General features: G+C 47.3%; 1 protein-coding gene across 1 annotated transcript; it reads left to right on the forward strand.

Annotated features, from left to right (window-relative positions):
• The first annotated feature begins 16,280 nt into the window (after window positions 1-16,280).
• Window positions 16,281-59,329, forward strand: CDH3 (cadherin 3, type 1, P-cadherin (placental)). Its single transcript, XM_014547877.1, has 16 exons — window positions 16,281-16,432; window positions 16,638-16,752; window positions 40,577-40,659; window positions 41,586-41,711; window positions 41,914-42,069; window positions 42,165-42,309; window positions 43,799-43,971; window positions 45,151-45,279; window positions 46,306-46,491; window positions 47,579-47,820; window positions 48,782-48,927; window positions 49,690-49,914; window positions 55,036-55,245; window positions 55,884-56,014; window positions 56,602-56,748; window positions 58,476-59,329. Exons 1-16 carry the CDS (start codon window positions 16,373-16,375, stop codon window positions 58,683-58,685), a joined length of 2,484 nt encoding a protein of 827 aa, XP_014403363.1. The 5' UTR covers window positions 16,281-16,372; the 3' UTR covers window positions 58,686-59,329.
• The last annotated feature ends 11,448 nt before the right edge of the window (window positions 59,330-70,777 follow it).

Genomic DNA, 70,777 nt, shown 5'->3' on the forward strand with positions numbered 1-70,777 from the left:
GCTGCCAGCTTAGGCCCGATCTCCTGGGGAGCAGGCTAAGCTGGCAGGTGGACATCCCCCGAGCGGTCCCAAACTGCAAGAGGGCGCAGGCCAGGCTGAGCGACCCCTCCCCCCGAGTGCACGAATTTTCGTGCACTGGGCCTCTAATAATAAACATAATAAAAAGTAAGTTCTGTATTATGTTAGAAGGTGAGAAGTGCTAAGGTGAAAAATAAAGTAGGGTGAGGGAGTTGAAAAGTAGTGTGTGCAAGGGTACACCTTTCAATAGGAAGGTCAGGGAGACCTCAGTAGAGGAAGAGCCAAGATGTGAATCCTGGGAGGGAGTGAGCCCTGTGGCTATCTGAGTGAGGAATGCTGCAGGTGAAAGGAGTCATATGGGCAGGGGTATACTTGGTGCTTGAGGAACAGTTCAGAGGCCTGAGTGCTGAAAAGGAGTGAGTGGGGAGGAAGTAGAATAAGAAATCTGAGAAGTAAGGGGGTCAGAACCCCTAGGATAGCTTTGGTTTTTGCACTGAGAAGGACAGAAGAGAGTTTTGAGCAAAGCAGTGACATGATCTGGCTGCTGTGGGGTGAACAGATCAAGGACAAAAGCAGAAGGTGGGGATCAGAGGAGACCAGGACCATAATCCAGTCTTAAAAGGGGTCCAATTCTGGATATATTTGGAAGATAGAACCAACAGGAGTTACTGGATTGGAATGTGAGAGAAAGAAAAGAGGGCAATGGAGATCAACCACTGAGCCACACCAGCCAGACTAAAGCTATTGTTTTTTTAAAAGCTTTTTAAAAAAGTACACACTGCTCTAGCTGGTGTGGTTCAGTTGGCTGAGGGTAGTCCCATGCACCTCGAGGTCATAGGTTCAATTCCAGTCAGGGCATGTGCGGGCCGATCAATGTTTCTCTCTCATCAATTCTCTCTCTCTCTCTCTCTCTCTCTCTCTCTCTTACTCTCTTTCTCTCTCTCTCTCTCTCTCCTCCCTTCCTCCCTCCCTCCCTGTACCCCTGCTTCCTTCCTGCCTCTCTCTCTCTCCAGCTCCCTTCCTCTCTCTCTCTCAAATTAAAAAAACCCACATTTTTTTAAAAAACTACACACCGTGAATTCCCTAAGGTAGCTGTTATTGCAGAAAACCTCATGTGAGCATGTGTCATGGCCTCACATTAAGACCAGTCAGACCATAAATGACTCTAGCCAGTCACACTTGGCAGTGGTCAGTCACACAGAGCTGTCCGTACTTAAAACTGATCATGGGAGTTTGGGCTGACAAAACTAATTAGCCATAGCAAGGATAGCAGTGGTTAAGGTCACAAACTCTGCAACAAGACAAACTTGATTTTGAATCCTAGCTCTGTCTTATGACCATTGGCAAATTAGCTTCTCTCAGCCTCAGTTTCTTCATCTGTAAAATAAAGATAATAATACACTTTCCATAGGGTGATTATGGGGATTACATGAAATACTATTTGTATGACAAATAGTACAGTGCCTGAACTGAGTAAAGAATCAATAAATGGTAGCTGGTATCATTATTTTTTAAAAATGTATTTTTACTGATTTCAGAGCGGAAGGGAGAGGAAGAGAGAGATAGAAACATCAATGATGAGAGAGAATCCTTGATTGGCTGCCTCCTGCACACCCCCCACTGGGGATCGAGCCCACAACTCTGGGCATGTGCCCTGACTGGGAATAGAACTATGACCTTCTAGTTCATAGGTCGACACTCAACCACTGAGCTATAGCAGCCGAACTGGCATCATTATTTTTTAAAAACTTTTTTATTGAATTTATTGGGGTGACATTGGTTAATAAAATTATGTTTCAGGTGGCATCATTATTAATAATGTATATATAGCACTGAGCACAGTGCCTGGTGTATTAGAAAGTGCTCAAAACATGAGATAATAAGCTTATACTTTTCATTGGCTTTCACCTGGATCCTCTATAGCAAATACTTACACAGCCTAAAGCACTAGGCTCTGCCCTAGAGCCTCTTGGCCACCTCCCCCCTTCCTGCCCCCCATCACTAATGAGCAAATTCAAACTTCCGGAAGCATCTAGGAGAACATTCCAACTGGAGTTTTTGATGAGGAGCCAAGACAGGAAATGACATTGCCACTCCAATGCATGATCTGAGACAAGGAGCTAGAAAAGGAACTCATAGTAGAAAATAATTGCTATTGGTTACCCCAGGAATGCAGGGGCATTTCAACAGCAGAAAATTCATTAATGTAATATACCATAGTATCTAGTTAGAGAAGATTGTAATCAGTTTAATACCTTCAGGAAAATGTAGCTGATAAAATGTAATACTCATTTATTATTAAACATTAGTAAACCAGAATTAAAAGGGAAATTTCTGTTCCTGATATATATATACCATATCAAACAGCATACTTAATGATGAAAAAATAGGATGATTCCCAAACTAGGAACAAGGCAAGCATGCTGGCTATCATTCTTGCTACTTGATATTGTGATAATAGACAAATGATTTTCAACAAGAGTTTTAAGATCATTCAATGGGGGAATGAAGAGTCCTTTCAACAGATAGTGCTGGGACAACTGGACATCCACACACAAAGGAATGAAGCTGGACCCTTACCTCACACCATATACAAAAATGAACTAGAAATGAATCAAAGACCTAAATGTATGAGTTAAAACTATAAAATACTTAGCAGAAAACTTTGGTGTAAATCTTTAGGACTTTGTATTAGTCAATGATTTCTTAAATATAACACCAAAGGCATGAGCAACCAAAGAAAAAAATAGATGAATTGCATTTCATCAACATAAACTTTTGTGTCTTAAAGGATGGCATTAAAAAAGTGAAGAGACAATTCACAGAATGGGAGAAAATATTTGTATATCATGTATGTGATAATGGTCTAGCATCCAGAATATATAAAGAATTCTTACAACTCAACAATAAAAAGACAACCCATTTTTAATGACCTGGCCGGTGTGGCTCAGTTGGTTGAACATCGTCCCATGCACTGAAAGGTCATTGGTTTGCTTCTCAGTCAGGGTTCATACCCAGGTTGTGGGTTCAATCCCCAATCAGGGGAGGCAATCAATTGATATTTCTCTCTCGCTTTCCTTCTCCCTTCCTCTCTCTCTAAAATCAATACAAATATATTAAAATAAAAAGACAACCCATTTCTAAAATGGACAAAGGATTTGAATAGGTATTTCTCCAAAGACATGCAGATGGCCAACAAGCACATGAAAAGATGCACAACATCATTAATCATTAGGGAAATACAAATCAAAATCACAGTGAAATGCCACTTCACACCCACTAGAATGGCTGTGATTTTTTAAAACTAGAAAATAACAAGTGTTGACCAGGGTGTGGAGAAATTGGAAACTTCATGCATTACTGGTGGAAATGTAAAATGGTTCAGCTGCTATAGAAAACAGTGTGGTGATTCCTCAAAAAGTTAAACATAAAATCATCATATGACCCAGCAATTCCACTCTTAGGTATATATTCTAGAGAATTGAAAATATGTATACAAACTTGTACATGAATATCCATAGCAGCATTATTCATAATAGCCAACTGGTGAATGGATAAACAAAATGTAGTTATTAATACAATGAGACATTATTCAGCCATAGAAAGAAATGAAATACTGATGCATGCTACAGCCTGGATGAACCTTGAAAACATTATATTAAGTGAAAGAAGCCGAGCACAGAAAACCATGGACTATATGATTCCATTCATATGAAATGTTCAGAGTAGGCAAATCTGCAGGTGGTTGCCAGGAGCTGAGGAGTTGGGGATGGGGCTCACGGCTAATGGGTAAGGGATTCCTTTTTGGGTTAATAAAAGTGTTCTGTAATTAGATAATAGTGATGGTTGTACAACTTAAAAGCTCTTGAATTCACCACTTTAAAATGGTAAATTTTATGGTATGCAAATTATATCTAAATAAATAATCTTAATATAATTAAAAAACTAAGGTTGAAAAGTTCAGTTCCAGCAATTCTACTCCTTGGTACACATTCTAGAGACAATACTGCCTCACCACTCCCACCAAGCACCAGGAGCATATAGGAAGCTATAGTTTAAAAATGGCCACAAATTCTTTGCAGTCCCTCCTATTAAGGGGTGAGGTCGATTTTCCCACCCTTTGGATCTGAGCTAGTCTTATGTCTGCATTTTAACCAATAGAATTCAGCAGAAGTGACTATTGCAGATTCTTCAGGAGACCTTGCAGATTCTGCTCTGACTCTTGGTACCTTTTCAACATCATGTGAAGAAGTCCAGCTGGAGAAAGAGGCCAGACATCCCAGCTGAGACTCCAGACATGTGAGTGAGGCCATTCGGCCAAGCTGTCGGCTGACCACAGCCAGTGAGTCCAGGTAAGATTAGGAGAAACATCTTGTCAACCCACAGAATCATGAGGAATAATAAATTTTTATTGTTTTCAGCTATTAAGCGTTGGGGATGGTTTTTTACCCAGCAATAGCTGACTGATACAATACTGAGGCCTTGCTTGCACTCTCAAAAACTGAGAAGCAACCCAAATGCAGGTTGTATGCTGTAGTTTGTAGGAGCCTGGACTTTGAGGCTTGAGCCCCAAATCCCTGCCACTTACCAGCTCTTTGACGATAAGAAATTTATTCAACTTCCCCCTATGTTCTCCTAGATCCTTGAGAGAATTCGAGGGGTTAATATACAGAAAGGACTTGAAATAATTTTGGGTAGAGGTCAATGCTTTTAAGTGGTGGCTATTGGTATGATATGATCACCAATAAATGTGGTTTATATATGTGCTAGAGATGATACAGGAGTAAATTTAACATACATATAAACTTGGCCAATTCTCAAAAATATATGATTGTGTGGAAGAAGCAAATTGTAGGATCATAACATTTATGGAAAAGTATTTTAAGCCTGGCCAGCATGTCTCAGTGGTTGAGTGTCAACCTATGAACCAGGAGGTCATGGGTTTGATTCCCAGACAGGACACATGCCCAGGTTACGGGCTCAATCCCCAGTGTGGTATGTGCGGGAGGCAGCCAATCAAAGATTCTCTCTCATTGATGTTTCTATCTTTTTCTCCCACTTCCTTCCTCTCTGAAACCAATAATAAATATTTTTTAAAGTATTTTAAAAGGGAGGAGGACAAAAAACTGTCTTAGAGTGTTTGTCTCTTCGAAGACAAAAGTGGGAATGGATTTCTAAGTAGAAATAAAAAAGGATTTTGCTTTAATTGGAATGTTCTATTTTTCTTATTATACAAAAAGTACACTAATTGCATCATTTAAAAAAAGTCATGCATAGGAAAAAAACTGGGGGCAAAACAGCTAAAATCTAACATTGGTTAATTAGGTTTGATGAGGATATGATTGTTGTTTTCTTCTGTGTTGTTTATTTCTGCACCCCCTCCTCCCAAATTCCCATATTAATTGAATGACAGTGGTTCTGAATCCTTCGTTTTCTTTAGCATCAGCTTGGGGATCTGGTCTTCTCCAGCCAGCCCTGACACCTGTCTTGTCGCAGGCAGGCTCAGCCCAGTGTGCATAGCACCTGGCACTGGGATCCAGGGCCTCCCAGCTTGTCTGTGTTGTTTATTTCTACACCCCCTCCTCCCAAATTCCCATATTAATTGAATGACAGTGGTTCTGAATCCTTCGTTTTCTTTAGCATCAGCTTGGGGATCTGGTCTTCTCCAGCCAGCCCTGACACCTGTCTTGTCGCAGGCAGGCTCAGCCCAGTGTGCATAGCACCTGGCACTGGGATCCAGGGCCTCCCAGCTTGGTCCCACCCATGCCCTCAGGTGGCTGTGTTCTTGCCAAAGCTTCAGATCTCAGGCTTTGATCCTCAACGTGTTTGAAGAACATCAACTCATTAGTTTCAATCCTGTGAATTATAAGGGGGTTTCCCATCCTCCTACTCCTCTGGCAAGGAGCCTAGACACCCTCCTGCAAGCAGCTGAGGGTAAACAGCTGTGGGGGGCAGGGGGGTTCTTGTACCAAGGTGTCTGGGAAAGGGGGAGCACAACAGACGTGCGTGCCAGGGGCGATTTCCTTCCATGGCAGATGCTGAATGGAGGACTTTATCAGGCTCTTTAAATTTTTAAAGACTGGTTGGTGACGTTTTGTCTTGCTGTTGCTTTTTTGAGGAGGGCAGATAAATCAGCTTTGGTGTCCTTAACTATTGTGTATGAGGGTGTGAAAGCAAAGGCTGCTGCAAGGACCTACAATATACAAGGACCTACAATTAGTGGGGGATGGGGAAGTTGGGGATCAGGAGAATTGTTTGCTCTCAAACAAAATTGTTCCTGGATTCTTCTATTTTTCTTGTCATTTATTTTTTTATTTTTTATTTTGGTGGTGGTGGGGGGGGAGGCGTCTTTTTAATTTAATTTAATTTATTCTTTTTCCTGGATTCTTCTGTTTGGACACTTATCTCATTTTGGGGTTTTATATCCAAAGGGAAATCTTGACGTTCTTCCTGGTTTTGATCTATAGATTCTGGATTACACAGTCTGAAAAATTAGAATTCGGGCAAGACTGGTTTTTAACTCACAAATAACACATATTCTTGGTTATTCTAATAGAAAAAAATATAGCTCTGGTCAGTGTGGCTCAGTTGGTTGGAGCGTCGCCCTGTGCACCGAAAGATCAGTCTGTCCGTAGAGGGGAAGACGGGCTGGAGGGGACTAAAGAAGGCCACTGTAGTAGTCCAGGAGAGAGATGACAGAATTAAGTAGAATAAAATGTGCAAAGCACTGAATGATATGGGATGAGGGGGAGTTACTATTAGCAAATATGGCAATAAGTAAAGAGTCCAGAGAGAGGCACTTGTGTGTCCCCTGGGTCTTTGAAACTCCTTTCCCCTCCTCCAGTGATAAATACCAAAGTCTTTTATCCTTATCAAGTTATTTGACTTGTATTTTGGTAGTTTAATCTCCACTTATGTTTGTATTTTTCCACCTGTGTTCCTTCTTGTCACCATCAGCTGGGAGGGAAGAATTGCATGGAGAGAGCTTCTAATGTTATCAGTGGAAGTGAAGTTCTTGGGGTACCACGAGGAAAAGAATTTCCTGAATCCCCCCATGGGAGGATGGGGTTTCGTGGAAACCTTTATTAATGATGTAAAATTAAGGAGGCTCCCCTCCAAGGTCCCATCTCTGTCCATCCCACCATGGAAAAAGTCCAATGTTCTTCAGCAGGGCTAGATATGAGGCCACTGCCCAGAATCTCTGTTCCATATTAAAGTCCAGTCCAGTCCAGTATCCTGTGTGTGGAGCCCACATGGCCACGGGCCATTCGACTGCGGCCACAGAGCTATGGAAGTGAGCGCAAGGGTGAGTGTAGGTCACAGAGCAAGGAAACACAAGAAGGGGAGGAGGGGAGGAGGGAACTCTTTGTCTAGGGATTTTACCCTTTCCAAGATTCTGCATGTTTCCAGTGGTGTCTACCTGCCAACCAATTCGTTGTTTCCTAAGCTAGACTGACAGGCAAGTACCTTCCCTACGTCACCCTGAGTTCACTGCGTATGTACCCACCTCCTCCTTTGTTTGATCCTTTCCTCTGTGATCCTCAAGGAATGGACAGGTGGTTCCCTGGGGAGGGTAAAGCTGTAGCTTCCTCATGAAGCCGCCCAGATGTCCATGCTTATAATGTCTGACTTCCCTTTGTTTTCTTTATTAATAATAACAAGCTAATTACGATAACACTAACACTTCTTGTTAGTCATGGGACCTTATAAGTCACCCAGTCTCTCTGAACTCAGTTTCATCTTCTACAAAATGAGGATTCTGTGAGGATCCATGGATAACTGTACAGAAAATATTTTCAAAATGCAAGAAAAAATATTATTATTTTATTCAATATTAATTTTTTTTAAAGAAAAGAAAAAAGAAATATTTATTAAGCATCTACTGTGGGCCAGGCACCATTGTTGGTGCTGAGACTATAGCAGTGGGGGGTGGGGGGAAGAAAGACAAAAAATGCAACCTTCCAAGGTTGATGTTATTGTGGAAGTCCATTCACATTCTGGGCTTTTTGGATTTTGATATTTTCCAAATTGTCAGATCACCTTGAGCCCATGAAAAAGACAAACAGATTCTTGGCCCGACTACAGTCTTGGTTGGAATAGGGAAGATAGAGTGGGAGAAGGGTTAGCTAACGCCCTGAAGTTATTCAGAAAGGACTAAAATTAAAAGGTTAAGTAGATTAAACTTGCCTTCCTTTTCCCAAACACTGATCAATCACTTAGCAATCCTGCATACACATCTGTTTATATACTGAATTTTTCAAAAATATTTCTAACCGCCTTTCTTTTCCCAAACACTTAGCAATCCTGCATACATGTCTGTTTATATACTGAATTTTTAAAAAATATTTCACCTCAAAGCAAGTCCAAACATGAGAACCAGCTTTGTGATCTTGAGGGAGAAAGCAGTGGAAGTTAGCTTGCTGTGCAGCCATGAGCAGGTCACCTTCCTGATCTGGATCTTGCTGAATACCAGTTCATGGATGAGTGCTGAGATAATTTAGTTGCATTAGAATTGAGGCAGGACAGTCAGAAGCTAGGTAAATATAGTTGATTGAATTAAATAGCATTGATCAAATTAAATTAAATTTCATTAATTGAATTACATGATATTACTAGAGGCCCAATGCACGAAATTCATGCAAGAGTAGCCCTTTCTTCCCTCAGCTTCCCTCTGGCACCTGGACCCGGGCTTCCCTTACAGCCCCCGCTTTATCTGGAAGGTCATCCAGAAGGACATCAGGTCTAATTAGCATATTACGCTTTTATTATTATAGAAGATTATTATTTTCTTTCAGGTCCCTTTTTGGCCTTACAGTTGTTAAAGTTTCTAGACCTTAGCCAACCACAGGGATTCAGGGCTTCATGAGTGCTTATTGATTGATCGGTTCTATGCCCTCAATATACACACATACATAAATACTTGGCCTCTGATCTCCGGAAACTGACAGCTCAGGCCTTGGCAAAAATTCACCAGTGCTGAAGGCATCACCGCCCTGCCTGAGACTCAGGGGAAAGGGATGTACAGTATGTGTGTTAGGTTTCTCAATGGGGATCAGCTGCCTCAGTACTTTAAGGATTCAAAAGTGAGAGTCCCAGCCCGGCCAGTGTGCTCAGTGGTTGAGCATCGACCTATGAACCAGGAGGTCATGGTTCGATTCCCATTCAGGGCACATATGGGCTCATGTGTGGGGCATGCAAGAGACAGCTGATCAATGATTCTTTTTCATCATTGATGTTTCTATCTCTCTCTCCCTCTCCCTTCCTCTCTGAAATCAATAAAAAATATATTTAAAAAACAGTGAGAGTCCCAGAAAGCTCAGGAACAGACATAAGGAAGTAAAACTGGAATCATTTGTGCAGAGCACTGGACAGGAGAAGGAGAGGCAGGAAATAGGACCTCACCCAGTTTTAAGGCTGTTTCCTAGAAAAGACTGAAAAATACCCACTTGTCTTTGGGATACATCCCCATAGTGTACAGTGTGGGAGTGAAGTTCTGGGAAACTTGCTACCAAAAATGGGTAGAAAAGCTCTTTCTAAATGTTTCTTGAGGACTCAGAATTTAACCTTGGCCTGGAGGCAAATATGTTTAAGAGGTTCTTAAGAGAAAAGGATCTGATATGGAATTCTTCCTAATATCTGCTCCCCAAATTAATTCTTCTAGCACATATTGGTGGGTAGTAGGTTGGCAACTGATTCAGGCAATGAATTGTGGAGTGAGACAGAATTGGGTTATACTGTCATTTTGCCTCTGTTATAGCTGTGTGGCCTCAGTTTTCTTGTCTGTGGAAAGGGAATATGAACTGCTGTGTAAGTTGTGGGGATTAGAATGAGATCATGCATGAGAGTACCTAACACAGAGTCTGAATCCAGTGCGTGCTCCGAAAATGATAGTAGCCGCAAGACCTGAAGGAGTGAGGGAGAGACGGGGGACTTGTATTACTTGTATGAAACTTTGCAAAATCCTTTCTCATCTCAGTTCTGTGAGATGGGGCAAGAAACCCACATCGATTTTGCTTCTATGCATCTAGCACCCTGCCAAATGCTAGACAGTTATTATCTTGTTGATTTCATTCATTCTATAAATATTTTAGTATCTATTTAATGCCAGGCTGGTCTGTACATCAGGTACAGCAGTGAACAAAGCAGACAAAAATCCCTGCCTCTCACATAAGATTCCCTCCATAGGGGAGAGAAATAGGAAATGCAATTTAATGAACACTTATGTTTACTATGTCCTAAAGGGCTTTATACATATTAACGCATAACCATGAGGAAGGGATTGTTATGCTTATCCCACTTTTCCCCATGAGGATCCTGAGGCACTAGGGAGTTGAAAGCCACTTGCCCAAGGTCTCACAGCTCAGAAGAGCTGGATTCAGGATCCAATGTCGGACATTGTGACTCCAGAGCCCTTGCTCTTAATCATTACTGTATATTGCCTCTCAAAAAAAAAGTACATGGCCCTAGCTCAGTGGTCGGCAAACTGCGGTTCGCGAGCCACATGCAGCTCTTTGGCCCCTTGAGTGTGGCCACGAAGTTTCAATTGCACTGTATGTGCGTGCCCGCACGTGGTATTTTGTGGAAGAGCCACACTCAAGGGGCCGAAGTTTGCCGACCACTGCCCTAGCTGGTTTGGCTCAGTGGATAGAGCGTCAGCCTGCGGACTGAAGGGTCCCAGGTTTGATTCCAGTCAAGGGCACATGCCTGGATTGTGGGCTTTATCCCCAGTAGGGGATGGGCAGGAGCCAGCCAATCAATGATTCTCTCTCATCATTGATGTTTCCAACTCTTTTTCCCTCCCTCTTCCTCTCTGAAATCAATAAAAATACATATTTTTTTTAAAAAAGTACATATGTACTAATAAATCAGAGTATGATAAATGCTATGAAAAAAAATAAAGCAGAGGTGGAGGCGGGCTAGAAGGGGTCAGTGGGGTAAAAAAAAAAAAAAGGACATATGTAATCATTTCAATAATAAAGATTTAATTAAAAAACAAAAAATAGGGTAACTTGGAGATAGGGGGTGATAGGAGAGTGCCATCTATGCAGGAGGTTGGGAAAGGCCTCTCTGAGGAGCCGCAAGACCTGAAGGAGTGAGGGAGAGGCAGGGGGACTCCTGGGGAAGGGTGATCCAGGCAAGGAAACTGCAAGTGCAAAGGGCTGGAGGCAGACCCGTGCCTGGTGTGTGGGAGAACCACAGGTAGGCCGGTGTAGGAGAAGCAGAGGGAGCAAGCGGCAGAAGACGAGCCAGAGAGTGAAAGAGGAAGCCTGCAATTGCGTTTCTCTGAGATGAAAAGATGGCAGGAGGAGCAGGTTTGTGGGGGAAGGTCAGGAGTTCAGTTTGGGATAATTCTCATTATCACCCATCAAACAGGAATGACTGGCTCCAGAGGGCTTGAGAAATGAAATAACTCACCCCAGGCAATCAGGCAGTTGTCTCCAGAGGAAAAGGTTCAGTCTCCGGGTTGCTGACCCTAATTTCCATGCCACAGCCCTTCCCTGGTTGGGTGCTCTGGGGAAATCTGGAGAAGTTATATATATATATTTTTAAATATGTTTTTATTGATTTCAGAGAGAGGAAGGGAGAAGGAGAGAAACATCAATGATGAGAGAATCATGGATCAATCGGCTGCCTCCTCCTGCGTGCCCTCACTGGGGATGGAGCCCACAACCCCAGCATGTTAAACCTGCCCCAAATTCAAGTCTGGACCTTCCCCAATCCCAAACTTGCTCTGCCTGCAATAGGCCTCCAAGAAGCAGACCCTGAGACAAGGACTCATGTGTCTGAATGACTTATTAAGGAAGAGCTCCCAACAGATAAAGGAATGGGAGAAACGGGATAAGAAGGGTAAGAGGCTGGGCAAAGATGTGATTTCAGAGCAAGTCCCTGGAGGGAAGCTTCAGCCTGATCCAGGGGATGCTGGGGGTAGGTTACCACTGGGAGCTTGTTTGGGGGAAAGAGAGTTGGTCATTGGCTAAGGGCTGGGAACGTGAACTCCTGGGCACTTCCTTGCAAGGGCAAGGGGACTCCAACAGCATGAGGATAGACCTCTGAAGAGAGCCACAGGGGCTGGCTGCTAGGAGAATCAGCACAAAGAAGCCAAGGTGAGCAGAAATAAGCAAAGGGATCCCAGGGGATCTGAGTGATGCCATGAGAGTGTCTATTACATGTACCTTCCCATCTCAGGAAATGGCATTGCCATCCTGGTGGTTGCTGAGGCCCAAAAGCCTGAAGTCATCCTTGACCCGATCTGCCTCTCACACTCCATATCCCCAATCCTTTACAATCTTACTGTCAATACCTTCAAAATATACCCAGAATCTGATCACTCCTTTTTTTTTTCTCTCTTTTTTTTTTAAATCCCCACTTAAGGATATTTTTTCCATTGAATTTTTTTTAGAAAGAGTGGAGGTGGGGAGGAGAGAGAGAGAAACATCAATGTAAGAGAGACACATCAATTAGCTTCCTCCTTCATGCACCTCCACCATGGCCAAGCCTACAACTGGGAATTGATGTTCTAACCACTGAGAAAACTGGCCAGGGCTTTTTTTTTGGTAATTTTTTAAAAATTGTGGTAGAATACATAAAACATACAGTTCAGTGGTATTAAGTACATCTGTCACTAACCCCTGCTGGTCAGAGACCCCCAAATCATAGTCATTCTGCCCACATCAATAGGACAAGATAGTATTTGACAAAGCAAGTCAGAAACTATTCTTTGGCCAAGGAGTGGAAATAATCAAATGCCTAATGATTCCTTCTCCCTGATTCTGGGGAATTAGGAAAATATGAAAGGGTCTGAGGTGGGGGAGGAGGGTAGGTGGGTTTAGGGGTGGGGATTCCTGGGAAAGGGTTAGAGAGTTCTTGGATTTCTAAGGGAGCATGCACAGTTCCTAAACATGTTTGGAACATGCCTATCCATGCATCACATGTCTCATTTTAATGTTAAATCTACACCCCTGGGCGTGATTTTAACTATGCTAGTGAAGAAAAGTTAGTGAAAGGTCAGGTGCCATCTTGGATTTTTTCGGTGCCAGCTGGTTTCTGGGTGGTGGTCCTTGGGTTCTTAGCTAGTCTTGGAATTTCTGCCTTGTCTTACCATGGTCTATGAGGCTCTACAAGATTTGCTCCCCGCCCTCCCAACTCTAAATAATTTCTTACTGACTGGCTCTACTCCAGCCACAGGGGCTTTTTGTTTGTTTATGTTTCTGTCCCAAGTAATTTATCCACTGTCTTGGGGCCTTTGCCTGTTTTCTTTAGCTGGAATACTCTTTCTTCAGATATCCTTAGTGTAACTTGCCTTTTTGCTTTCTCAGGGGAGAGAGAGAGAGAGAGAGAGAAACATGGATTTGTTGTTCCACTTATTTATGCATTCATTTGTTGCTTCTTGTATGTGCCCTCACCAGGGATCAAACCCACAACCTTGGCCTTTGGATGACACTCTCACCAACTGAACTACCCCAGGGCCAACTGTCCATTTCTCAGTGAGGCCTCTGGGCTTCCTGATTGCTCATCTGCCCCTCATCTATTTTCTGCCCTTCTCTGCCCTTCTATGTGCCTGGGGAGAATGACACCTAAAGACCCCACCACCTGGGCGGGCTTTCTTGTCCTCAGGTTTCTGGCTGGGTTTGGACCATTGGAGGCACTGGCAGGAGATGAAGGGCAGAAGGAAACCAATGCATGGGTATTTCCCCTACTCTTCCCTGCTCTGCTCTGGGCAGTGGCCCTACCTCTCTGGGACCACAGACGCATTTGGAAGGGTGATTCTCACTCTCCAGCTCTTCCTCAGCTCCAACTTCCAAAGATACCATTACCTCTTTTTGTCCTTCAGTCCTCAGAGTTGTAATGCCTTTCTGCTGTCACTCAACACCCCTGTTGGTTCCCTGACCATTCCTCTACCCTTTCACTAAGACTTGAACCGCCCCACCCCCCAACCAAGCTGGATTCTGTCTTCTGCTACACCCTTACCCGAACACTTTATTTACAATTTCCAACCCTATCTTCTGTCCCATGAATTGGATATTCCCATTCTGTTCTTATTCTTCTACACAGCGCATGTTATCTAACATTATATATATTTACTTAATTATTTTCCTCAATGCCCCACACTCTTGGATGGAAGGTCCAAGGGTGCAGGGTTGTTTGTTTAGTTCACTATTGTATCCTTAGTGATTGGCACAAAGCAAGCAATTGTTTAATGAATGAATGAATGAATGAATGAATGAATGAACAAACGATAGACAAGGGAGCTACGGAGAAGACCGCAGTGTGGTCCAAGCTGCGGGCGGAAGAGCTGACTCTCAATTTCTCCTCTCCCGCCTCCGCCCGGAATGCTGAGCGCCCGAGAAGGAGGCGGAAATGAGTGCGCCCAACAACCCTCCAGCCGGGTGTTTACTTAATTAGGACCTGTATCCCCGGGCTCGTTTGTGTTTAACTGTCCGCCTAATGGCTTCATCTGGCTCCTGACTGGGGAAGGGGAACCTGTGAGGCGAGGGTAGGCGGGGCCCTAGGGTACATTCTGGGCCCTGCCCCGCCCAGTGGTCCCCCCACCCCCCGCCCCGCCCCATCCCGCGCGGGTATCTACCTCTCCTCCCGCCCGGAAAGCGACCCCTGCGGGAGAGCGAGGCGAGGGAGGTGCAGAGTTCAGCGAGCCTCCAGTTTATATTGAGCTTTATCTACCCCTGGTCCCCAACTCCACCCGAGGGACCATGGGCCGGATGACCCAGCGCTCCGGTGATATCGGAGGCCAATTGCTCGCTGAACCGTGAGCCGTGAAATTGAAGGATTACAGCGTTTCTCATTCTCTTAGTTGGGGGGATGTAAGGGTGCTACAGAGGAGAGAAAGGGCTCGAGAGGCGGAGGAGGAGGACGAATGAGCCGGATGTTGAAGTAATACCAGGAACCATTTGGGCACTTGCTCGGTGCCAGGTACTGAGTTTAGCGTTTTAAAGGTGCTGATTTAATCCTCGTCGGTATGCATTAGCTCACTTAATCTCCTAGGACGGTGGATGGCAGATGTAATAGGCCCATCTGACGTTTGCAGAACTGTGGCTCAGAAGGGGCAATTCACTTGCTTGAGGCCACAGCGCTTATAGTAAGTGGTGCAACGCATGCGGGAAGGCGGGCGGTGCGCCCCAGAGCCAATGCTCAGGTAGAGAAAGGACTGTCAGGGTCGCAAAGCAATCCGTCCTCCTTTTAGCCTGCTGCAGGCCTGATGGTGGGAAGGACTAAACCACCACCTCAGCCCTGGGGGGAGGGAGGGCAAAGACTCGAATCTCCTCCCGAAACCCCTAAATCTGTGCTGGAGAGGAGGAAGAAAAGGGAGAGACTTCAGGGAACAAGAGGGTGGGGAGAGGGCGTGTAGGGCGCAGCGATTCTCGGCACAGTTTCTGTGTCCAGGGCCCCCTGTGAGCCGAGAAGAGAAAAGCACTTCAGGTCCGCGCACATCTCCCAGAGCTGTGTTCAAGGAGGGCTCGCAGCAAGCCTGCTTTAGGCAGCAAGCAGTTTTTGCTTAGGTTCTATTCAGTATTAAAGACCAATAAAAAGAGCCGCATTTAAAAAAATGCCTTTATTTAAGTTGAGAAGGTGTTATGTTTTATGGGAGTGGAGGGTGTTGCTGGAGACGATGAGGCTAATAACCACTCCTTTACCTTGTGCCCTTTGACGCCACCGTGACTTCCGAACGCTGGGAACATCTCTCCCAGGCTCCATCGGTTCTGCTGTGCAATGGGTTTTCTGCAGATTTTGTAACGCGGTTCCTCGCCACTCACTGCGTTTTAAACCCTCCGAGTGGGCTGGCGTGGGAGGTGGAGAAAGAGGCAGGGGCAGACTCGGCTGTAGCCGGGCGTGGGGCGGACACACCCGCCTCCATCAAAGCTTTGGGTCACAGCACCTTGAGGGGGGGGGGCATGAATGGGGCGCCTCTGTTTCGGGTCAGGTTCGAATGCCTCTCCACTTTTTTCAGCTATAGCCGCAAGACCCAGAAACATTTTTCTTTGCTTGCTGGGGAGGCTGAAGAGTGGGGTGGAATTTTTGTTCTGCTTTTTCCCCCTCGAACCCAGAACCTGTGAGACAGCTGAGTCTCTGCCGGGAGCAGCTCCAGAAAAGCCGAGAGAACGCCGGAGGGAGGCTAGGAGGGGTTTCAAGAGGCTTCGAAGGTGCCAGGACCCCGCCAGCCACCGCCCCACCTGCGAGGGAGGCGGGACCTCGCGGCGCCGGGCCAATCAGCACACACCGGCTCTCACCTGGCCTCCTTCCGCTGCTCCCGAGACTACGGAGCTCAAAGCGGCGCGGAGAGCTTAGCAGAGCGGCTGCACGCTGTTGGGGCAGCGTCCTCACCTCTCTCTCTCCAGCAATGGGGCTCCCTAGTGGGTCTCTCGCGTCCCTCCTCTTCCACCTCTTCCTCCTACTTCAGGTACCCAATTGCCTCGCCCTTGCCCCGCCAGACGCTCCCCGGAGGGCGGGCGGGTCCGCATGCGGTGGCGTCGGGGATGGCGTCGGGGTGGCTGGGCTCCTATAAGCCCCGAAGCCCCGTTAGTAATCCGGAGATGGGTGTGCGGGGCCGGGCACGCCTGTGACCCACCCGACCTTCCTCTTTCCCCGCTCTTCCCTTGGCGTAGGTTTGCTGGCTGCCGTGCGCGGCCTCCGAGCCGTGCCGGGCGGACCCCGGGGGTGCTGAAGTGACCTTGGAGGCGGGAGGAGCGGAGCTGGAGCCGGGCCAGGCTCCGGGGAGAGGTAAGATCCTCCAGGAGCCCGCCCCGTGCATCTACGGGGCGAGTGGAAACCGCACGTGGTCCGCTCCGGTGTGGCCCGCGCGAGGGGTCTCCAGACTGGGGCGGGGGACTTCTGGCGCCGCCTCAGGTAGGGGGAGGCGCAGAAAGCATCTTGGGGGCCGGGGTGTAGGTGAGCAGTTGACGGGGAAGACCGGAGAGCGTAGCGTCCTCTGAGGTCCAGGTCCTCCTTGCCCCGCTGCGGCTGCTAACCAGGCGGCTGAGCTCCTCACCCAGCGGGTCTGTGGGAGGCTCCCCCGCTGGCCCCAGCGGAGGAATGTGCCGTCCGCATTCTTCCCCCAGCCCCCGCGCAGGTGTGGGGATGAACCGTGCCCGGGGCAGCCCCCTTCGCCCCTCTCGGGCCCCTTTGTGTACGGTGCTTTGTGTCTCCGACAGACAGACCGGGTCTGTTTCTCTTCTTCGCGCTCTCCTCCCCCGCCCCCCTTCTTCCCCGGCAGCTGGAATGCACTCTTAACCCTGCCCTTCCCGGAGGGTCTGCGCCCCTGCTGCCTGCCTGGAAACTGGGGCTGGCACACCTGGGCTTGGGCCATCACGCAACGGGGACACTCCCGCACCTCCAGTGCCTTGGGACTGGAATGGTAGGGCACTTGGGGAGTGGGGGGGTCCCAAGCTTGAAAGTCCTGAGCTGAAGGGGGCGGTGGATGGGAGATCAAAGCACATTTTTGACCTCCCAATTACTTGTTTACCCCCTTTATTTCAAAAACTTGAGAGTGGGGGTGGGGATCACTTTGTGTGGAGGACCAGTGTGTTCTGAGACCCAGGCAGCTGCAGGCTCAAGGGGGTCTCCTTTCCTCCACGCGGAGGAGGGGGTTGTGGCTTCTCCGCTGGACCAAACCCAAGTTCTTAAAAAGTGGTGTAACTCAGGATCCTTGAGTGCAGTTCCGGAGGACTATTAACCTGTAGCATTGTTTAAGAACTGCTGTATGCATTTTTCTTGGGAGGGGATCTATAGTTTACTTGGTTTTCAAAACAATTAAACGCTGCCACCTAGCATTTTTCTCAGCCCCCATCAGCATACCCCTCACCCCACAGCTTTAACGTGGGGGGTGCCTGTGCTTAGGGGACAGAATGGCTCTCTTTTGTTTCTGCAAAAGAGGATTGGAGGCCTTGAGCCTGTGGAAGCCTTTCCTCCACCCTCTTTTCCAAAATAACTGCGGATTGACAAAAACAATTAACACTCAGGCTAGGCCAAGCTCCTTAAACTCTTGGCTGTAGGGAGCAGAGGAGAGGCATTAAGAGGCCATGCCTCATAAACTTTAAATTCTTGTGCAGGGGTTTATTACTGACTAGCTAACAAGCTGCAGCTCAGGCAACCTGTAAAAATGTTAACTTGGGCCGAGCCCCAAATCCAATTCTGGCTCCCCGAGGAAGCCTTATTGCTAACCTGAGCGCTGGCCAAATCTGTACCCCTCCCCCTCATTGTCAAGTCCTTTGACTAAGTTCTGGGAGAGCAAGCTGTGGCTTTGAGTGCCGACTGCCTTATCTTTCTTACTGAAGCAAGAAATATCAGATTAGCTGTCACTTCACTAAAGCTTGAGGTTGTTGGGGGGAAGCGGTGATCTGGTTTTCGATTTCATGGTCTGCTTGGTGAGTGTTTCCTGGTGACATCAGGCATTTTAAACCTTTTGAGAAAATTCCGCTTTCTCGGATGTGTGGTTTATGATTGTGAAAAGGGTGGGTTCCTGCCAGGAGCGCACCTGGGATATAAAACAAAGCGGGGGCGTGAGGGGGGCGTTCATACGCTTGGCTAACTTTGCGCCTCCCTGCAACACGACTAGTTCTTAGAGCAGTCTTCCCGTGAGATAGGCTGCCGCCTTATTTAAAGTAAAAATAAGTGTCTGGGCCCAATTGGTCCCCTTCAATTAGGATGCCCCAGCAAAAAATATTGGTGTTTCTCCCCTTAGTCGTCAGCTGCTGGCACCTTTCTACCTCCCTACCTCTACCCCAGCTCCCCATCCTCAGTACACAGGGTGGGTCCAGCCCAGCTGAAAGGGTTATCCTGAGGGGACATACACACTCTCAAGTCTGGCCAAGCAGACAACAGTTTCCATATTGCCAAGGAACAACTGCCCCTGTTGTTCTCCCCTGGGTTATGAATATCACAGGTGTCTATGAAGTTGAGCTCAAAGAAATTATCTGATATAATTAATACCTTGTTTGTATGTGCACTTTCCTCTTCAAAGCATTTCCACAACCCTGAGCTTGCTTAATCCCCCTGACGTTCTCTTGAAGCTGGTAAGGTAAATATTAAACTACTTCAGCTCCCAAGCTGAGTTGGGACTTCAGAAAGCCTTAGCCCAGCCCTTCTGGAGGTTTTAAAAGGTGGAGAAATGGAGGAACAGCTTAATGAATTTAATTTGCTTGGTTAAATAGCTCGCAAGCTTCCTTGAGCATCACAGACATGACTTTTACCTGTAGGGTTATGCCCAGGACCTGTTAAGTAGGATGCCCAGTGGGTATTTGCATGAATCATGACACTCTTATGAAGGGTCTGCCCATTTTACAGGTGAAACCTGAGTATTTATGGCTTCACTAACATCATCACTGCAGTAACCAGCTGGGACTTGAATGGCAGTTTCTGACTCCCAAGTCCCCTGGCATTTTTTTTTTTTACTGCCAGAAAGTGGGAGGTGGATGAAATGGAGATAGAGCAGGAATGTTCTCTACCTCAGCCCCACAGTGTGGCGTCTGCTTTCCTTCAAGTGTGGTCTGCAAGCAAAGACAAAGGAGAGGTGGGAGGAAGGACTTGCATATTAGTGCAGTGATTAAAAGTGAGTGACCTAAAGCGGTCTATACATCCTTAATGGTGAACAATTGAGAGGCAGCTTATAGTACAAGAAATTCAGTACTTCATGTGGTCCCTCAGCAGGTTCAGCTCCCCCTTACTCAGCGTTTCGATAATTTCAAAGTTCGTAATAAATCTGACTGAACATGAGTTAACTTCAAGATGGTTTTGCTTATTTCAACTTGTGTAAAAATTGCCTTATGTTTCAGAGCCCCCATTCTGGGCTGTGCCCTCTATTTGATGATTATTTGGCCTCTAGTTAGATTTTATTCTTTCAGTAAACATATATTTAGCATCTGCATGTATCAGACACTGTTCTAGAACTGCAGCGATATAGCAATGAACAAAACGAAGTCCCTGCCTTCTGGGAACTTACAGTCTAAAGTTAGTTATTTTTGTGCTTGTGACTGACTGCCTTGCAGAGCAGGTGACGGTATTTTCCCCTTAGTGTAGGATGGGGATAAGGAACTTGACATGAGGTCACTGGGGCAGTCAGCAGTACGGCCAGGATCGAAACCCAGAGGGATTCTGCAGTGCCTGAAAAATCTGCCTCTGATGAATGAGTATTTGGGAATTGAGGCTTCAAGCTGGTTCGGCAGCAGAGTAGGGTTGGTTACCAAAGCCTGTTGCACATCGCTGTTAGCTTGTGCCTGGGGAGCAGGTCTCAAATCTCTAGACTCCCTTCCCACCTCCTCACAAGGCACTGTTCCTAGGTTACCCAGTGCAGGGCGCCCACAACTCTGCTGTGTGAGAAAGGCATGGCTTATGATGAGCAATGAGTTTCTAGGGCTAAAAACTAGCTCTGCAAAGCATTTGGAGAGTGATGGAAAAGGAGGGAGAGAAGGGCTTCCCCTGCCCAAATCAGTTGAAACTTGGGTTCTGAGACTGAAATGGCTCTATTTCAGCGGTTCTCAACCTGTGGGTCTCGACCCCTTTGGGGCTCGAATGACCCTTTCACAGGGGTCGCCTAAGACCATCGGAAAACACATATATAATTACATATTGTTTTTGTGACTAATCACTATGCTTTAATTATGTTCAATATGTAACAATGAAAATACATCCTGCATATCAGATATTTACATTACGATTCATAACTAGCAAAATTACAGTTATGAAGTAGCAACGAAAATAATTTTATGGTTGGGGGTCACCACAACATGAGGAACTGTATTAAAGGGTCGAGACATTAGGAAGGTTGAGAACCACTGCTCTATTCAGAGAACCACTGTTATTGAAGAATAACATGTAGAGGAAAGTGCTTGATGAACTTCACGGAAAACACCCATGTACCTAGTACCCAGCTCAAGAAACAGCATTACAAGCACCTCAGATACCCCTTCCTTTCCAGTCTCTCTCTACCTGCCTCCCAAGAAAGCCATTATCCTGATTCTAATAAGATAATTTAATTTGCCTGTATTTGGACTTATGTAGAAGAACCATAGAGAATATCCTCTTGGATCCAGCTTCTTGACTGCGTATGTGAGATTCTTGCATAGTCTGGATGTGGCTGTAGTTGATTCTCATGTGGCTGAAATACTCAGTATAGCATTTGGGAATTGAGTATTTGAGCAGCAGACTCCTCGTATGACAAAGGTGATCATACAGTAGTCATTATGTGACTGTCCACAGTTCTGTTGACCAGCGATTGAGGAGTTTCCCCTTTTTTTGGCTATAATAACTGGTGCTACTGTGAATACTATTGTTCAAGACTTTTGGTGAAACTATAAACAGGATCTGTTAGCTACATACCTGGGAGCATAATTGCTGGGTTAACAGACTCACGGTACTGTGACCGTGTCCTGAGAAGTCAGCTTTTCTCTGTCTTGAAGTAGCTGAGTCTCTTCTGGATTCAGCCACCTGCCCTCCCCCAACAGTCTCCTTGCCAGACCCATCCTGTGTTGCTTCTTATCTGGCCTTATGCTAAGAGACAAGTCGTTATTATGTGCTTGGTAGCTTCCTTTATCTTGGGGGAGAAATCTTTATCTTTTTTTTTTTTTTGCCCTTAAGCTAATGCGTGTATTTTCCCCCAAAGTAGAAAGGAAATCTCAAAAGGACCCTGAATTCCTTAGGTGAGGTCTTTTTCCTGGGTGAAGATTGTTATCCTGGCCAGTGTGTGGGTGGGCAGCAGACTCCTCCTATGACAAAGGTGGTCAAGTCCAGCTCCTCCCTCAATACACAGGCAGTGAAGTATCTGAGATCAAAAGCCAAGTTGAGTGGTCATTCAGCCAACAGATGTCTGAACACCCACCCACAGGGTGCTAGATGTTCATAAGTAAGCAAGACCCACAGCTCCTTAACCTCAGTGGGCTCCTCTGATTAGAGGAGGAAGCAGTCACCAGGCAATTTTATTTGTTTTTTGTTAATCCTCACCCAAGGATATTTTTCCCTTGATTTTTTTTTTTTTTTTTAGAGAGAGTAGAAGTGGGAAAGAGAGCAAGAAACGTCAGAGTGTGAGAGAGACATCGATTGGTTGCCTTCCACACACCAGGGGATCGGACCTGCAACCCAGGTACATGCTCTTGACCGGAATCTAACCCCGCGGTGTTTAGGCCAACTCTGTAACCAGTGAGCACACTGGCCAGGGCAGTCACCAGGCGATTTTAATAGTGAATCCTTTGTTCAGCAAATACTTATTGAGTACCTACTAAGTTCCAGGTACTGTTTTAGGTGCCGGGGATACATTGGTGAACAAAACATGAAAAAAACTCAGACTTCATGAACTACTTATCTGTCAGTGGAGGGAGACAGACAAATTAAGTTATTTACATGAATGTGAGCGTGTGTGTGTGTGTGTGTGTATTATTTATATACATATATGACTGAGTGGGAGGTGGGAGAGAAAAAATTCAGTCACATAGGAATGGCTGCTGACATGTTCTTGGGGGAACCTGGAGGAAGTGGTGACCAAGCTGGAGTCTGAGGAAGACTTAATGCAAGAGAGTTGGGGCATGAGAGGGAGTGAGTGTTCCTGGCAGGGGAACAGCATATGGGTTCTAGGAACTTAAATACGTGTCCCTGGCTGGTCCATGGAGTGTAAGGTGGGGAGAGGCAAAAGAAGTAGGCAGGGTCCGGTCCAGCTTGGAATTGGTATCCCCTTAGAACAGAGGTTGCAAGGTGTTCTGGAAAGGCAGGACAGGGGGCTGAAGTCCCAGTTGTGCCCCCATGGAGGCCAGAGGCTCTGAAGTCTCCCCTTGAGCCAAGACACTGGGCCCCACCGCCTGCATCCCTTCTCAACCTCCCTTTTCCCAGACCCGAGGGCAAGGATGTTGTCAGCCTCAGTTGAATTTTCCCCCTCATTTCATTTAGTTACTGGGCATTGCCAACCCAGGCAGCCGGGCTGATGAGGACGGATTTTCAAACAAAACGAAACAAAAACACAACCTAAGTACCATTTGCCAAGAGCTAACTGAGTTCCAGAAACTACACTGTGTACTTTATGTAATAAGCCCCTTTAATCCTCCTGAAAGCCCCGTGAGCGGGGTGGAATTGGCCCCATTAAACTGGATAGGAAACCTAGGCTTTTAACTTTGTAGCTTATCCAAGGTCACCCAGGTAGTAAATTGTGGAGTTAGGGTTTGAGCCCAGGTTGGACTCTAAGTGTGAGGTACTCACCATTTGGGAGTCGGGGTGAGAGAGGGAAAGAGGGTGTGAGTCTCTGGCCCCAGCCAAGCTGGAGGAAGATTGGAAATAGTTAACTTCTGACCTAAGAGCTTTGAATTCCTGTCCCCTCCACAGGCCTCTGTTAATCACCAGGAGCTGGAGTTGGGGGGGAGGGGGCATTTCTATCCAGGATCCCTGGCCTGCCTTTTAGGATGTAAGGCTGGTAGGGAGGGCTCAGGACCCAGGCCTGATAGCCTCACACTGACATTCTCAGCAGAGAATCTGCTTCTGGTGTTCTAAAAAAGCACCAAGACCCTCCCCCCACCTTGCTCTGAGTGGAGGAGCTTGATGTACTCTGCCCTGCCCCTACTCCTCCGGCCATATCTGGGTACCCTTGCCCTTCTGGGTTACCTAGAACACGAGTGGGCTGCAAAATCCCTCAAGCTGGCAGAATCCCCTCCGGCTGCTGTGGCCCTGGTCCCGCTGAGCATCAGCATGCTAGGGTCCCACTGCTTGCTCAGTGAACCCGTGGAAAGAAAGTTAAATGCACACCTTGCTCTCTCCCTTCACCCCATCTTTGAACTCACAACTGGCTCTGTCACTGCCTGACTTTTGAGGGGAAGCTCACAGCCAGGACTACACAGCCAGTAGGTGGGAGGGCTGAGGGCTGCTACCCCCACAAGCCGAGTATCTCTAGGCTACACACAACCCTAGGGAGGAGAGATCTGGTCTCCCCCCCGGACTCTGAAGCATCTCAAGGGCTAGATGGGGAGATGGGGCTGAGGACGCACCATCCCAGGCTTCCCTCTTCACCCTCAATCTCAGTAACCCACTTCTGCTTGTTTAAGAGTGCGTAAGATCAGTTCGGAATGACATCTCTCTTACTAAGAAACCTTAAACTGGAGTTGAAGACTAGAAGTAAATTGATCTTGCCCAGGGGTTCCGACCTCCGCATCTCACATTACCTTTAGGAAGTCTTTGCTCCTAAATGAATTGTGTACAAGAGAGCATGTGGCCCTGGCTGGGTGGCTCAGTTGGTCAGAGTGTGGTCCCAGTACGCCAAGGTTCAGTCTTCGGTCAAGGCACACGCAAGCATCAGCCTTTAGGTTCTAGCGTCCTATGTGGGAAATGCCCCCTGGCCCTGAGCTACCGGGAGGTGGACTGCTGGTCATGGGTCAGTCAGTGAGAGGGCTGGAGTGCTCAGCTGCCAGCCTGGGTGTCTTGCTCAGGCTGGCTGCCTTTTCTCAACGAGCCCTGTCTTGTTGTAGCTTCAGGCAGAGAGAAAAGACAGCTACTTGTGGGCTCCCCGCATACAAGTCAGAACAAGACTCCAGGCCCCACGCCCTGCCCTCTCCTTGTGGAGTCGGCTTCAGCTGGGGCTTCCCACCGGGGCTTCAAGACCTGTTATTTTCTTGTCTTTTTCCGCTTCCAGAATTCTCCTGCATGCCCCATCTGGGACTCAACCACATTCTTAACTGGTTTGCCCCTGCCTTTGGCCTCTGAGTCAGTAATTTGCAAGCTTGACTGAGTGTTAAAATTGCCTAGGGAGCTTTTTATTTTCATCCTACTCCCTTCCTTGTATACTATTTTATATTGTTTATGTAGGGTTGGGTGGTTGGGATTTTACGATAATACATAAGTATGTGTTCACTGTAAAAACCACGTTTTCCACTCAAATATATAGCACTTACTATGTAACAGGTACTGCTCTTAGCATTTGATGTGTTAGCTTGTTTAATCACCATGGCATCCCTTGAAGTAGATACTACTATCACCCTCTCGTTACAGATGAGGAAACCAAGACCAGAGAGGTTAGGTAACTTGCCCAAGACCACACAGCTAGTGAATAGCAGATCTTGGATTCAAATCTAAGCAGCCTGAGCTTTAACCACTAAATGTCACTGCCTCTCAATAGAAGCAAACAGAAATAAACACATGAAAGTTCTCCTCTTCCTCAGTCCTACTCCCTAAGGATAAGCACAATGAACCGTTTAATGTGAATCCTCGTAGACCTTTTTCTTTACAAATGTATGAAAATGTATGGCTGCACACCAAAATTCTTAAAACAAGAATTGAACTGTATTACGCACAAGAATATTACTCTGCAGCTTTTCTTACTTACTGAATCAGGTTTCTTTCCAGCGTGCTAAGTACACATCTGTCTTGTCCTTTAACAGCTCCGTGGTCTTCTACGAGGTAGGCATACCGTGATTTATATAGCTGACCCCTATTTTTATCTTTGACAGATGTGGAGTGGGGAGGACTTACCATAAAAATTGTGAAGTGTTTAGACTTTTAGAACTCTCAACTATCAGGAATCACCTTATTAGGAAAGACTGCTGTAGAAAGAGGAGTGAATGAATTGTTCATCTCAACCCCATCCAGATAAATTAAGCCTTTATGTTTGAATAATAACCTTCAAGACAAGCTTTTCTTATAAGCTTAATAAGTTTACTGTACCACTTAAAAATCATAGTTTTCAGACTAACCATTGTTGTATGTCTTAATTATCTGACTTTCAAAAAGCATTTGAAATCACCAAAAGTAAAAAAATTTACTTGTGTAACAAATTTATTAGCACTTGTATTATTTTCGTTAAGTGTTGAGAGCTTGAGAATGTGACGTTCGGTCAAAGCAAAAATGCATTTTTTCTCAAGTTTTCTTCAGATCCCAAAATCTAGTTAGCAAGCATTGTGCTGAATAAAAGCTGACTTCCATTTTTTAAAAAGATACTCTTTTCTGGTCTTACTTTTCCCTCCCCCCCAAGAGGGGCTTTTGGGTGTGTGTTTTTTCTAACACAAATATTACTGCAATACACAGTCTTATACAGGGTGGTTGCATTGATGTAAAATATGCATTCTTAGAAACCTCAAAAATTCATAACTTCCATGATTCAAGACTTACAGTCTCATATGAACATATGTGAAGTGTATGTGTGTGGGATGAGGGAGCTAGGGGATGCTTACAATTCACTTAGTCCCTCCAGTTTTGAAATTATGAGACTTTTTACACTTTTTCTTAATTTTGGAGATTTGCATTTCTTTAAACTTTGCATACAAAGTGAGACTTAATAATTATGGCACCATTTCAAATTTCTATCACTGAAATTTGCACAAAATATAACCATATTATAATGCCTAGAGGCCTGAGCTGGAGTTCAGGGCTACATTGCCTGAGTTACTGTGTCCCCTCACTAGCTGTGGAAACTTGGGTAAGTTGCTTAACCTCTATGCCTCTTTTCTCATCTGTAAAATAGGGATAATAATGGGGATCTCATAACACTGTGGTGAGGATTAAATGAGTTAGTGTTGCCTTGGCTGGTGTGGCATAATGGAACCTCAGCCCACACACCGAAGGGTTGTGGGTTGGATTCCCCATTAAGGGCACCTACCTGGGTTGTAGGTTCAATTCCCAGCCTTGGTCGGGCGCATGCAGGAGGCAACTAATTGATGTGTCTTTCTCATATCGTTCTTTCTCTTTCTCTTGCTCTCTCTTCTTCCCCTCTGTCCCCTCCCTCCCTCTCTCCATCCCTTCCACTCTCTCTAAAAATCAATGGAAAAACTGTCCTCAGGTGAGGAGGATTAACAACAAAAATGAGTTAGTGTATGAAAACGCATGTAGTAAAAACAACAAAAAAGAAAACGCTGTAGTAAATAAAATGTTAGGTGTTGGTGGTTATAATCGTATTATTACAGTTGGACAAGTCTGTATGCATATTTCCTTAGGATGCTTTCTTGGAAGCAAAATTGCCAGATCAAAGGACTTTCATAGTTCATTCAACAATTATTGAATACCTACTGTGTGTCAGGCATTGTGCTGAGTGTTGGGATACAGTGATAAGCAAATTTTAACACAATCTTTGCCTTTGCACGTTATAGAAACTAGGAGGGGAGATAAGCATTTTGCTAATAAGTAAACTGATAAAGTGTAAGGAATTCTATGGAAGAAAGTTATTTAGAGCTAGAAGAGTTTTTAAAATGGGAAACTGATCTACTTTGGGAGGGCTGAGGGAGTTTTCCTGAGAAAGTAACTTTTGAATTTGAAGGATGTTAGGAGTTACTGGGTAAAATTAGAGTGGGAATACAGGGAGAAATGGAATACAGAGGAAATGGAATGTGCAAAGGGCCTGTGGTAAGGGGATTATGATGAATATTAGAAAAGAACTAATATGGGTAGACAGCAGAGATAAGGATTGAGCACATTAAAGATAATGTTTTTGATCCTAAGAACAATGGAACATCATTGATAAGTTTCAAACAAGGAATTAATTTTATTTTCTCAAATGTATCATCTGTTGCATTTGTAAAGGACCCCCCCTTTTTTTTTTTTGCAGCAAAGCAAGCAAGCATTTATTGGCCACAGCAAAAACACACTCAGGATAGTGAAAACAAGGAAGGACTTAGCATAGAAGAAGCAACAGGAGAGTCTAGGCTCGGCTGCGTTGGCTCACTGGGAAGTCAGAGAAAAGGGGGCCTTGGAGACAGGTTCCGGGGGTAGCCTGAGCTGCCAGTGCCCATTGCTTCTCTGGTTGCAAGTCTCATGGGGTCCCTTAGAGTTTAGGAGATGTGTGCCTGTGAGGGAAGAAGAGGGGGAAGGGAATGGTGCGGGTGTGCTCCCCAGAGGGAGAGCATGCTAAAAGATCCTTTTTTACTTTTTTAAAATTATTTTTTAAAAATTATTTTTATTGATTTCAGAGAGGAAGGGAAGAGAGAGAGATAGAAACACGAATGATGAGAGAGGATCGTTGCTCGGCTGCCTCCGGCATGGCTCCTACTGGGGATCGAGCCCGCAACCCGGGCATGTGCCCTGACTGGGAATCGAACCATGACCTCCTGGTTCATGGGTCAGTGCTCAACTACTGAGCCACAGTGGCTGGGATTAATGTATCTCTTTGACAGAGGATCTAAAAGAAAAAAACTAATAAGGTATGAATGAAAGAAGCATGGCATTTTGAATTTAATTTCCAGTGCAATTGATCTGTTTTTTCTTAACTTTCTGCTTAAATCAGGATTCTGGGTGACCTTCACTTTCTATTTTGGGTATTGGTTTGTTGTTGTTTTTTTGCTTTTTAAATTACTGTCCCTGGTTTTAAATACTTAATTATGTATGTATTTATTTTTTGAGAGTGAGAGAGAGAAACATTGATGTGAAAGCCAGACATTGATTGGTTGCCTCCTGCACTCCCCCTACCAGGGATCAAATCCACAACCCAGGCATGTGCCCTGACCAGGAATTGAACCGGCAACCTTTTGGTGCACAGGATGACACCCAACCAACTGAACCACACCAGCCAGTGTTAATTGTGCCTTTAAAAGCACAACACATCCTGTTTGACCCTCATCAGAGCACGCCGAGCCAGCTCAGCCATGGGTTCCGCAAGCCTGAGGAAGGGCGGTGAAGGATGAAGAAAGGACAAAGAGAATAAGCTGGGTCTAGGTCAGCCGTGGGCAAACTACGGCCCACGGGCCGAATTCGGCCCGTTTGAAATGAATAAAACTAAAAAAAAAAAAAAGACCGTACCCTTTTATGTAATGATGTTTACTTTGAATTTATATTAGTTCACACAAACACTCCATCCATGCTTTTGTTCCGGCCCTCCGGTCCAGTTTAAGAACCCATTGTGGCCCTCGAGTCAAAAAGTTTGCCCACCCCTGGTCTAGGTGGATCTTCCTGTGCCTGGCTGAGGCCACAGAGAGGGATCCAGAGGGCAAACTGAGCCTTTATTTTATAGCCAGAGGTAAACAAGGTAGTGGTCACCATAGTTACAATGTTCTTGTGAGTTTTACTTGTTTTGGCAGCACTTGCTGCATCTCCCTCAGCCCATTAGCTACCCAGATAAGATCTAGGGAGCTAAGGTCAAGCCTAATTATGCTAAGAGGGCTGTACCCTCTAAGCTGGGACTTCTTTGTGGCTTTGCCAACTGGTCAGTCTGAGGCTTAACCTTACAGCCGCTCCCTACGTGTGTGTTTTCCCATTTTAGAGACTGGAAATGAGTAAGGGCTTATATTTGTGGAGTGCTTACTGTAACACAGCTTAAATATGAAGTGACTTGCTCAAGGCTGCAGGGCCAGCCAGTGTGCAGCAGTTTTACCCAACAGACCCTTAATTGCTATCCCAGATGTCCCAGGTTGAGAGCACTCTATTCTGATTTGGTTCTTGAAAGTAGAAATCAGTGAGCCGAATAGCACACCTCATGCGCAGCTTTGAGTTTGTGGGTGCTTCAAGCTCTGAGTGCCCAGCTTGGGTTTCTCTAGAGCAGTGGTTCTCAACCTTCCTAATGCCGCGACCCTTTAATACAGTTCCTCATGTTGTGGTGACCCCCAACCATAAAATTATTTTCGTTGCTACTTCATAACCGTAATTTTGCTACCTTTATGAATCGTAATGTAAATACCTGATATGCAGGATGTATTTTCATTGTTACAAATTGAACATAATTAAAGCATAGTGATTAATCACAAAAACAATATGTGTTTTCCGATGGTCTTAGGCAACCCTTGTGAAAGGGTCGTCTGGCTCCCACCGGTAAGGAGGGAAGCTCTTTCCAAAGAGAGTTAAAACTGAATCCCCTGGAAAGAATTGCTTTCTCCTTAACAGCTGGTTACCAAAATGCTTTTCAAGTGGGGGTTGTGGGGGAGAATCACATCTCATTTTGATTGCAAATCCAATGTTTACTATGGAAAATAAGCAAAATGGAGGTCACCACCCATAGAGGACCTTTGCCTTTTCAAGTGAACACTTTCAATAGATCTTTCAGGTCCATTTACCTAACCAAGACTTCGTAGAGGGTGTCTGATCGGAGGGAGTGGACCTGCATCCATTGTGCACGCTCTCCAGCCCCCTTCCCTGGCAGTCCAGCTGCCCCTCCTACTTCGCTGGGTCGGATAAGGGTTCCAAGGGTTCCGAGCCGAGAGTCTCAACTGCCCTGCCTGCTCTATCTGCAGGAAGATCCAGTTGCAGGGTGAGGAGAGCATAGGTGGGGGCCCCCTGCCAGTGTAGCTGCACTCTCCCAGGGCCATGCTGTGGCCCCGCAGCTGGTCATCTCTGTAAAGCCATCGCTGTGCTGGTGACCGCGGGAGAATCCCATCCACGGAGCGCTTCAGCTGCAGCACAGCGCTGGGCTCCTTGGCGCCCGGAAGACGGTGATTTTGTGGTGATGAATTATCACTTACACTTCCATGGTGGTGGGTTGGCTTTTGGGAAGAAGAACCTGGCTTCTAGGAGGGCACTAGCGGGGCAGGTGGAGCTGCCTAAGCGACCTAGCTCCCCTCGGCTCACTGTCAATCAAATGGCCTCGAGCCCCTTGGCTGCCAGCGTGGCTTGCGGTGTTGCCCCACGGGCCTCTTCCCTCTGGCCCTGCTCGCACATCGCCAGCTTGTTTTGTTGTTAGTGTTTTGTTTTGTTTTTGTTTTTTTGCCAGGAAGATGGGTGGTTCTGGGGAGAGCTAGTAGTCTGCCTTCCTGGTGCCAGCGCTCGGGGCCATGTGTAATCTATCTAATCTGTGCATCTGCCTCTCTCTTCTATAAGATAAACATAGTAATACTTCATAATTGCCAGGTGCATGGTATAAACTATACATGCCTGTTTTGTGACCTGTCCCCATCCCCGCCTTCAACAGAGTGATAGGTCTTCTTTTATGACATTTAAGGCTATAGGTTAGACATTTGAACAACTTGTTGCACACATAATTAAGGATTCTGTTGAAAGTCAAGTTGTTGAAGCTTTAAAAAAATTTTTTTAATACACCGTTCAAGCAACAGTCATGAACATCCTTGCAGTTCCGGTTTTGTGACATCTGGGATGATTTCGGGCACAATTCCTGGTTCAAAGGGCTTGTTTGAGGCTTAATTTTCAGAAAGGTTGTACCAGTTTGCACTCCCCCACCCCTAACAATATATAGCAGCACCGTTTCCCAAGTATTCCACATACTTGTTCTTTTCATTTGTGTTTCTTAATAAGTGAGCCTTTTTATATATACTATATAGTCTTACTCAGGAAATCGGCAGAATCTTTTTCAAGGCAATTTTATATAATTTTCCCCTGCACCTTCTTATCCCTAACAGGGTAGTGATCGCTACAAGGACAAGTGCTCGCTTCATGAGCTAGATACGTCCCTAAACCAAGCGAGGTGGAGACTTCTTGGACAGTCTCTCCCCCATCCCTCACAAGCTGCCCTTTGCCACAACACTTTCAAACACTCTTCCTTTCCAGTCAGAATGCCCAAAGGTCAGTAGGGAAACTGGCCAAGGTTGATCACTCGAAGGACATTTGTCCCCAGAGAGATGGCTGGTTGTATTTTGCTTTTTTGTAAATAACAGGCAACTTTTACTTACCAAAAAGGTTTTGCACATTGGTATCTATTTTAGGAAATGGACTTCTCCAAAAGCAAACGAAAATAGGTTCCTCAGCCCTAGCTGGTTTGGCTCAGTGGATGGAGCATTGGCCTGTGGACTGAAGGGTCTCGGGTTCGATTCCGGTCAAGGGCACATGCTCGGGTTGCGGGCTCAATCCCCAGGAGGGGATGTGCAGGAGGCAGCCAGTCAGTGATTCTCTCATCATTGTTTCTCTCTCTCTCTCTCTCTCTCTCTCTCTCACTTTCTCTCTCGCTCTCGCTCTCCCTTCCTCTCTGAAATAAATAAAAGAAAATAGGTTTCTCAGGTGACCCAAACTGAAAATCACTGTTTCCGTGTTTCATTAATCAAGATATAAAATACAATTATAGGAAAATATTTTACATTAAAATCTTGGTTTTGTATGTTTTTTAGAAGAAAATTTTCTACCTGGGGGTGGCAATTACCAGTGATTTGTTTGTTTTTATTTCTCAAACCATTACACCATGCAATGTGTACAAAAATGGAATTGCAAACACATTTATGTTCAGAAAAGTCACTATTTTTAGTGTATCAAAACACTTTGACATTTTTCATATATCATATTCCTTTATCTTGAAAATTCTGCAGTGTATTAAAAACCTTATAAAAGACTTCTCACGTAGCCTGGCTGGTGTGGCTCCAGGGTTGAGTGTCATCCTATGAACCAGGAGGTCATGGTTTGATTCCTGGCCAGGGGAGACATGCCTGGGTTGCAGGCTCGATCCCCACTGTGACGTGCAGGAGGCAGCCAATCAGTGATTCTTTCTCATCATTGATGTTTCTATCTCTCCCTCTCCCTTATTCTCTCTAAAATCAATAAAAACGTTTTTTATTTTATATTTATTTATTATTATTTTAAAATATATTTTTATTGATTTCAGAGAGGAAGGGAAAGGGGGAGAGAGAGAGAAACATCAATGATGAAAGGGAATCATTGATTGGCTGCCTCCTACTGGGGATCGAGTCCACAACCAGGGCATGTGCCCTTGACTAGAGTAGAACCTGGGACCCTTCAGTTCTCAGGCTGGCGCTCTATCCACTGAGCCAAACTGGCTAGGGCTAAAAACATTTTTTAAAAAAGACTTCTCACTGGGTGGGAACAGGCTGGAGGGGGTCATTTTTGAGGGCGGGACATATATAATACTTTCAACAATAAAGATTTAAAGAAATGAAAACAAAAGACTTCTCACTTAGAGCAGTATAAGCAAATATTTTCAGTTTCACAATACATTATCATTTACTGGAGACTCTGCAATGACTTATCTATAATAATAAAAGCATAATGTGCTAATTAGACCAAACGACCTTCCAGACAAAGCCAGGGCTGCAAGGGAAGCCCATGTCCCTGATGCCAGAGGGAAGCCGGTGCCGGCAGCCAGGGGAAAGGAAGGCCTACTCTTGCACAGATTTCATGCATCGGGCCTCTAGTTGGCAATAAGTGCCAATTATGAGTTATTCAGGAATTATAAAGTAGGCCAGATAACAAGCAGGGAGAGGAATACTACCTACAGCTCTCAGGTTCAACTTCAAATGAAAGGTTTCTCCTCTAGACCTGAATGCACTCTGCTATTTCAGAAAGGACACTATCAGTCAGAGTTCCTGAGGAGAAGATGACACAGGGCTTACTCTGGGCTAGACACAGTGCTCTGCGCTGTGTGAACATCATTCTGTTTAATCCTCCCAATAAGCTTATGAGGTAGGTATTATCTCTTGTATTTTGCCAAGACATTCATTCAGTAAGAATGGATATTGGGGCTCTATAGTACCTCTATGTCATGACTGAGAAGATAAGCTCCTCACCTTCAAGGTGTTCCCTTGAGAGTTTGGAGGTGCCCCAGGCCATTCCAACCTAAAGCAGGCCTGGAATGACTTCTCAGCCCAGTATCCATCAGTTCTTGTAAGTCTATTTAAACATATTTCTTGCCCTGGCCAGGGGGTTTAGTTAGAGCATTGTGCCGATACACTAAGGTTACAGATTCAATCCCCAGTCGGGGCACATACAAGAATCAACCAATGGGTGCATGAGTGGGTGGAAGAACACATCATCGATCTTTCTCTCTCTGCCTTCCCCCCTCTCTCTAAAAATAAATTTAAAATAATAAATAAATAAAAAGCTTTCTTTCTGCAATAGCTCTAGTATCCCAGGGACTTGACTCTTCTTGCCCAAGTTTTATAGGGGTGCCATTTCAGGATCTGAGGTCAGGCTTGGCAGGGGCAATCTTTACAGAGGAGCTTTGAGCACAGGCCAGGGACTCCTGGTTCCATTGGATGTCTTCCTATCCAGTGCAGATACCTAGAACTCTGGTTTTTATAAATTAATTTCTCTAGAAGCAGTCTCAGGTTATCAACTCCCTTCCCCAACAGTACAGTATTCGAGGAATTGTGTATTTAGGCTCAGTGCTGAAAGCTATCAATTTATATCTACCTTTTCATCAGGTTCGTTGACTTTGTGATTCAGAATTCCTGTGGGAGAAACTGAACCTGAAGCAGTCAACTGACTTTGTTTACCGTACCGGATGTGGGTGGAGAGTAGGTCTCTGTTTTCCAGTCTTAAGATGTGAACTGTTGCCCATGTGCTCATCAGCACCCACTAGCTGGCCCCAAACAGAGTTTGACACAGGCCCATTCATGCCTTCAGGACTTGGCCAAGGTTTGTGGCCTTGTGAAGCTAGGCTGCAGTCAGGAACAGGAAATACATCTACTTACTTCACTTTACCGGCTGTGAGAAGGTGGAGTAGAAGGTGGATGAGTGATTACGAGACCTGGTTTCAGATCAATTTCATTTTGAAACCAATGATGCAAGCCACTGGTGCCAGGAAGCATCTGGGAGGAAGTTGTAATGATTTTGCCCCACGGCTTGCTGTTCACCGGTCTCTTTGTGACTCATGGCTCGCAGAGGAAACTGCTCATATTCCTACAGTTGTCTCAGCAAGCTTCCGTGGGCAGGTCAGCTTGTCCGTGAGATCCCTATCCTCTGCCTCCCCCAATCAGCCCAGAGCACCCCTAAGCAACAGTCCTCCAGATGCAGACTGAGCCAGATCCCTTTTATGCTCTTTGGTCCCGGGTATCTCCTCCTCCCTTCAGTGCTTCATCCCTCAGGCAAAGCATTTGGCGATAGCTAAGCCCCTACCCACTTTGAGAGATGGTTTGTCTGTGCTGTAGGGGCAGGCCCAGACTTGGAGTCTGAAGCCTAGGTTAATTGTGAGTAGGCTAAAGGTAACTTTTATTAAAGGCTTGCTTGGGCTAGACACAGTGCTCAGTGCTGTGTGAAACATTATCCCATTTAATCCTGATAAGCTTATGAGATACCTATGATTATTCCTATTTTCCAGAGGAGGACAGCTTCCATGTGCTCATACAATATGGATTTGAACCCAAGCCTTTCAGTCTCCAGTTCCCATGTTCTTCATCACTTCCCTGCCTCTAGGATTTGAAATCTGGTCCTGCTGCTGCTTGGTTGTGGGCCTTGTATGCTTATCTGTCTGAAATGGCTTCTTGCGGCACTTCAACCCCAGGCAGCCTCTGGTTTCCTGAGTTGTCAGAAAGGGGAGGAGGTGTAATATCCACCTTGCAGGTTAGTTTTTGAGGATTTGGATAGGAAAACACTTAGCTGGGTATCTCAGGCCTTTGAAGCTTGTTCCTGCCTGCCTGGCCCAGGCCCTTGGCTGTATTCTGCCTCCAGCTGAATGCGGGTTGGAGCTGGTGGGGCCAGGCCCTCTGATGCAACTGGAATATGCGGCCTGAGTGGGAGGCATGTACAGTTGGCATACATCACTCTTGGCTTCTTGATCGTTGGCGCTTTCCCCTCAAAGAATAGATGGACAGCCCAGATACTGTGCTACAAATATTTGGAACCATAAGAATAATGGAAATGTGCTGGCAGGCAGTAGTGAAGCGTGTTCATGTTCCTGGGGGGCAGATCTTGCAGATAGCAGAAAGAGGGTTTCTGGTTCCTGGCAGCTTTTAGAGTTTGGAGGATTCAGGCTTCTGAGTAATAAGGGGAGTCACTCCATTAGCCTCCTTCTGGGAAGCCTGCTGGGGAGGATTGAAGGGCTCATTGAGTCTCTCATGAAGGAAAATCGCTGATAGACTGATCTGGCCAGCCCTCTGCTCGCTGAAGACCCTCCCTTAGGAAGAGGACTGTTTTAAGAATGGAAAAAGTGACTTAATTTTTTACCAGTGTTTGAATAGCTAATGCGTTCGCGTGGGTCAGCATTCAGGAGGGTATACACTAAAAAGTCTCATCCCTATTCCCTCGCTGCGTCTCTCCACCCGTAAGCCCAGTTTTTTGAGTCACCTTCTAGAGGTATTTCTCAAATACAATTTAAAAATACAAATGTTAGCATTTTGTAGAGACTGCATTGTTCTATATCTTTTTTCTTTTTTAATTAACAATATGTCTTAGAAACCTTTCCATATCAAGACACAGGAGCTTCCTCATCTTCTATAGTTTTTATGGCTTCATCATGTTCTCTTGTATAAATGGTAGCATCACCCAAAGTTAACCTTGTTGATGGACATTTCTGTTTTCTGGACTTTTGCTATTATAATGAATGCTTTGTTGGTTGGTTTGCTAGAAAGCTGAGGAAAGGTTATGGTGTCCTTATAAGAGGAGGAAATTTGGGCACTGGCAGTCACAGAGGGAAGACTATGTAAAGACACAGGGAGGAGACAGCCATTTATAAGCTGAGGAGAGAAAGAGGCCTCAAAAGAAACCAACCCTGTGACACACCTTCATCTCAGACTTCTGGCCTCCAGAATTATGAGAAAATAAAATTTTGTTGTTTAAGCCCCTAAGTCCATACTGGATTAGGACCCACCCTATGACCTCATTTTAACGCATCACCACTTTAAAGGCCCTGTCTCCAAAAACAGTCACATCCCGAAATACTGGGGGTTAGGACCTCAACATACGAGTTTTAGGGGAGACATGATTCCTGTTAAGAGAGTCATGTTAAGAGAAAACTTAAACATACATTTCTAATCCTCACATGCAGAGAGAGAAACATTAATCTGCATATGCCCCAACCGGGAACCAAACCTGCAACCCAGGTATGTGCCTGACCTGGAATAAAACCAGCAACTTTTTGATGCTCGACCAACTGAGTCACTCCACTGGCAAGAAAGTAAATGTCTGATAACCCTAATCATTGGGAAGGTGGACTTCCTTCCAGTCTTTTTTTTTTTTTCTGTGACTAATTACATATACTGTATGTACAGTTCTACATTCTGCTTACTTTTTTTTACTTCATAGTGTAAGTCCTTCCCTAGATAACTTAAACACTACTATAAATATCATTTTGCATAGTTGATCAATAATGCATGGAGTTAGTACCCCATAGGTTATTTAACTCTTTTATTTTGTTGTTAATCCTCACCCGAGGATATTTTTCCATTGATTTTTAGGGAGAATGAAAGAGGGAAAGGTAGAGAGAAACACATCAGTTGGTTGCCTCCTGCATAGGGCCAGGCCGAGGAGGAGCCTGCAACCAAGGTACAGAACGTGCCGTTCACCAGAATTGAACCTGGGACCCTTTGGTCTGCAGGCCGACATTGTATCTACTGAGCCAAACTGGCTAGGGGCTAACTCTTTTAAAATTTATTTATTTATTTAGGGGGGGGTGGGGGGGGGGAGGGAGGGAGAGAGAGGTTTGTTGTTCTACTTACTTACGCATTAATTGGTTGCTTCTTGAGTAGGGATCAAACCTGCAACCTTGGATGATGCTCTTACCAACTGAGCTACCTGGCCAGGGCTAGATTATTTAACTCTTGCCCTATATTAAAGATGATGCAATCTTTGCCACATGTCATTCCTGGTCCTTTTAGCCCTAAAGCAGAGCAAAAGATAACTCAGAAGATGAGACTACAAAGCTGTGTGTTGGAGGTAAAGGGCAGGTTCTCCCTGGGGATCTTGTGCCCCTGAGGCCCTCTGGAGCAGAATCAGGCCTGGTCTCTCTTTCCCTTCCTCCCACTGGCCAGGCATGTCACAACCCATGACTCCTCAGTGGGAATGTCGTCAAGGAGGCAGGGCTGGTTTCTAAGCAATCTTCTCTTTCACGTGGGCACATTCCAGCCTTCCCACAACGGATCCTGCCTCTGTGTGAGAGAGTTTGTGGGCTCTAGGGAGCTGGCACTGGGCTCTGGGGAGCTGAAGGCAGCTCTGTATGCTTTTAAGTCCCCCTTTACTCCCTTCTATCACTAACCCCTCTCCCCAAATTATGGCCAGTATGTTAATAACTTCCTTCACCTAGGTTAGTTTTGCTTGTTTTTGAACTTCATGTTAATGGGATCATGCATATGTTCTCTCTTCAATCTGGCTTCTATTAGGGAACCATATGTTTGTAAGATTCATCCAGAATGTCCATGTAGTTGATTCATTTCATTATGTGAATATACCATGATGTTTCTAGCCATTCTACCTTGATGGACATTTGGGCTGTTTCCAGTTTTTAGCTATTATAAACAGTGCTGCTGTGAACATTTTAATACATGTCTTTTGGTCAATGCATTTTTGTTGAATCTATATCTTAGAGTGAATTGCTGGGTCTTGGGGAATGTGTATATTTAGCTTCAGTAAATACTGACCAACAGTTTCCCAAAATGACTGTTCCATTTTACACTCTCCTGTCGGACTTCCACTTTTCTATTGAGCTAAAATATGCATAAAAATTGACCATTTAAAAAACCATTTTACAAATTAGGAATAGAGAGGAGACCAAGATGGCGGCATAGGTAAACACAAGTAAACCATTTAGTGATATTAAGTACATTCACAATGTTGTGCAACCATCATCGTTTTCCATCTCTAGAACTTTTTCATCTTCTGAAACAGAAACTCTATATCCATTAAACAGTAAATCCCCAGCCCCTGGTGACCTCTGTTCTACTTTCTCTATTAATCTATCCTAAGTACCTCATGTAAGCAGAACCGTACAGTATTTGCCCTTTTGTGACTGGCTTATTTTACTTAGCATAATGTTTTCAAGGTTTGTTCATATTGTAGTGTGTATCAGAACTTTATTCCTTTTAAAAGCTGAATAATATTCCATTGTATGTATAAACCACATTTTGTCTATTCATCTCTTGATGGACAGTTGGATTGTTTCTATCTTTTTGCTATTATGAATAATTTTGCTCTGAAAATTTGTATATGAATATCTGTTTGAATTTCCACAATTCTTTTGGGTATGCACCTAGAAGTGAAATTGCTGGATCATGTGGTAATTCTATGTTTACCTTTTGAGGAACCACTATTTCACATTCCCAATGCATGTTGGTTCCAATTTATTTACATCTTGTCAACACTTACTATCTTCCATTTGAGGGGTGGGGGTGTCACACATTTGTAAAAATGTGTTGATTTTTAGAGAGAGAGGAAGGGGTGGGGAGAGAGACAGACAGACAGACAGACAGACAGACATAGATTTGTTGTTCCATTTACTTATGCATTTATTGGTTGATTCTTCGTATGTGCTCTGACCAGAGATCGAACCGAACCTACAACCTTAGGGAATTGGACGATGCTTGAACCAACTGACCTACCCTGCCTCCTGTATGTTCCCCTACTGGGGATGAGGTCCCAAACTCAGGCATGTGCAAAGGACAACAGCTCTACCAACTAAGCCACACCGGCCAGGGCCCACGTGGGTTTTTTAAAAAAAATAGCCATCCTAGTGGGTGTGAAGAGGTACCTCATTGTGATTTTGATTTGCTCTTTCCTAATGACTAATGATATTGAGTATCTTTCATATGCTTATTGGCCCTTCCTTGTATATTGTCTTTGGAGAAATGTCCTTTCAAGTTTTTTGCCTGCCCCCAAAACAACTTGGGTTGTTTTTGTTGAGTTTTAAGGAGTTCTTTGTATTTTCTGGTTATTAATCCTTTGGAATTTGACTTTTTTATATTAAATTCTTTGAATACTTTGTCATGTTCACATTACTTTTGTACTTTACCAAAAAAACCTCATCTGTTACCCTTTCTTATACTAAAGAAGGATTTAAAAGAAAAACAATCATCATCATCAACTGAGCCTCAAGGACAATTCTTCAAAAAAGGACAGTTGGAAGGCCTCACCCTGACATTTCCATGGCACAGACTGACCCGTGGTCTTGGCTGTGCTGTAGCCGAGTAAAACGATGAGCGCTGGGGTCTGGGCCAGAGCCTGGTGCTGATGGGCCCACGTGTGGCCTCTGGCAGGTTCCCTGATTTGGCCACTGGAATAGCGTGTAAGAACATTGGTTGAGAGTTTTATATAGCGTATGCTTTAGGGTCAGGCTGACCTGGCTTCTGAACCTCAGTTTTCTTATCTTTGAAAAGAGGCTAACACCTACCTTGGTGGGGAGATGTAAGGATAAAATGGGCCCAGTCTCTGGCTTTGTGAATGATAGTTATTAACTCACAATGTTACTTAAAGAGTGGCCAAGCAGGAGGGATCCAGAAGGAGTGTGACAAGCTGAGGTTGTCTAGAGCAGCAGTCGCCAACCAGTGGTCCGAAATGTTGGCGACCACTGGTTTAAGGAAACCTTTGGAGCAGTGGTCGCCAGCTGGAGGTCCGTGGACCACTGGTGGTCTGTGAGGTCTGAAAGGTTGGCGACCGCTGGTTTTAGAGCAAGCTCTGTGAGCAATGATGTAGCAGGATGCATAGCGCATGAAAATCTTCTGCCTCCAGCTGTGACCTTGCCCCCCTCCCCATTCCCTACTTCTCATGAGGCCACTGGGAACTAATGTCACTCAATGTCTGTGATCTTGGTTTTCTGGCCTCGTGAACGAAGAAAGGGGTTTGGCTTACAAACTGACCACAGAGTGGCCCTCCCTTTAGAGACCAAACTTGGAAGCCCCATCTGAAACTCGTATTTGGTCACAGTGCTGCTCAGAGGAAGTAAGCCGAGCCGCCTCCTGCAGTAGAACACTCCTTGATCCAATCAGGGGGCTGTTGTCTGCTATAGTTTCTCTGGGGTAGCTTCCAGAAGCCCCTCCTTCCTAAAACTCCCTTTCTCTCTTCTCCCCAGTTTTCATGGGCTGCCCTGGGCAAGAGTCGGCCCTGCTTAGCACTGATCACGATTTCACTGCACTGAACGACACAACAGTCCAGGTAAAACACTGTGTCCACCCGTGTGTGTATGTGGGGAGTGGGTGAGGTGTTCTTCGTGCATGCCCAGATTGCTGCTGTGAGCCACCTTATCCCTTCAGAGGAGGTGGTGTTAGCCCTCAGGTACCACCGTGTAGGGCGTGCAGCTGCCCAGGAGGGGCGGCAGAGAGCTGCCTTGTGAGTAATGGTCCAATGCTCTTGTAACCTTGGATTCTTTCTCTCACCTCTCTTTTCTTTCCCATATCATCTGGGTAAACCCCGAGGGAAGGCAATTCCCACACAGAACTGCCAGTCTCATGAGCCCCTGGGAAGATGGACACGAGGCACTTGGTCACACATTGTTTCTTTTAATTTAGTTTTTTGAATAGCTAATATACTAGTATACATGGTTCAAAAATAAAAAATACATATATTTAAAATTATGCAATGAATTACCTCCCCTTTTTTTCTCTCTATCTGCCTAATGCCCTCTCCACCCCTTTCCCACAGATAATCACTTAGTAATTTCTTTTGTGTTCCCCAGACTTTGTCTATAAATAAGCAAATATGAAGATATGGTCTTATTTTCCTACCTTTTTACACAAAAGATGGAACAGTGCCTGGCATCTGTTAAGCACTATGTGTTTGTTAAATAAAATGCTAAACTGTTCTGTACCTTGTTCTTTGCTCTCAACAGTACACATCAAAGGTCTTTCCATGTCAGCACATAGAGAGCTTCCTTACTCCTCATTTTTAGAGCTGCGTTGTACTCCACTAGATGTATGTACTGTAGAATTTTCCATTGGTCCTCTGGACCTTAGATTATTCCAATTTTTCTTTTGCCTTAGACCCATCCAAGTCTGCCTCCTGACCCTTAACTCCTGTAGGTGAGGATGGTGGGTGTGTTCCAGCTGTTTGCATATCTCGGTTAAGAGGTCTTCTCCTTACAGGAAAGTAAGGCTCTGAGGACCTCCCCATCCAAACGTATCTTACGAAGACGCAAGAGAGAATGGGTGTTCCCGCCGCTGTCTGTCCCTGAGAATGGCAAGGGTCCCTTCCCTCAGAGGCTGAATCAGGTATGACTGTGCTTTCTCCCTGGGCGTCATTGGTGGCTGCAGGGACCCTCACCTAAAGGCCTGAATAGAGGTTTCTTGGTGCTGAGCACTGGGGCCACCGAGGAAAGCCTCTCTCGTGGCACCAGTTTCTGATAAGGCAGCGCCTCCTCACCCATGAGATATTTGTCACTTGGTCAGCTGCCATTTTTTATTTTGCTTCCAGCTCAAATCTAGCAAGGACAGAGGCACCAAGATTTTCTACAGCATCACAGGGCCTGGGGCAGACAGCCCCCCTGAGGGTGTCTTCACCATAGAGAAGGAAACGGGCTGGTTGTTGTTGAATAAGCCACTGGACCGGGAGAAGATTGCCAAGTATGAGGCAAGTAACCTTTAGCATCCAATGAGAAGCAGCGCCCCGGGGCCTGGTGGGAAGGGAGGCGCCACCAAGCTGACCCCAGACCTGTGCACCCGCAGCTCTTTGGCCACGCTGTGTCAGAGAACGGCGCCTCCGTGGAAGAGCCCATGAACATCTCCATCATCGTGACAGACCAGAATGACCACAAGCCCAAGTTCACCCAGGATGTCTTCAAAGGGAGTGTCTTGGAGGGGGCACTGCCTGGTAAGAGGATTGAGGAGGGGATAGCTATCGAGGTCTGTGGCCTTGGGTCGACTTACGTTACCATCTGGAGATCAGCCCAGACCCTTAAGGCTGGAAGGACCCTCTACCTCTGACTTCCTTGGCTGTGCAACAGATCACCTGGGATCTTCTTTAAAGTCCAGATGCTCCTACTCCATCCCAAGATCCCTGAGTAAGAGTGATCCTGGACTCGAGCTCTGGAATCTATATATGAAAATTTCCCAGAAGTCTCAGATGATCAGCCAGGTTTAGGAACCACTAGCTTTTTGGAGCTACAAAGACTAGATTTGAATCTTGATTTCACCTCTTTACCTGCTGTGACCCTGGGCAAGTTCTTGACCTCTGAGCCTCAGTCCTCACATCTGAAAACGGCAATAATATCAGCCTTAAAGGATTCTGAAGATTAGAGATAATACACCTAACTTATGTAATACGAAGCATCTGCCATGAGGCTCTGCAGTGAATGGCAGCTGCAGAAAAGCAGTAGAGGCTAGGACAGTGATGGCGAACCTTTTGAGCTCGGCGTGTCAGCATTTTGAAAAACCCTAACTTAACTCTGGTGCCGTGTCACATATAGAAATTTTTTGATATTTGCAACCATAGTAAAACAAAGACTTATATTTTTGATACTTATTTTATATATTTAAATGCCATTTAACAAAGAAAAATCAACCAAAAAAATGAGTTCGTGTGTCACCTCTGACACACGTGTCATAGGTTCGCCATCACTGGGCTAGGAGGTCCTGGAGCATGGTTTATGCTGAGCGAACAATAAATTCCCAGGGCTGGAGAAGAGGGTGGGGGAGGCCAGCAGCAAACCAGGAAAATAGATACATAGTAATGCTCTCAAAGACGGGTCCTGCTGGGAAGGGGTCCTCTTCCTTCCTCTCTGAATTGTAGACAATACATACAGAGAAGTATAAATTGGTTAGACTACCAATAACAGAAATTCTCAAAAGAAACACAGTACCTTAAACAAGATGGAATCTTCCCCCTCCCCCTCTTATATTTAGGAAGCCTACAAGTGGTCAGTTCAGTCTGGAATGGTATTGTCCAGTGTTGGAGACCTAGACTCCGTCTATCTCCTTGCTCTGCTATTTTGGCGTGGTTCCCAAGGTTGTCTCATGGTTGCTGCTGGAGCTCCAGCCATTCCACCTGGGACAAGGGGAAGGGTGGGAAGAATAAACCCATACTCGGAAAAACACATCCCCCAAAGTTGTAAATCCCGTTTGTCAGGATTTAAAGTTGTGGTCACAGCTAGCTGAGGAAGGGATGGGAAATAGTCTTTGTTCCAGGTAAGCCTGTGCCCAACCTCAAGTGATTGTGGAGGATTATGTCTCTAAGAAAGAAGGGAGGGAGGAGAAAGGGAGAATGGAAAATGGGCACCAATTATCGATCTCTGTCACAAAGTGGAATATGGGTCTAAGCCGCTGAGCAGGAAGGAGGCTCACTCGTCCTTTCTCCCCTCCAGGTACATCTGTGATGCAGGTGACAGCCACAGATGAGGACGATGCCATCAACACCTACAATGGGGTGGTTGCTTACTCCATTCACAGCCAAGAGCCAAAGGACCCTCCTAACATGTTCACCATCCACCGGAGCACAGGCACCATCAGCGTCATCTCCAGTGGCCTGGACCGGGAGGTGAGTGGCCCTTAGGAAAAGTGCTGCCTACCCAGGTTTGTCCAGGCCAGGGCCTGACACTCAGAGCAGAAGCCTCTGGCCCTGCTCCCAAAGCCCACGGTGGAGCAGTGGGGACCCACGTCAGCTGGCAGTGGTTGCTGCTCCGTTCCTATGCTGGCGTCCCCCAGCTCATTGGGCCAGTGGCATGCCGCCAAACCATCTTGTTGAGGCTGAGGAGGCAGCTATAAAATGCAGACATTTGATATTTTCTGTAGGTTTTCTCATTTCCTCTCGGAACGGCTCACTTAGCATGCACATGGCCCAGATTTGTCCCCCGTGGACCACAAAGTAGAATTAGCTCCTTGGATACTGGAGTTGCCTCCTGTTTCCTAATTAATTCCTTTGACCACATCCCTGCTCAAAGCTCTCATTCTGCATCTGCCCAGGGTCAGGGGGCAGTGCCCAGGCTTCAGCCCCCGACAGGCCCAGGGATGCTGTTTGTATGGGCAGTTTCCCTCCCCTCCCACCCTTTGCTTCTGTTCTTTCGGGAGGTGGGTTGAGGAGTCAAGAGAACACTGTGAGAGGGAGAAACATTCTGCCGCCCTCCGCATTCTCCCAAGGCTGCACTTGCCGGGGTTCTTGTCCCAGCATTAAGAAGGGTTCGGGAATCTGGAGAAGGGGCTGTGTGTAGATGACATAGGAGTCCAGAGACTAATAAAGAGTCCGGAGACAAGATATAATTTTGAAAGGTATTGGGGGTCAGAGGAGCTTAGCTAAAGGAGCTAAGTTCTAAGATCTTAAGTCTAAGGTCTTAGGTTCTCTCCGTCCCCAGGACCCCATGCTTTTTATTAACACAACTTGTCCTGAGGCAAGGCAGGGATATACCCTTCAAAGGGTCAGGGTTTGGTACAGAGTCCATTGTCAGATGGGGGAATTAGCCTACGGCTGTACAGGTGTTTGGCCAGCAGGAGGCAATAACATGTAGATTAAGATGCCCTTTAACTGACTGGCAGCCACACAGTTTCCTAAGGTTTGGGGAAATGCCTTTAGCCATTTCCAACAGGTGACTACATGTGTGACTCAACCCTGTTGAGTCCCCAAGTCTCATCAACCTTTTGATGAAACTCTTGAAATTATGACATGCTGGAATTGGTCCCTGGCATGCACTCTGAGTGGCCTCCACTCTCCTCTCCTCCCCAGAAAGTTCCTGAGTACACACTGACCGTCCAGGCTACCGACCTGGACGGGGAAGGCTCCACCACCGCGGCAGTGGCCATCGTGGCAGTCCTTGACGCCAATGACAACGCTCCTGTGTTTGATCCCCAAAAGGTAACGCTTCTTCCTTCCTTCCCTCTTCCTGCATCAGCAATGAAGGACAAGGGGTTTCCTTTCTAATGAAACTCCAGAACCAGCTTATGTTGCTTCAATTCCAGCCCCACCACCTACGAGCAGTGTGACCTCAGGCAAATTCCCTAACCCAGCGGTTCTCAACCTGTGGGTCGCGAACAATGAAAATACATCCTGCACATCAGATATTTACATTACGATTCATAACAGTAGCAAAATTACAGTTATGAAATAGCAACGAAAATAATTTTATGATTGGGGGTCACCACAACATGAACTGTATTAAAGGGTCTCGGCATTAGGAAGGCTGAGAACGACCTCTCTGCTGCATTTCCTCATCTGAGAAACGGGGATCATGATAACACCTGCTGCATTGTTCTGAGTTTTAAATGAAGTCATCTGTGTAACACAACCCCTGGTGTATAAGTCCATATGAAAATCTTCGATGATAAAAAAACTTCTGACTTACCCGCCCACACAGTGAATGCTTGTACATTCCGGTGACAGAACTCGGGGCCAGTTGAGATGATACCTATCTCCCTTCTGTCTTGAGGCAGCTTTGGCTGCAGAGCACTACTTAAGGCTGATTAAAGTTTGTTCCAAGCAGTTGACTTCCTAGTCGTTGTCATCTGTTCTAGAACTTCCAAAAAAGATCCCGGTCCCTGCCCCAGAGCACTTATGCCTTCCTGATCTCAACTACATAGGTGGTCACACTTGGAGGGGGTTGGGCACCCAGACCGGTGAGATTCCTGGAGTATCAGGCCCCTGGGTATAGGGAAAGCAGGCCCGAGATGGCTGTGGTCTGTCCCAGCAGCTGGGAGGCCGGCGCTCGGGGCATGCTGCCTCTCTGTGTGCCCCGAAACCCTGGTGACTGAGTCGGGTGGTCCCAGAAAGGCTAAGAGGCATGAGGCGCCCTAGAGCTGGATGGAGGATTCGCAGCGGGAGAAGAATGGAACAGTCTCTCTGAGTGTTGGTCTCTGCTCTGACTGCTGTGCTTCCCACTGACAGTATGAGGCCCATGTGCCCGAGAACGCGGTGGGCCGTGAGGTACAGAGGCTGACAGTGACTGATCTGGACGCCCCCAGCTCACCGGCATGGCGTGCCACCTACCGCATCTTGGAAGGTGGCAGTGGGGACCATTTTACCATCACCACCCACCCCGAGAGCAACCAGGGTATCCTGACAACCAAGAAGGTGAGTCCGTTTGGGCTTTAGACGAGGGCCACACCTGGGACAGTCAGGTCTGCAGCCTCCAGGACAAGGAGGCAGGTAACCCCTGCCTGGGGACATGTGCCTTGGACCATTCGTTCATCAGAGTGCGCACCGGGCCAGTGGCCTCCAACACTTCCCCATCCCTTTCCTGTGGCGGAATTCCTTCTTTCATACTAAATCTTAACCAGGGACCCAAATCGCATCGAAGCAGGTCAGTGGAGCCCCTCTGCTCAGTTCCCAGTGTCCATTGGCTGGCCTCAGTCAGTCCACACCCAGAGGGTCTCTGTCTTATTGGAATTCTTGCTAATTTTGTACTTACTCCATATCTAGGTGATTGGATAGTAAGGTATTCTGAATTACTTAGTAGTTAGGTATCTTCACTTCTACGTAAATAAAATTGATACTTCAGGAAGATGGGACTGATCTTTCTTTGATTTCTTTTGTATCTCTGTAGAATCATTCTAATGTAGTGAATACTGGCTCATTCAGGCGGCTCACAACACAAGTGGTATTAATGTGTTTCCCCAGAACAGCAAATAAACAACTCTTGGGAAAGGCCTGAACAAATCAAATTACAATTCCCCCTCAGAAGTTCCATTCCTAGAAAATTCAGTCTATATTAAAACCACACCAAAAAGGGTTTTTTACGTAAAATATGTTCTAGATTGCAATTGTAAACAGATTTTTCACACCCGTGAATACACAAATGTCCAGCGGAATGTTGTCTAGTCACATGGATATGGGGCAGTTCTTTGTGTCCCTGCCTCAGCCTGTAAATGCCAGTGGTACCCCCAGTCGTTATGACAGAGAGAAATGCCTTCACAAGTGTCTACAGTGCCTACTAGGGGGCGGCACCACCCCATTGGGAACCAGTTCTGGGGCTCACCAGTCTGGTTGCCTTTGGGGCGGTGGGGTGGTCTGAGAGGTCCCTCTAGATGCCACTCAGGAAATGCAGGTGGCTTTGTGGGTAGGGAAGGGGCAGCGTGGTGGGCCCTTCCCTCTGACATCCCATCTCTGCAGGGGGCCTCCTCATAAAATGGCAGCTCAGATCCTCCTTCTTCCCTCTCAGGGCTTGGATTTTGAGGCCAAAAACCAGCACACGCTGTACATTGAAGTGACCAATGAGGCTCCCTTCGTAGTGAAGCTCCCAACCTCCACGGCCACTGTAGTGGTCCACGTGGAGGATGTGAACGAGGCCCCCGTGTTCGTCCCGCCCTCCAATGTCGTTGAGGTCCAGGAGGACATCTCTGCTGGGGAGCCTGTCTGCACCTACACCGCGCAGGACCCGGACAGGGGGAGCCAGAGGGTCAGGTATGCAGGGGCTGGGCTCGGATGCCTCCAGATGCACTGGAACAATGCACTGGGCGTTGTTCATTATGGCCAGTGTTTGTTCTCATCGCCGTAAAGGTTGTGGAATGTTTTGAACCTTCTGGATGGTTGTTTATTATGGCCAGTATTTGTTCTCATTGCCGTAAAGATTGTGAAATATTTTGCCCGACGGGCGTGGCTCAGTGGTTGAGCATCATCCTATGAACCAGGAGGTCATGGTTCTATTCCTGGTCGGGGCCCATGCCCGGGTTGCGGGCTTGATCCCCAGTGTCGGGCATACAGGAGGCAGCCAATCAATGATTCTCTCTCATCATTGATGTTTTTCTCTCTCCCTCTCCCTTCCTCTCTGAAATCAATTAAAAAATATATTTTTAAAAATGTGAAATATTTTGAACCTTCTGGACAGTTGTTTATTACGGCCAGTATTCTTATTACTGTAAAGATTGTGAAATATTTTGAACCTTCTGGACGGTTGTTTATTATGGCCAGTATTCTTATTACTGTAAAGACTGTGAAATATTTTGAACCTTTTGGACAGTTATTTATTATAACCAGTACTTGTTGTCATTGCCCTAAAGATTGTTAAGTATTTTGAACCTTCTGGATGGTTGTTTATTATGGCCAGTGTTTGTTCTTATTGCCGTAAAGATTGTGAAGTATTTTGAACATCTCCCCTGGCCTCCCTTCCCATCCTCCCCAAGGCTAAAGACTCTGGGCAGGGGTTTAGGGGGCAGGTGATCCTGCTCCTTCTCACATATCCATGCTGGCCCCCCACCTGCTGCTCAGGCTCCCATTTAGGGGTAAGATGCTCTCTCCACATGATCCTGCTCAGGAGCCCTGCGTCCCAGGATACTGTCCACTAGTTGGCATGAGGAAGCTTTGAATAATGACGCCAGAATTCTGAGTATTCTGTGTGTGACTCTTCTCGACTTTTCCACTCCAGCTACCACATCCTGAGAGACCCAGCAGGGTGGCTGGCGATGGACCCGGACAGTGGGCAGGTCACTGCCGCGGGAGTCCTGGACCGCGAGGATGAGCGGTTTGTGAGGAACAACATCTATGAAGTCATGGTCTTGGCCACGGATGATGGTGAGAGCTTCCTCCCATCCCCTCCTCATGGGCACTTTTGGTTCCCAGGTCACATAACACAGCATGTCCCCTCCATAGGGGGAGTAGGGGTGTGTGTGTGTGTAGGGGGGTGTTAGCAATCCAATCTGGAGGGTTCGAAGGGGTCCTTCAGAGGAGTGTTTTAAAGACTGGTCCTTGGGTGGTTGGCTATGGTTCTGATTTCCTTAAACCTGAGTTAGGAGATATTTTGGAGCCTAAGTTTGTGGTTCACTAAGCCCTGAATTAGCCTGTCCATGTCCCCTGGATTAATTGAAAGGGGTTGCCTGGAAGTGCCATGCTTGATCAGTGATGTCACACTATGGCAGGGTGGGGGTTGTGATGTGATTGTCATCTCTGTTTGACACATAGTGAGTGAATGGAGGCCTGGAGGCAGGTGAGAGGTCTGTGAAGGGAAGCTGCATTAGCCCAGAGGTGGCCAGTAGTGCTTTGTGACAGAATGCTAGTGGCTGTCTGGATGAAGTGGCTGCAACTCTATGCTCTGGTCAGTTAGTAATATCTGCTGTGGACACATAAACGAGAATGCTGGCTCATTGCCTTGTATCTGCCATCACTGGTTTGATCTATAGTGAAGCTAGTGTATGGAGGGTCTTCAGAGGCTACAGCCAGGCAGCAACAGGACCCTCCCTGAGGCCGACTGGGTAGGTCATAGGGGAGCTTAACATTGATTCATCAACCCAATCAAGGGCAGATGTTGAGAAGGATCATACGTGTCATTATGCACAGGGAGCCCTCCCGCCACTGGCACGGGGACCCTCCTGCTAACACTGGTGGACGTCAATGACCACGGCCCTGTCCCCGAGCCCCGTCAGATCACCATCTGCAACCAAAGCCCTGTGCCCCAGGTGCTGAACATCACAGACAAGGACCTGTCCCCACACACCTCCCCTTTCAAGGCCCAGCTCACACAGGACTCGGACATCTACTGGACGGCAAAGGTCAATGAGAAAGGTAATGAGCGATGGTGGCAGGCGGGTGCCAGCTCTGCTGGGTGGGTTTGCCCCACACCAGGACCCCGCACACACGCCCACTGAGCATCTTGTGGGCCACAGAGGTCATGGTCTCGAGAACATCAATCCAAGGCTAATGATTTACCTACCGGGAGCCTGTGGAATTCCATAAGAGCCTTAACACGTTAAGCGCCCAGTCACCAATGACTGACACTATACCAGGGGTCCTCAAACTACGGCCCGCGGGCCACATGCAAATACAAATATTGTATTTGTTCCCGTTTTGTTTTTTTACTTCAAAATAAGATATGTGCAGTGTGCATAGGAATTTGTTCATAGTTTTTTTTTAAACTATAGTCTGGCCCTCCAACGGTCTGAGGGACAGTGAACTGGCCCCCAGTTTAAAAAGTTTGAGGACCCCTGCTCTACACTTTCCGTGCAGAAGACAAAACAGGCTGGGCGCTTAACGTGTTAAATACCATTCCAGCCCAACTGCCGTCCTGTGTAAATGGAAAAACAAGCCCAGAGAGAGGGGGTGTGACTATGTCACGTGAGTCAGGGTCCCAACGCCATGATAACAGCTAAAGTGCACTGAGCGCGCTAAACACCACTTCAGATGCTTTACGTAGATTAGATTTTTAAATCCTCACAACAATCCTGTGAAGAAGGTACTATTACCACATACACACGTGTGCACACCCATTTTACAGATGAGGAGACCAAGGCTTACAGACCAAGGCTTACCTTGCTTGAGGCTCTATGGCTAGAAATTGATGGCACCAGGGTTTGAATCCAGGCAGTCTGATTTACCCTAATACTCTTGCTGCCTCCCGTTTATTGAACCTTGGTGATGTGCAGATGCTTTTTCTTTTTTTCCTTATTTAATATTTCTACCACCTCTGTGGTCAGTATTTTTTCTCCCTATTTACAGATGAGAGTGAGACTCAGAGAGGTTGAAAAGCATGCCCACGGGCACAGAGTGAGTGAGCAATAAAGATTGAAGCCAGAGCCCCTGGCCCCCAACCCTGCTCCCACCTGCCTCTGTCGCTTCTCGGCCTTCAGTAGTAGTTTATTTGCCACAGGCCTAGAGAGGGGCTTTACTAGTGTTAAATGGGTGATGACCCCGGGTGCATGAGAGGCAGATCCAGTAAGTGCCAGTAGGTCCCCGGAGAAGCATTGCATCACTTTCCTTTTTTTTTTTTAAGGTTGCAGTATTTTTTAAAATATGTTTTTATTTACTTATTTTTTTAGAAAGAGAAAAAAGGAAATGGGGAGAGAGAGAGAGAGAGACATCAATGTGAGAGAGAAACATTGATTGTTTGCCTCCCGTATGCACCCTGATCAGGGATTAAACCGAAACCTGGGTATGTACCCTGACCAAGAATCAAACCGGCAACTTTTTGGTGTATGAAACAACACTCAACCAATTGAGCACCCTGGCCAGGGTCTGCATCACTCTCCTTTAAAATCTTCTCTTCTTGCCCTGACCGGTTTTGCTCAGTGGATAGAGCGTCAGCCTGCGGACTCAAGGGTCCTGGGTTCCATTCCGGCCAAGGGCATGTACCTTGGTTGCGGGCACATACCCAGTAGGGAGTGTGCAGGAGGCAGCTGATCGATGTTTCTCTCTCATCGATGTTTCTAACTCTCTATCCCTCTCCCTTCCTCTCTGTGAAAAATCAATAAAATATATTAAAAAAAAAAAAAAAAGCTCTCTCTTCCTCCCTCTCTCTGATCTATCTCTTTAAAAAAAAAAAAAATCTTCTCTTCTTGCCTGGCCAGCATGGCTCAGCGATTGAGCGTTGACCTAAGAACCAGGAGGTCACGGTCTGATTCCCGGTCAGGGCACATGCCCAGGTTGTGGGCTCGATCCCCAGTCTTGTGGGGTATGCAGGAGGCAGCCAGTCAATGATTCTTTCTCATCGTTGTTGTTTCTATCTCTCTCTCCCTCTCCCCTCCTCTCTGAAATCAAGAAAAAAAGTATATTTTAAAAAAGGTTCTCCTCTTCCTCTTGGGGCCAAGTCCCCCCAGAAGAGAAATCGGTCCTCCGGCATCTGGGAACTAGTACAATCAAGCTCTGCCTTCTGCTGCAGTGAAACCAGATGCCCAGTGTCCATTACTGCTGCTAATCCCAGTGCAGAAAGGACTTCCCACCTGCTTCAGACACCCGCTTTGGCTCATTTTTGTGATTCCTGTGATTTGGGTATATCTATCCAGCACCTTTCCTTTGGGGAGCCCAGATTGGTCTCCTGTCACCCCCTTGTGGCCTAGAAGACATTTTTCCCTCCCTGACCATGTTGTTCAGAGAGAGTGGACTCTGGAGCCACAAGGCCTTGGTCCCAGACCTGGCTCCTTCATTTACTAGCTTTGTGATTGTGGGCAAGTTGCCGAGCCTCACTGTTCCTCGATTCCCCTGTCTATAAAATGGTGCCAGTAACTGAACCTGCTTCTCCAGTTACGATGGAGGGTGAGTAAGTGATCACATGGAAAGGTTGTGTCTGGCACGTCAGTGCTCGGTAGATGCCCACGGCCCTTTTCACCACCGCGACTTCCCAACAGATCAGCTCCGGCTCTGTCAGGTGTGAGCATTATGGCCAAAGCCCAATGGTGCCAGCACCTGATAACAGTATTGATATCTGGTTCTTGGTTTTAATTTAGTTTTTTGACCCGATCTTGTCCCCGTTGTCAGGGGAATTAATTCAAACTTGACCCAGTGTGACCTCAAGCTGGTTACTTGATCTCCCTAAGCTTCAGTTCCTGCATTTGTAAAAGGGGGATAGCAGTACCTGCCTCCAAGCTATGGTGAAGATTAGAATAGGATTTGGTACATAGTACGTGTCAATTTAATCACCACGGCCACCAGCACCGCCACCACCACCAACTGAGAAATCGGCCCTCCGGTGTCTGGGAACAGCATGGTGATAGAGGTGTTTGTGAAATACCCCACATTGGCCTCTCTACACGGCAGACCAGACATTCAGCCTGCAGAACTCGCCCTGCCGGTGGCACGGGATGAATGTTCCCTTCTGGCCTTTTCACTAAGAGGGGCCCAGTGAATGTACAGAGGCTTTGAACTGAAAATGGCTCGAGGTCAGTGCTGGCATAGGCCAGCACCTCTGAGGGCAGGTGAGCTGGAAATGTGGGGCTGTTTCTTATTGTCCCAGTGATTGGGAAATACTGTGGCATTGAGTGGTGAGGATCTGCCATGCTTGGGGAAGTCCTGCATGATGAAAAATAGTCCCATCCAAGCTTAAGTAGCTCTCTGCCTGAGAACTTTGGCTCTAAATGGAAGGTCTTTTTTCAGAGATGCCCCTGACTGTATTTCTCACCTGCAAACATAGCCCCTCTCCCCACTCTAGGATTGCCCCACCGTCTCCCCAGAATAATGCCCCCTGTGCAGGCTGCACCGAGCTCAGCTTCTGCCTGTGGTTAGCCCGCCACCCTCCCTGGGCTTTTGAAGGTCAGTTAGCTCAGTGCCCATTGCAGCCTTATTTCCAGCAACCCTGACTTGTGTGCAGTCATAACACAGGTTAGCGTCCTCTCTGACCTGCTTAACAACATGTTATGTCACCAAGTCGTGTGCATTTGAATTTATTAATAATTGATGCTCACAATAGCAGTGCTTAGAATATTGAAATGCTATCATGCAGTTGAGGTGTAAACATTGTATTTACTATTGCAAGAGCAAAATGCTGCAGTAGTAAATGGTAGTGAACTTTCAAATAGGAAAACTGGCCAGTTAACAGGACTATTAAAATATTAGGTTAGCCCTGGCCAGGTGGCTCAGTTGGTTGGAGCACCATCGCATACACCAGTGGTTCTCAACCTTCTGGCCCTTTAAATACAGTTCCTCATGTTGTGACCCAACCATAAAATTATTTTCGTTGCTACTTCATAACTGTAATGTTGCTACTGTTATGAATTGTAATGTAAATATCTGATATGCAGGATGGTCTTAGGCAACTCCTGTGAAAGGGTTGTTCGACCGCCAAAGGGGTCGCGACCCACAGGTTGAGAACCGCTGCCGTACACCAAAAGGTTATGGGTTTAATTCCAAGTCAGGGCACATACCTAGGTTGTATGTTCAGTCCCCGATCGAGGTGCATACAGAGGCAACCAGTCAATGTTTTTCACGTCGATGTTTCTCTCTTCCTCTCTCTCTAAAAATCAATTTTAAAAATATCCTCAGGTGATGATGAAAGAAAGAAAGCATGAGGTTAGCTATCTCCTAGGACAGTGATGGCGAACCTATGACACGTGTGCCAGAGGTGACACGCGAACTCATTTTTTTGGTTGATTTTTCTTTGTTAAATGGCATTTAAATATATAAAATAAATATCAAAAATATAAGTCTTTGTTTTACTATGGTTGCAAATATCAAAAAATTTCTATATGTGACACGGCACCAGAGTTAAGTTAGGGTTTTCCAAAATGCTGACACGCGACACGCCGAGCTCAAAAGGTTCGCCATCACTGTCCTAGGAAGAATGGTGTTTTTGAGGCAAAGAACAGTCTACAGCGGTCGCCAACCTTTCAGACCTCACGGACCACCTCGGACCACCGGTTGGCGACCGCTGGTCTAGCAGCTAATGGTGCTAAGAAATTACTGGCTCTGCATGACAAGACTTTTAAGAAACGTCATATTTTAAAAATACTGTGATTATTGTGTGTGTTTTTTAATGTAAGTTTTTTTTTTTTCTGCCCCAATAATCCTTACCATGATGGTGAATTTGGCTTCGGCCATATATAAAAAAAAATTTTTAAGATATTTTATTGATTTTCAGAGAGCGAGAGAGAAAGAGAGAGAAACTTACATATGAGAGTGAACATCCGAAATATTGACTGACTGCCTCCTGCACACCCCCCATGGGAGATGGAGCCCACAACCCAGGCATGTGCCTTGACCAGGAACTGAACCAGCAACCTTTTGGTACACGGGATGACACCCAGCTGAGCTCTGCTGGCCAGGGCCAAATACCAATTTTTAACACTTGATCAAAGTGTGCTTTTGGGATACTTTCCTTTGTCACCCAGGTATAGAGGCTGTTGCCTCAAACCTCCATTGTGATACGCTCTGTTCCATTTATGGTTTCCCCGAGGTGAATAAATTATCTGTCCACTCCAGGAGACACAGTGGCCTTGTCGCTTAAGAAGTTCCTAAAGCAAGACACATACGATGTGCACCTTTCTCTGTCTGACCGCGGCAACAAGCAACAGCTGGCAGTGATCAAGGCCACCGTGTGCGACTGCCACGGCCACGTGGAGACCTGCCCCGAACGCTGGAAGGGGGGCTTCCTCCTGCTCCCCATCCTGGGGGCCGTCCTGGCTCTGCTGTGTGAGTACCGGTGCCCTTCCCCCTCTAAGGATGGGGTAGTTAGAAAACCTGATTCTACACTGAACTTCTGGGACCAAGGGCCACCAGCATTGCCCATCTCTTCCTTAAACTCCGAATTCCAGGAGTGTCATTCAGTCAGTAGAAAAGGAACATCAGCTAGAAAAGTCCCATCCCTACAAAGGAGAATTCCCCTAAGACCAGTACCGTTAATAAGGGAAGACTGACAATAAATGATGCAGAATTGTAGATGGGATGAAGTCACAGTGCTGCCAGGAGGAGGTGACATTGAGCTGAGACATGAAGGGTGAGAGCCTTGCATGTGCATAGAGAGTGTTCCAGGCAAGGGAATAGCCCGGAGCTTTTCTGAAGTGGGGACCCGCTGGGTATATTTAAGGAACTCCCAGGAGGCCACTGTGACTAGACCTGGGTCGGGGAGAGGGAGGGATGGGAACAGGCCAGGGCCAGATCCTGTACACCTTGATGAGTTACAGGTGTTCCTAGGTGCAAGGGAGTGATTGAAGTGTGTTACGCTCTGGCTACCGAGTGGAGGGATCTAAAACTAGGTGGGGCTCTGAGAGTCTGGGGGTCCTGTGTGATTGTGGGGGATGGTGAATATTCACACTTGCCCACCCTTTCAGTCCTCCTGGTACTGCTCCTCTTGCTGGTGAGAAAGAAGCAGAAGGTCAAGGAACCCCTTCTGCTCCCAGAAGACGACACCCGTGACAACGTCTTCTACTATGGCGAAGAGGGGGGTGGCGAGGAGGACCAGGTAGGGCATTGGGAGACCTGGGGTGTGGGGCCACTGGCAGGGGTGATTAAGTCAACCAACTAACCATGTTACTTAGCTACATTGACCAGACCCTGGCCTAACATTTATAACATCTCAGGCCATACAAAATTATCAACTTAAAAATTAGCCTGCTCTATTTGGTCGGACATTTAATTAACTCACCTCTAATGCCTTGGCAGGGCCAGACCAAATGAGTGGGCGTTCCCCACCCCTGCCCTAAAGCGTTAATCTTCGTGTCTAATTCCTTGGCAGGGCCAGACCAAATGAGTGAGCGTTCCCCACCCCTGCCCTAAAGCGTTAATCTTCGTGCAGGATCCACCACCAACTCCCCTCTTCTGAGAGGGTATCTGGTCCATTGCTATAGTCTCTTTGGCCCCAAATAAGGTGACCTTCAGCCTGCACTTAATTTGAGAGAGGGGATGTGGAGACTAGGGCTTTCAGAAATCACAGACGTTTCTGTCTTCTCAGACCTACCAGAACATCCAACTGGGAGCGAAGTGGGGTGAGATGTAGATGGTGGGGGAGCAGGGGAGTCCTTCTCAATCTCATGCTCTCCCTTCTCAAAGGACTATGACATCACCCAACTCCACCGGGGTCTGGAGGCCCGGCCCAAGGTGGTTCTCCGCAACGATGTGGCGCCAGCCTTTATCCCCACGCCCATGTACCGTCAGCGGCCAGCCAACCCCGATGAAATCGGCAACTTCATCACCGAGGTGAGGCATGGGGGCCAGCCTAGGGCAGCCCGGTACTCAGGCTCCACTGGCACAGGGGAAAGAGCATGGGCCAGAGTCTTGGCTCTTGGTTCAAATCCTGACTTCACCACCAACCAGTCGTGTGACCTCTGGCACCTTTGAGTAACGTCTGTGCTTCTGTTTCCTGCTTTATGAAACCCTAGCTTGCAGAGTGGTAAAGAATGGATTAGGAATCATTTACTCATTTATTCAACAAATACAGGGTGGGGCAGAAGTCGGTGTACGGTTTTGAGTACACAAAACAATTAGTAATATTTATTAGTAATTGTATTATTTTCCATATGAACAACTGGAAACCTACTTTTGCCCCACCCTGTATAGTGGTTGTTAGGAAAAAACTGGAGCCAGAGAACCTGGGTTTGGATTTCTAAAGGTGCCGGGCGGTCCTGGTGTGGAGTCGGTTGGGACCTGTGTTACAGGTCGCTTTAAGGATTGGATGCATAAGCACCTGGAACAGGGCTAGCATGGTGGCTCCCAAGCTGCCCTCCCATTGCAATCTCCTGGGGACGTCAAAAACTGATGCCTTGGACTCACCCCAAGTCGGTATTTTGTGGAAGAGCCACACTCAAGGGGCCAAAGAGCCGCATGTGGCTCGTGAGCCGCAGTTTGCCGACCACTGCGTTAGGTAATGCTAGCGATTGTTGCTAGTAGCTGAGTGCCTCCAGTGTTCTTAACTCTAGTCACACATTTGAAGAATTTTGAAAAATATCAATGCCAGGGACACAGGCATCTGTTTTTATAGGCTCTGATATTTTTGGCTCCCAGGGTTGTAAGAACCACTGAACTAGGTACATAGGAGGTAGATGATATGAGCCTGGTACCTCAGTAACAATCAGTAAATGGAGGTTTTTAATAGGAAGGATGGATGGATGAGTGGGTGGGTGCATGGATTGGGGAGTGCAAGGAAGTAGCAGTGGGCAAAGGGCTCAGGGGCGGTCAGGATACCTCACCCTGGCTTTTGACCCCTTCTGGCTCAGTCTTCTCTTCTGCATAAAAGGCAGCTACACTTTTTGCTTTCTGGAAGTAGCCTGAGCATATTTGAGAGTGCCGTGCTAAAACAACAGCATCTGGGGAAAGTACCTGGAGTGGTGGGTTTGAGAAGACACCTTGGAGCTAAATACCTGCAGCTTTTTCCTTAGATGAAGTCAGTTTCTAGAATGTCTCTGTGTATTGGACAGTTTGCAAATAGTATCTCATTTAACCCCTATGGCAACTCTGTAGGGTAGGAATCCCATCATTATCCTCGTTTTACAAATAAGGAAATAGTGTTCCGCTATTATGCCAGGTACTATTCAGTAAGCACTTTACATACATTCATTTATTCCTCTAAAACTATATGAAGTCTCCCCATCTCAGAGATGAGAAAAAAGCAGCACAGAGAGGTTAAAGGACTTCCCTACGTCACATGATAGTATGTGAAGTCTGAGTTCTGGCTTAAGCCCTCTGATGTCAGAGTCCCGGCCCTTCCCCGTGCTGGCCTGTCGCGCTGAGCACTTGCTGTATGCCGGGCCCCGTGCTGAGCTCATTGCATGATTTCATGTCAACCTTCCAAACCTCAAGGGAGGGGAGAAGTGGCTTCGCAAGTGAGGAGATGCAGGCTCAGCCCAGTGAACCAACTTGCCTGAGTCCTTGCAGCTGCCAAGTGTGGGATCCCGCGGCTCTTAACCACCTGCTCTCTGTCGCTACAGAACCTGAAGGCGGCCAACACGGACCCCACAGCCCCGCCCTATGACTCCCTGTTGGTGTTCGACTACGAGGGCTGCGGCTCTGAGGCCCCGTCGCTCAGCTCCCTCACCTCCTCGGCCTCTGACCAGGACCAAGACTATGACTATCTGAACGAATGGGGCAGCCGCTTCAAGAAGCTGGCGGACATGTACGGGGCTGGCCAGGATGACTAGGCCTCCGGGCCGGCAGGGCCCAGGGCTGAACGTCAGGCCCAGCTGCATCTGCAAAGGGGCTCAGTCCCCCCTCAGCCCAGGACTCTGAGCTGTTGAGAAGTGGCCTTAGCAACTTGGAGGGAAGAGGCCTGGAGTCTGACAGCAGATGGGTTGGTTCTCAGCCCTTCAAACATGGGCCGTTGGACTTCAGCACTGAAACCTCGCAGCCTCGGGCTGGGTGCCTCGGAGGCTGAATTTTCGGGAGTCTCTTCCCTGCCATGAAATGCTGAGCCCTGTGTCCTGACGCCCCAAGATACTGTTCTCTCTGGAATGGACCTTTCCCCTTAGGAAGAGGCCGCTTTTAACAGCCCGGATTTTTTTTTTTTTTTTTAATGCTATTTTCAAAAAGTTAGAGGCGGGTCCTCAGCGGTCCCCTGGAGCCTTCAGAGCCCAGCCCAGAGCTGCTGGGCTCTCGGCCTCACACATTTCTCTTTGATCTCCAGGCCCGAGGCCTCCTAATCTGAACGGATTGCTGCGTTTTTATACTGAGCGTGTCTAGGTTGTCCTTTATTTTTATTTTCCCCGTGGAGTGCTGTAGACGAAGGGTGATGACAATCGGGTAAATGTACTAGAACTTTTTTATTAAAGGAACTTTCCCAGAGGTGTCAGGGGAGTGAACTTTTTTAAGTGGTTTTATTGATTCACATTCACATACCATACCATTCACCCACTTAAGTGTAAAATTCAATGGTTTTTAGACTTTTCAGAGTTGTGGGAGGGAAGTGAGCGCTCACCCCGCCGGCTTCACCACAGCTTCCCCACTTGGTAGAGGAAACTCAGGATCCCTTTACAGGCCCAGGTGGGGACGAAGCTGCTCTCCTCCCTGTGGATTCAGTCTCCCATCTGTGTGAAAGCCAGTTAACCTCCTGACCCCTGAGCTGAGACCACCAGGGCTGCCCGGGACATCATTTCTTATGGGGCGTATGTATCGCGTGATTTCCTCTGCCACGGGCTGTGTTGAGAGACGGGTTGGGGGCGTGGGGAGCGGGGGTCTGGCTTGCTACTTCCTAGCATCACTTAACCTCTACCTGCCTCAGAGGTTTCATGCATAAAACGAGGTGGTCTGTGGAGGGTAAGTGAATTCATGTGTGGCACAAGGTGCTATTTGTGTTCATTGGTAACGGCTACTAGTTAGTCCCTTATTAGGCCTGGACAGCACTTAACTTCAATGATTTCCTTTAAACCCATCCTTGCAATCACCCTCCGAGGGGATTTCCCTCCTTTGGAGAAGAGCCTTATTGTATTTCTTTTAAATGACGCCTGATCATCATCAAAATCAAGCCAGACAGAAAGAGAGCTCAACTCCGCATGTCAACGAAATCGAACACTCCCGACAGCGCCCAGCCACGGATGCAGGGATAGGGCCGAAGAGGCAGCAGGCAGAGAACCATGCACGTGGGCCTTTGTTCAAGAAAAATGTCAATGTTTTCTTTGCAATGAACCGACAGGATAGAATCTGAAGTGAAGCTGAAAAGATGGCTGACGTTGAAATAAATGTTTCCTTCCCACAAGAGTGACCCTCTGGAAAGCAGGTCCTCAAAGTGCAGTCCCTGGGCCACCAGCAGCCGTGTCACCTGCAGAATCAAACTGCAGGCAGGACCCTGGCGGCTGCTTTAACAAGCCTTCCAGGTGGTTCTGATGCAGGCGCAAGGTTAAGACGAAGGCTCTGAAGGACGAGGCTGAGGGTGTCCGGAAGCCTCAGACCCAGGCCCTGGATGGGGAAGTGAAAAGAGAAATAAGGTAAGAAACCTCACCCGCCCTTGGTCCTTAGCACCGTAGCCCACAGTCAAGGCCGCTTCCTGTCTCTCCCCTGAGCTGCTGCCTCTGGCTCCTACGACCTCAGATTCCCCTCCACCAGGGCCCTGCTGCTTTGGCTGATAAGGTTGTTTGGGAGGATTAGGTATCTCAGCCAGCAAACACCTGCTGCCCCTTATCTTAAACTCCTCTCAGGGAAGCTTGAATAAAGCCTGAAACCCTATCTTTAGTGGAGACTAATCATAAAACCAAACAGCCACTGTTTGGGCTGGCCTTCCTCCCCTGAGATTGATGGAGGGGGTCGAGGAGGAAAAGCGGCCTTTCCTAGCCACGCCTGGGCTCTGGGTGGATCTGGATTCCCCGAGTGGTGGAACCAGTCGCCAGCCTCGGACTAAGCTTGGGCTCTGCGATGGGAATGGCCCTGAGGTCACTCTCACTCGGGCCTGCTTCTTATCTGCAAAACAGGATCTTAGGACTAGTCTTTGGGGCCTGTAATAAGTCAACATAAGTCACCAGTGCTAACCACTCAGAGTGGGTGCCAACTGGAACCAGGGCAACCGTCTACCAGTGGCCACCTGAATGTTTGATTTTCTATCCCTTGAGTATTAATTATTCACATTTTGTGGTTCAACAGTTGGGTGTGCATCCTTCCAATCTTTCTCCCTATGCCTTACATAGGCATTTTGCCATCTGTCTTCTCCTAACAGGACATACAAGCAGGCTGCCTTATTGTCTCTAATGCATCCAGTTTAGATACGTTAGCATTTACTTAATCTCGCCTCCATCCGTGGACATTACTGATTCTATTTTTTGCCTTTAACACTGTTAAACTCCCTGGAGCATCCATCTCTGCAGATGCTTCAAAGCTAGTCTTCCACCTACCAGGGAGGGTTGGGGTTGGGAGAGACCGTGGTCCTGGTTGGGATCAAGGCTGCCTGATTCTGAATGGAGGGTTCAGTCTGGGCTGATGGCTTGGTGCTGAAAGGACCCCTCAGGCTCATTCTATTAAATGATCCCCCCCCCCCACCATCTCCATCCCACAGACTTTTAACCCAAGTTCAACAAAAAAGATAAAGTGACTTAGTTGGAAGAAGGAGTTGGGGTGCTCAGAGACCCACTCCTTAGCCTCATCCTCTCAATATTGCTCCTTAAGAACCCCCCAATTCAGAGCATTTTGAAAACTGCCTCCAGGCTACCCCTGTCATTTTTCAGGTGGCAAAAGATAGAGGTGCCAAAAGTGGGCACTCCCTAAGACCCCTCTAGCCGGGCAGAGGTGGGCTGAGCCCAGGCCTCACTTCTCACCATGCCTTTTCCCTGTGGCTGACCTAATGGCACTTTTTTTTTGGACCAAAGAGATCGGTCACCCTGGAAAGCCCCTTTGACAGCCCACATCCTGTATGTCCAGTTCCAGACTCAATGGAACCCCATGGGGCTAGCTCCTTTGGGCTGAAGGCAGAGCCTACCTCCCACTGAAACAATCCACCAAGGAGCTGTGGTTCAGGGCACAGTTCGAATCCCAGCACTTCCGGGCAGGACACCTTAGACAAATCACTGTACCTTTCGGTGCCTTACTTTTCTCATCTGGAAAATGGAGGGAAAAAGGAGTTCATATCCGTAAAGTGCTAGAAGGTGCCTGGCATACAAGCGCTGCGTAAGTGTTGTAGTTCTCACTACTGTGGTTGAGGGACTGATGGCCAGTAAGCTCCTTTATCTCCACACTCACACCTTGGGTGGAGACTGCCCTTCCCACCCTAAGCCAGACGTTCCCTGCAGGCCCTTCCCCTCACGCCCAGCAGAGGGCACCATCCACCTGAACCACAGCGTGGCTGGTGAGCCTCCCACCTTGGCAACAAAGGGAGAGGTCCGCCGGAAGGGAAGGAGCCCAGGGCAGAGCAGTCACAGTGGCTGCCACACCCCTGGTCCAGGAGTCAGCTGTGTGCCAGGAACTGCCTTGGACACTGGTGGTGATGGCGGTGGCAGCAGCAGCGCTCAATTATAGGCTGTGCCCTTCGCATGCCTGGAGTCGGTTACACACACTCTCCCACTCACAGTCTTGGGGAGAGAGGGCTTATGGTTCCCTTTTTTAATAGAAATTTAGGGTCAGAGAAATTAATGACCATACGTAGCCAGGAATTAACAGATAGTTGGGGGGTCCAGGTTCCCTTGATTTCAAGTATGGGCTCGTTTTACTATCCTATATAATAAAAGGGTAATAGGCAAATCAAATGGCGGATGACTAGTCGCTATGACGTGCACTGACCACTAGGGGGCAGTCGCCCAACGCAGGAGCTGCCCCCTGGTGGTTAGTGTGCTCCCACAGGGTCGGGGGAATGGGGGAGCACCACTCAGCCAGAAGCTGGGCTGATAGCTGGCAAGTGTAGCTGCAGTGGCGGGATGACCGCTCCCCACAGTCCACTAAGCTATCAGTCGGACATCCCCCGAGGGCTCCCGAACTGTGAAAAAGGGTGCAGGCTGGACTGAGGGACCACGTATCCCGCCCCCCCCCCTCCCTGCATGAATGTCGTGCACAGGGCCTCTAGTTGAGAATAAGACTCCAGCCCAGCTCAGTGGTTGCGCGTTGACCCATGAACCAGGAGGTTGCAGTTCAATTCCGGGTCAGAGCACATGCCTGGGTTGTGGGCTCAATCCCCAGTAAGGGACATGGAGGAGGCAGCCAATCAATGATTCTCATCATTGGTGTTTCTATCTCTCTCCTCCTCTCCCTTCCTCTCTCTCCGAAATCAATAAAAATATATTTTTTTTAAAAGAAGGAAGATGAAGTTGGCAAAGGGCATAGAAAGTACAGACAGTCCTCGGGTTACTTCGGACTCGATGTACATCGTTTCGTGGTTGCCTCTCCATCTCCCATTTATTTATAATTTTTAAAAAAAGTTTCGTCATTTCAGCGTATGTACATACGTGCTTTATGTTTTTTATTATTTATTTACCACAATAAAGGTCAGGAATTGTTATCTTTCTTTTGAATTTTTTTTACTGTTTCACTTCATTACTGCTGTGTATGTGTCCATGTGAAGGACGTAGGTGCTTATGTAGGTGGGTTCCAACTTACGGCGAAAATCGCGATACGTCACGCCGTAGGAACAGATCTGCCACGTAACCCGAGGACCTACTGTAAGGGGCTAGGCTTGGGGGCTCAGTTCCAGTAATCAGGGAAGGCCTTGTTGAGAAGGTGTCATTTAAGCAAAGACTGGAGGCTATTGGGGAGCTTTGTGCAGCTATGTCTAGGTAAAAGGAGCCAGTGCAAAGGCCCTGAGGCAGGAGCATGCTGGTGGGGCTCAGCAGGGTGTGGCAGGGACACCAGCATGGCTGGGGCCGAAGAGACAGAGTGCAGCGGGAGAGAGGTCAGACAAGTAAAGGGTGGGGCTCAGGGTGCCCAGTCCTGGGCTGGAGGCTCAGTTCAGGGCAAGGCCTGAGAAAAGGCCTGACTCAGTAAACTCAGCTCCATCGAGGAGCTGGAGAAACCCGATTCTTCTCTGCTTCATCCTCAGTCACCGAGGAGGCAGCCGGACCTGTCGGGGCCTGCAGGCAGCTGCAGAGCCGGCTGGCAGGCGCTGCAGGATTCTCTCTCTCGGGGGCCCTGACTGAAGGGAGAGCCTATCAGAGAGGAACCAAGGCTGGTGGGGCAGAGGCCTGGTGAAGAGTGAGCCCCTGGAGGTTGCAGACACGGTGACTCACCAGCCTGACCCCCTCTAAGCCTCAGTTTCCTCGAGATGGCACCTCTCTCAACGGGCTGAAAGGAGGTGGCTGTGAAATAATGTTTGAGAAGCACTCAGAGCTGTGCCTGATGAGCAGTTAGGGTCCAATAGCAGTAACTGCTACTACTATTGTTGCTGTTTCTTGTTATCAAGCCTTCTCCAAGTTAGGGGTGGGCTGGGAGCTGCCCTTCCGCTCGGCTGCCTCAGCATTTCTGTACCCACGGCCCAGCGGGCTGCAAGGGTGTGGCGGGCCTGAGGGGAACCTGAGAGGGTGGTGGGTCAGGAATGCTCCGTCTGGGTTCCATCCATTCCTGTCCCCACTGCCTTCCAGTAAATCAGGGCCAGCTGATGGGGCAAGACAGGGCAGTCCTCCGTGTGTCACCCTGGAACCTGACAGCTGAGGCGTTCTGGGGAGATGATACCAAGTAATTACAACGGTCATTAGAGCTTCCATGAGTTACCTACTTGCCATGTGCGAAAGTTTCACTCCAAATCGAAATCGCGGTGTTAAATGTCCCATAAGTCTGCACAGGATCTGGCCCCATGGCTCTGGGACCTCATCTCCTGCTGCTGTCTCTTCTCACTCACACCCTTGCTCTGGCTCCATCAGCTTCCTACTCTTCTCAGAATAGTCCAGGCTGCCTCCCACCTCAGGGCCTTTGCACTCGCCGTGCCCTCTGCCCGCTGTGCCATTCCCCCAGGTACCTCATGCTCCCCTCCCCTCCTGCAGGCATCACCTGATGTCAGCTTGTCACCTCTGCTTGCATCAAGGAGAGAGTCCCCCTTCTTTTTGTGCTTAACCAGTCTCACGACCTTCACCAGAGAAAGAAGGCCTAGGATTTAATGGCATGTTCTGTTGTCATTGTTTTCACACTTACTTTCTAGTATGAGAAAGGATGCTGGTTTCCATGTACAATATTGTTCATGTTTTGAATTTAAGATACATTTCTTTAAGTTTTAAAATAGTGAGTCCATTTAGTGAAACGATATTAAGTAAAGATTAGTGAAGGTAGATCTCAGGGATGCCATGAACCGTGAAGGTCGCACTTCAAAGAAGGAAGCTGGGAAATGTAAGTCCATGTTGTGTTTTATCTCATAGGTTTCTTTTCAAACAGTGTGCACTTTCTTTGGGGAGAGCCAGTTTACATCCAGAAACTAAAAGAAGACTCAAATGCTAACCCGTGTATTAAAAGTTACCTATAGTTCAGGGAAGAGTGAGAGGGAACTAGGGGAGCTGGAAAAATCCAGGCAGGCTTCTTGGAGGAGGAAGCTCTTGGAATTGGCCTTGAAGGATGTGTTGGATAAGGGCCTGAAAGAAAGGAGGAGAGAGGCAGGGGAAGAATGGTTTATTAGAATTTTTGATCGAGAAAGGAAGAGGCTTGGAGAGTCCCATGTTTTCTCTTGCCATTGACTTGTTACACAAATGAGAAAACTGAGGCGCAGAGGGTGGTTAGAGCAAGTGGCTGAGGAGAGCCCAGGCTGGTTCGGGTCTTGGGATCTTGTTCCAAGACTGAAAAGACAGGACCAGGCTGGGGGAGAAGAGATAAGGGCCGGAGTGGCAGAGTGAGGAGAGATGACAAGGGAAGACACTTTGGGCTGGAGGCAGCAAGGAGCCTCGTGGACTGTGGAAAAGGAGGAAGCCCCCAAGAATGGTGGGCAGCACAGCCGAGTGTAAGTGTGGGCTCTGAAGGCCAGTGCCTGGGTTCGAGTCCTTCTCTGCCATTCAGGACAAGTTACAGTCTCTGTAGGATCAGTTTCTCTTCCCATGAGACGGGGTAACAAGTACATGCCTCACGAAGTTGCTGCAACAAGTCAATGCACGTAACGCACGCAGAGCGGGCTTAGCACAGAGCAAGCACTCGATAAATATGAAGCCTTCTGGTTTTTATTGCAGTCATGCACCACATAAAGATGTTTAAGGGACCACATATATGTTGGTGGTCCCATAAAATTATAATGGAGCTGAATTTCCTGTAAGAAATGGAAGGATGTGTGTGGCTCAGGAAGGAATTCTTTTCTCTGAACAGAAGCATTATCGGTGGGGCTTGGCATTAGAGTCCCTCTCACCTCGGCTTTTTTATTTATTTGTTTTTTAGAGAAAGACATCGATTTGTTGTTCCACTTATTTATGCATTCATTGGTTGATTTTTATATGCGCCCTGACCGGGGATTGAACCTGCAACCTTAGCACATTGGGGTGATACTCTAACCAACTGAGCTACCCAGCCAGCCAGCATCTCAGTTCTGAGTGCATGGATTACAGGCCAGCCAGCCAGCCAGCCACTGGCCTGGGTCAGCACAGAGGAGCCTGTCTCCCAGCGCTAGGTATTCCGAGGGCTCTACAGCCCCCAGATCTAGACACATGGTCTTCCGAGTGCGTGGCTGTAAATTCTTTGTCGAGGACCCAAGACCCTGCACAGACACAGGTCCCAGGAGCCTCCTTACAGGCATAAGTCACTGTCACCTTAGTGACAGCTTTCTGTGGTCGTGTGGAGCCAGCCTCCCCCTGTACTTGGGAAATATTTTCAGGTTATAATGATGCAAAGCATAGATAATATTTACTTGTTCCGTCAATGCAGTGCCAGGGAGAGCCCTCTGTACCAGGCGGGGTCAGTGGAACCAAAAACAAACTTCCAACGTCAAAATTCTGAGTCTTCCGTTCCCCGTCCTCTCCGTGTTAAGTGACCCTCTTTGTTAAATGAAGACCACTGAGTTCCTTAATCTGATCACTGTGCCACGCCAGCAAAGCCAAGGGTGATCCCGAGTGCGGGGGGGTGAAAGGATTAAGGAAAGACAGACAAGGGAATAATAGCTGGATCTCGGTGGGACGCTGCCTCCCTGATGAGGAGACAACGACAGCGCCCGTGTCTTTATTTTATAGCAGATGTCACGAGGCAAAGTAGGGGCGTGATCACGTTGTTTACAGCATTCTCATGAGTTTCAACCTCAACTACATGCACCTGAACTCTGTCACAAGGCACGTGGGGCCACGTGTTTGGACCATAGGTTCAAGCTTACAACCACAGCCGTTGGCTATAATTGTGCTGGGAGGGCCCTGCCCTCCAGCTGGGACTTGCACGTGGCAATGAGAGGACCCTGTCCTTTCATTAGTCTGAGGCTTGAACCTGGCCAAAACACCGTAACCGCGCCCCACAGACCACTACTCCAAATGCAGGAGCCAAAGCCACAGGCCATGAAAACCCCCTGCTCCTTTGTCTTGATCACTTCTTCCTGCTGATCCTCGGCCACCTTTCAGGCCCTCCTCACCGTCACGGCCATGGTGATCGGCGCCTGACCCAGCCAGTTCCTCCTCCTCGATATTTCCAATCAGTCCAGCCCACGTCCCTGTCCATGGAGCAGCACTGACAGCTTCGGTGTTTTGTTTCTGACCTGCAGGAAGGCAGCAGGGGGAGGGCAGAAACAGGCCAACTCGAAAGATTCGCCGAGGAAAGTAATGGGAGTTCTCTTTACCGTGTGGTGGGCAGACTTGCAGGATGTCTTACTCGAAGCACTGTTAGCATTTGGGAGGGATTGATTCCTCTTTGTTGTGGGGGCTGTCGTGTGCCTTGTAGGATGTTGAACAGCATCCCTGACCTCCACCTGCTAGATGCTGGTGCTGGTAGCATCTCTGCCCAGTTGTGACAACCAACATTGTCTCTAGACATTGCCAGATGTCCCGGGGGGAGAGGGGGGGTGTGGGGCGGGCAAAATCATCCCTGGTTGAGAATCACTAGGCTACAGTAACTATGTCAGATAGAGAGCGAGGCATCCTAGGGTTAGCAAATGGGAAGCCGTTATACCCTTAGGCCCAAGGGGCAGGGGGAGGAAATGGCCTTTGAGACCCCACTGAGAGCTGGAGCCACAGAAGAGGGTCCACGTGACAGGAGCCGTGGCCACAGGCTGCAGAATCGCCAAACAGCGTGGCAGGGGAGGGTCTGAACTCACTCTCCTCCCAGCCCCATCTCAGCTTTCTACCTCAGTTTAACCAGAACACAGGGAGCTGGGGCCAGTGCTGTTCACAGAGGGCGGGCTCCTGGCGCGCGGAGCAATGGGAGGAGAGTGGATCTGGCGGACAAAGCGGACTTAACCTGTGCCGAAGACTGTGTTGTCCAAGTGGGGGTGACGGTGGCTGGGACAGAGAGACGGACGTGGGTGGAATGGACAGAAGTGAGTGGAATCGGGGATATTGGAGGATCCGGTGGATGATTAGATGTGGGCGATGAGTGAGAGGAGGGAGTTAAGGATAAAATGTTCGGGTTTCTGGCCTGGATTGACAATGGCACCATTTTCTGAAATGAAAAAGACAGAAAGAGGAGAGGCTGGGGAAGTGCAGTGGTGAGTTTTGCTTTTGACATGCCTGCACTTGGAACGTTTAGAGGTGCCTATGGGACATGGACGTGGAGAGGTTCAGGGGCAGTTAGGTTATCCTGGTTGGGGTTCTGGAGAGATCTGGGCTGCACGCAGGGGAGGGGGCCCTGGACAGGAGCTGGAGGGGCATTGGTACCAGCTTCCCACAGCCTCTGCCCTGCTTCCCTGTAGAGATGGGAGAGGAAGTTGAGACCAGCTAGAGAGGAAGCAAGAGGAGAAGGGAAGGAGAAGTGGTAGGCTGCATGTCATGAAGGGAGCTCATCCCTTATTTCCTATTCCCATCTCCCTCCTCTCTGGGGTGCTCTCCTGGGGAGAGAAGTAAAAGCTGAGGGCGAGGCCCGAGTACAGGGCCTGAAGGGAGTCACCCCACGAGCAGCCTGGCAGTTCTCAGCGGGGAGGAGGAGGTTTGGGGGAACAGTCATCTGCCCACCCTGGTGCTTCCTGGCAGCCAGCGGTGAGAAAGCTTGGGGATGGAGGAAGCAAGATGCCCTGGGCCAGCCCCAGTGCTGATGATCTAAGAGGGCTCTCCATCCTGGGTGTCCCGTGAATCAGTGACTCTATAGAGGTTTCAGCAAGAGCAGCTAACGAGCTGTGAATAATGATCACAACTTCAAAAGGAGTCACCCTGGCTGGGTAGCTCAGCTGGTTAGCGCATCATCCTGACACACCAAGGTTGGGGGTTCAGTCTCTAACCAGGGCCCGTACAAGAAGCAACAAATGAGCAGAAATAAGTGGAAAAACAGATGGATGTTTCTCTCTCTCAAATCAATAAATAAAATTTCTGGGGGGAAAAATAAAACGTCAAAAGGAAATGATAGCCCTAGCTGGTTTGGCTCAGTGGATAGAGCGTCGGCCTGCTAATGGACGGGTCCTGGGTTCGATTCTGGTCAAGGGCACATGCCTCAGTTGCAGGAGGTCTCCTTGTCTTAAGAACTCTCTAAATGCCAGGTAGTCCTCGGAGCACTTTCTTCTATCCCAGTCCAATCAGGTGACCAGAGCAATCTGCTCTTTCTGAGAGAGAGACCTAACAACCATCATTGTGCCCGATGACAAAGATGCGATGATCCCCATTTGACAGGTGAGGAAATTGGGGCTAAGAAACGTGGGGAAACCTGGCTGAGATCTGAACTCAGGACCTTCCAACTCCAAGATTCTTACACAGTCCACCCGCAGGCCCAGCACATCACCTCCCTTCCATGCCCCCCCCCCCCCCCCCCCCCTCTGCCCCACCTCTCCCTCCTTCTCTATGGAAATTAAGTCAAGATCGGGGTTTTTTTTTGTTGTTGCTGTTTTTTGTGGGTTTTTTTTTTGATAGACTACACTTTACTTAAGATCCTTGAGAAATATTTTAAATGTTGATCTCATGTAATTTTTTCCATTAAGGAAAAAACAATAAAGAAATTAAGTCAAGATGAGGGGGGGGGGGTTTGTTGTTGCTGTTTTTTTTTTTTTTTGATAGACTACACTTTACTTAAGACCTTGAGAAATATTTTAAATGTTGGTCTCATGTAATTTTTTCCATTAAGGAAAAAACAATAAAACCAAGTCGTTTCACTTTTATATGTCACCCTCTTATTTATTTCCCTTAATAATACAGTTGACCCTCCATCAAGGGAAACGCTTCCCTAACCCTCATCAACAAGCATATCAGGTTGCTCCTGCTCCCGCTGGCTGGGGTCGGGAGCAGGTTTATTTTCCAGGCACATTAGCCATCTCAACTCCTGAGCCAACAGGGAGTAGCTTCAGGGTTTGGTTTCAAGTGCCCCAGAGGGCTGCTTACAAGCACCCGCCCTTCCTCCCTGTGCCCAGCAAGGTGCCTGCCTCCCAGGGACCCCTCCCCCATCTGTGCCAGAGTGACCTTTCCGGAACACGGGGGAGCTCGTCGTGCCCCTGAAACGCTTCTGTTCCGTTCCCATGACCAGCTACATAAAGTCCAAGAAGCATGTCATGTGAATCCTCCAACCTTGGCCTCAGTTGACCTTGCAGCCTGAACTCCTGCCCACCCCTCACCTCTCCCCACAAGCCCTGCTGGACAATGCCCCCTTCTCCCTTCCTGGAATACGGGCTTTCCTCCTGCCTCACCTTTGTTTGTGCTGTCCCCCCTACCAGGGGTACCTTTCCTTTGCACCTCATCCCTCCCCAATCTGATCAATTCTTTTTTTTTTTTTGTTGATCTTTAGGGAGAGAGAAGTGGAGAGAGAGAGAGAGAGAGAG

The sequence above is a fragment of the Myotis brandtii genome, unplaced genomic scaffold (genome assembly GCF_000412655.1).
Source record: "Myotis brandtii unplaced genomic scaffold, ASM41265v1 scaffold486, whole genome shotgun sequence".
In the NCBI taxonomy this organism is placed as follows: Eukaryota; Metazoa; Chordata; class Mammalia; order Chiroptera; family Vespertilionidae; genus Myotis; species Myotis brandtii.

Coding starts and splice junctions, on each gene's coding strand:
- CDH3 (XM_014547877.1), top strand. CDS start 16,373: ATGGGGCTCCCTAGTGGGTCTCTCGCGTCCCTCCTCTTCCACCTCTTC. Junction 16,433..16,637: donor ACCTCTTCCTCCTACTTCAG/GTACCCAATTGC, acceptor CCCTTGGCGTAG/GTTTGCTGGCTGCCGTGCGC. Junction 55,246..55,883: donor GGCCGTCCTGGCTCTGCTGT/GTGAGTACCGGT, acceptor CCACCCTTTCAG/TCCTCCTGGTACTGCTCCTC.